Here is a 72,089-nt window from a genome sequence, read left to right as displayed (position 1 = left end):
GGTCCAGAACTTCGCCCAGCAGTTCTCGGCCGCACAGAAGCAGACTGAGGCCATCAGTCACATCCTGCCACGGCGGTCAGCTGCTGTCTCCACCCCGCCGCCGGCAGCACCTCAGTCTGCTCGTCGCCGAGGGCGGCCGCCTGCGTCTGCCTCCGCTCCCGCGTCGCAGCAGCAGCCTCCACCCAAGCGACGTCGTGGAGCCGGGCGCAAGCAGGCCGCCCAGCCCGTCCAGGCTCCTGCCAAGAGAGGTGGCAAAGGCAGGGGCAAGGGCAAGCGGCCCTGAGACGGGCGACCCGGAGATGGGGAGGACTGCTCTTCTGGAGACGGTGACCGCACCGCTCCATCCCCCGGAGGAGGGCCGGGAGGAGAATTTTGTGTTCCGTTTTGTTTCTGTTCCGCCGCTGGGCTCAGCCCCAGCGGTACCCAAATTTTCAATAAAAGAGCAGTTTCCTCCATCTCTGGGTCCTCAGGGGGCTCGGAGAGTTGTGGCCGGTCAAACGCCGGACCACACTCATCCTCCCCCTTCGCCAGCGGGCAGCAGTGGACGACCTCCTCACGTTCCTCCTGCCCACCTGTGGAATCAGGTAAGTGTTGCACAGCACACTCTCACCTCGCTGCGGGCCGCCTCCACGAGACAGCCGCCCCAGCCCGGTACCTGCATTCCACCTCGCTGCCCCACCGTGGGTGCGCCGGTGGTCCCTATGGTCCCGCTTGCACGGTCTCTGCGAGCCTGGCTAGAGCTCCCCAGTCCGTCTCGCTGGCTCATTCGGACCATCAGGCTCGGCTATGCGATTCAGTTCGCCCGGCGCCCCCCCAGGTTCAAGGGCGTCCGCTTCACCTCGGTGAATGCTGCAGATGCCCATGTCCTGCGTGCGGAAATCGCTGTCCTACTGGCGAAGGACGCGATAGAGCCGGTCCCTCCAGCCGATATGAAGACCGGCTTCTACAGCCCGTACTTCATTGTACCCAAGAAAACCGGTGGGTTACGGCCAATCTTGGACCTGCGAGTCCTGAATCGGAGCCTCCACAAGCTACCGTTCAAGATGCTCACGCAGAAACGCATTTTCGAATGCATCCGTCCCCAGGATTGGTTTGCAGCGATCGACCTGAAGGATGCGTACTTTCATGTCTCGATTCTTCCTCGACACAGGCCGTTTCTGCGCTTTGCGTTCGAGGGTCGAGCATATCAGTACAGAGTCCTGCCCTTCGGGCTGTCCCTGTCCCCCCGTGTCTTCACGAAAGTCACGGAGGGGGCCCTTGTGCCCATGAGAGAACAGGGCGTTCGCATCCTCAACTATCTCGACGACTGGCTCATTCTAGCACAGTCCAAGGATCAGTTGTGCGAACACAGGGACCTGGTGCTCAGACACCTCAGCCAGTTGGGTCTTCGGGTCAACTGGGAAAAGAGCAAACTCGCCCCCGTGCAGAGGATCTCTTTTCTCGGTATGGAGTTGGATTCGGTCGAACAGACAGCGCGCCTCACGGAGGAGCGTGTCCAGTCGATGCTGAGCTGCCTGAACACGTTTCAAGGCAGGATGGCGGTTCCACTGAAACAGTTTCAGAGGCTCCTGGGGCATATGGCGGCCGCTGCGGCAGTAACACCGCTCGGCCTGCTTCATATGAGACCGCTTCAGCATTGGCTACACGGCCGAGTCCCGAGATGGGCGTGGCAACGCGGCACTCACCGGGTGAGCATCACACCGGCCTGCCGCCAGTCCTTCAGTCCATGGTCAGACCCCTCGTTCCTTCGGGCCGGAGTGCCCCTGGAACAGGTGTCCAGGCACGCTGTGGTTTTCACGGATGCCTCTGCCAATCCTTGAGAACCGGTATTGGGCTTGGGCCATATGAGTGACCCTGCGGGGATCCCATATTTCTTCCACGGTCGCTCCTACGGGAAGCCCGTGTCTTTCCCTTGGGAGAGCCTTCCCTGCAGTGGGACTGAGCCCCCTTCTCCTTGCGGGCTACGGCTCAGCATTGTACTCCACATAACTCCTTCGGGGTACGATGTGGGCTCCGCAGTGTTCCCTTCTCTAGGGCACGCTTTCCCAGTGTTATCCAATAATCACTGAGCGGGTCATGCGGAACAGCAGTGATGGACTTCCCGGTGTGAGCCCCGTCTCATCAGGTAAGAGAGCTCAGGTGGCTCACACAGGGCACTGGATGGGGGCAGAAGCCATGGCGCTTTGGTAGGGATTCCTATTCGTCGGTACTCCGACGTGGCGTCGAGAGTGACCGACTGAATGGGAACATCTCGATTACGTATGTAACCCTCGTTCCCTGAAGGAGGGAACGGAGACGCCACGTCCCGTCGCCATGTCCTCTGTACCCTGCTGGGGTGCCTGTCTACCTACCCGGCTCCTCAGCAAAAGGCTGATTTGATGCAATCACCTGTGTCTCATTTATACCCGCGCGGCGTGGCATGAGCACCTGGTGCAATCATTGCATGCCAATGTGCATTGGCTCGTTTAGTTACACTCGAAGTAGATTGGCTCTCGCGAGCGAGATTCTTATTCGTCGGTACTCCGACGTGGCGTCTCCGTTCCCTCCTTCAGGGAACGAGGGTTACATACGTAACCGAGACGTTATGTAAAGTGACAACATCATCATCATGTCCTGTCCTGGGCACACTGGGCAACATGTGTCCTCCAACATATTCGATCTGTGGCCACGTTCTTCACATGGAACACCTGCATTCTTCAGGTCTTCGCGAAACACCTGTCTCATGTCTTCCTTGGTCTTCCCTGTCTCCTGTGTCTTCCTGGTGGTGTCCACTTCATAACTGTTTTGGGGTGTTGTTGTTTGGGCATATATGGTAAATGGTAAATGGACTGCATTTATGGACCAATGGCCATCCAAAGCGCTTTACATTGCCTCACATTCACCCATTCATACACCGACAGCGGTGTCAGCCATGCAAGGCACCATCCAGCTCATCGGGAGCAGCTGGGGTTAGGTGTCTTGCTCATGGACACCTTGACACTTGGTCAGGTGGAACCGGGAATCGCACCACCAACCTTCCGGTTTGTAGACAACCTACATGAGCCACTGAGCCACTGCCGCCCGATGTATAGGATATGTCCAGTGAGGTGCACCCTTTGCTATGTCACAGTTTTCTCAAAGTCTTCACGTGGAGTACCACTCCTCCTCATGATCTCTTCGATATATGCAGAACCAATATTCATAAACTGTACTTGATGTCTGCTTATGCCTTTATCAAAAAGGCATCAGTGCTCATCAGGAGTTTTAGTAAAGGACATATTTATTGCCATCGACTTCTTGATGCTATAGTTCAATGTTTATATCTGAATTTCTATATTTGCATATATATGCATTTTTATAACAGTGTTTGTTCGAACAAATGAAGATAGTGAGAGTGAACACCTTTTGAAATCAATATTTATTCATTAAACCTTTTATTACAGTGGTCACTATAGTAAATGTCCACCATAACTAAATATATGGTATCATTATATCACTACCTTGCTAATGTAAATGTAACATGAATGTATTTTATAAAAGCATTTTCTTACTGAAAATGGTTAACATTTATAATAATCATTAACTATTTGAATTGGCCTTTCATTTAGTTACAATAAAAGTGAACAATAATCACAAGGATATTGTTTTAAAGTTGAGAATGTAAAATGTTCTTAATGTTTTTGCCTTAACCCGTTTACGTGCATCGTGCCGCCGACGTCACACTGGATTTTTTTTTAAAATTTAGTGAGTGACACTCAACAACTCAAATATAAAAGCTAAACATGCCACATACCTTTGGAAAGCTGAGATTCTTGTGAATCGAATGATGTAAACCATTTCAAGATGCAGTGAACACAGCAGGCACAATCAGTGTCTTTGTCAGACCACCAAACTACGTTGCCCGCCAACAAATTTTTACGAATTCAAATTAAAAGTCATCTGTCTCCATGAAAAAATGCTGTAATTCCACACTTTAGGGTCCAGGCAATCCAAATTCAGTGAAATATTTAGTCCATAACACATTTATATAGCAATAAACAGCCACAGAATGTAGTAGTGCCATTTCCAAAAAGCGGAGAGTGCTATCCAGTCTTCTGTCAGCACTATATGTGCTGAATGGAAAACTCCAGGAAAAAGGTAAACAATGAAGATCGGCGAATCTAAAATGGCCGCTTGACCTCTGCACTTTTGACTGACAGCTCATTTCAACCAATTGGGGCAAGCTGTGAGGGCTTTGGAGACTCAGAGAGCCAGTCAGGCTGGAGTATCCAAGCTAAAGCCCGGCCACCTTCACTCTCTTTGATTGACAGTGTTTCAATCCAATTGCATCAGAGATTGAAAAATGACTGACTCTTTTGATAGCCAATGAACTTCTGAAAAGATTAACACTGCGTTTTAGTGGGAGGGTCGACCTTTGTTCTTATTTTGGCTGCGCGTCATCAATGCGCGCTGAGGCTGGGATTGCGCAATCACTTAGGCTGCGTTCGAAACCGCATTCTCAATGAGTAGGTACTCATTTTCAATAAGTACTTACTTAACGAACGCGAAAAGAGTAGGTACTATATTACCTGATCTTGTTAAGTATTAATGCGATCCAAACTTTAAGCGCCATATTGACGTTATCATGTGACCTACGACGTTATCTCAAGCACAACAACTTGAAATACGAGTGACAGGTTTAATTCATCCATCTATAAATATCTTAATTTTGATTTAACTTGCTAATTTTGTGGTCTTGTTGAAGATTTATTTTGTGATTGTAGTATAATACATTTTAACCCTACTATCTGACCCGGTTTTATCCTTTATTATCTTTGCGAAAACCCACAATCATGCATCTCTTGAATATGTTGTTAATTTCATTTTACATGCAAACAATTTTATCCACAAGCAAAAGTGCCTAAATCTCCAAATATTTTCCTTTTCTTATTAAATTTAACTTGTTTCATCCCTCAGGTTTATGAAATATACATATATATATATATATATATATATATATATAGTTGCATTATGATTAATTATTCAAAGATATCTATCCGTTATTGTTTTTTTTTTCTGTGTATATAATGTATACAAACCCATATTTGTGAGTGACAGGTGCAGTGAGAGCTCATAGAATCAGTAACTCCACAGCCGGCCCTACCTAGTAGTTTCCCTCAGCGTCTGCACTGAGCACTGAGACGTCTTTCAGCGGCTCTAGGATCTCATCTTTGGAGAAAACTGTTGATTTTATACTCAGAAAATATAAGTATCACTATTAAAAATGAAGCCCACCCAAACACTTACAATAATGATGACAAATGTTGATCAATACTTGTTACTTTTTACTGAAAATGATATTGTTTTAGTTAAACGAGCAAAATGCAACTTGTTGTCATATGACATACACTCTAAAAAAAAAGGCTCGTAATCATAGGGGAACCTTTTTTAGTGCTATATAGCACCAATTTTGGTGCTTCAGTGGTTCTTCAGCGGTTCTTCAGAGGTGCTATATAGCACCTTAGTCAAAGAACCGGTGAAGAACCTCTGAAGAACCGCTGAAGAACCTCTGAAGAACCGCTGAAGAACCACTGAAGCACCAAAATTGGTGCTATATAGCACTAAAAAAGGTTCCCCTATGATTACGAGCCAAGAACCATTTTTGGTGCAATATAGAACCTTTTTTTTTTAGAGTGTAGCGACGCATGAATACACACTAGACAAATTATGTGAATACACATCAATTTTCAGTCAAGCAAAAAATGAATGCACGAGTTAATAAAATATTATTTACTGACAACAATAGGAAACATGAATAAATGAGTAAAAGACTGAATAAAAGTAATCATAAGTCACCAACACATGAAACAAAGCTTTATTCAAACGTGTTGTTCAAACTATCACACATTTTAACTCATCTCAACACAGCTGTGCCAATTCTGCAGCTTTATTTTAATGAAGCAGTTGACCACCATGGACACGTTCGCCTGTACTAGCCATCCATAATGTCCCCCTGAACCAAGAGTGGGAGAAAATGTGGACAATGGACAACATGGACAATCTGACTGCCGCTGTGCCTGCTCTCCATCAGCATGACTACCTGTAAAACATTTAAACAGATTCAAACGCGTTACAATTCATGTCGTCAGCATACCATTTCTTGGCATATTTAATTTAATATTTTTACAATTACATGCTAATTGTATTGTAGCTTTATGACTTTTGTGGTGTAGTGGGCTAAAGCACTGAACTGATAAGCAGAAGGGTTCTGCTTGGATCTCCGCAGGCGTCACCACCAGTGTGTCCTTGAGCAAGGCTCTTTACTTTTGTCCCCACACATGCCACCGTCGCGTCACCTTGCCTTGCAGGCCCTGCTCCACCACAGAAGATCTGCAGCAAATGCACAGACATCAAGCATCAGAAAAGTGCTGAAATAACTGTTTGAAATTAAAATAAAATACAACTTAAGATTTAAATAGATTTTTAAATAAAGTTTTATTAATTTCTGTAGTATACTCACTCAAAGCCTTTGATGACAGCCTTCCTTCAACAGCCTCTCTCCACCAGATAAACACACACGCGCTCTTCTGCCCCTGTAACATCAGACAACTTTCATGTTACCTGGATCTTAAACAACACCTTGATAAAAGCATAAAAGTTTATGTGCTCAATAGCCTTAAATGTTGAGTTAGTTGCTGATGTGTTAATGTTCCTCAATTTATCAACAGTAATGGAAACATTAAAAAGATAACTTATGTTTAGTTACTTTATGTAGATTTATTTACATTACTGACGTTCATGTAAAGAAAGCAGTGTTGACCACAGTGAACTCTACATTATAGCACACACACATCACTCTGATCAGATGTCCATTTCATGCTGTGATGTCATCTGCAATACTTAACGAAAATGTTCCAGTCAGATGTTAAATAAACATTTAGTAAGCATTTTATATGGTTTATGTAAATCCACTTTGGAGACGTGTGTGTGTTACTGGAGCTCATACATAATAAAACGTGTTTTTACAGCACAATCACAACTATACTATACTGTCTGTAGTCTTTGCACCTTCAACAATTCAACTGTTTACTCTACAGTAGCACAACAAATGCCATTTTAACTCAAGGAACCGTGATTTTGGTTTGTAATACTCACATTTGAAAACACCCGCATCGCTTTTCTCCACCTGACATCTCCTTTCCTGTGGCCTCATGGGAAGGCAGGGATGGAAAAGTATCCGACGATGGGTGCTTCACAATCTGGGCGGAATCAGTAGGCCATCCGGGAACTTCTCGCCTACTCTTTTATGATTACTGAGGTTTCGAACATACTACTCCTTTCACGTACTGTTTTCGCCTACTATATAGTAGGTAAGTAGGCATATTCGAACGTAACATCAGTATACACATGTCCGAATCTCACGAGAAATAGTCCAAAACCCTGGTAGTTCTCGCCTACTCTTTTATGAATACTATGGATTCGGACATACTATTCATTCGCCTACTGCTTTTTACATACTATATAGTAGGAAAGTATGCGGTTTCGAACGCAGCCTTATTCACAGAGGATACCCAGGGGTTTTCCGTGCTAGGCGCAAAATATAACGCGGAAATGCACGGTTCTCACTCGAATGGGCAATTGAGCAATGCTATCGGAGTGAGTGATCAGTTGGAGGAAGACATTTCTGAAGAAGAGTGAAGTTTTGAGCCATATTGACTCGTCAGAAGAGGATGCATTGCCCGAGGTGGACTTCCAAAACAACAAGGTAGTGTTTTATTATATTATAACTGCATGTTTTATTGTATTGTACTGCATTTGGTGTGTTCTTTTCGGCTAACCTCTGCCGTGTTTGTTTGGATACAGCGTGTGTCGAGCGTGCGCGCGCGTGTGTGTGTGTGTGTGTTTGTTTGTCTGTTTGTGTGCTTTTGTTCGTGCATGTCTGCGTGTTAGTGTTTTATTATATTATAACTGCATGTTTTATTGTATTGTACTGCGTTTGGTGTGTTCTTTTCGGCTAACCTCTGCCGTTTTTGTTTGGATAGTCCTGTTACAGCAGGCGTGTGTGTCGAGCGCGCGCGCGTGTGTGTGTGTGTGTGTGTGTGTGTTTGTTTGCTTGTTTGTGTGCTTTTGTTCGTGGATGTCTGCGTGTTAGTGTTTTATTATATTATAACTGCATGTTTTATTGTATTGTACTGCGTTTGGTGTGTTCTTTTCGGCTAACCTCTGCCGTTTTTGTTTGGATAATCCTGTTACAGCAGGCGTGTGTGTGTGTGTGTGTTTTTTTGTTTGTTTGTGTGTTTGCTTGCGTGCGTGCATGTCTGCGTGTTAGTGTTTTTTAAATGTATTTATTTATTCTTTGTTTTTTTTATGTCACAGATTATCATCTTTGAGACCGTGAGAGCATTTTGGACACGGGGGGGAGCACGCCTGCAGAGATGCCATACATTCCCAGAGAGGCAGAAGAGGAGACCGTGACATGTAAAGTGTGCTACTAGTGTGATATTATATATTCTTATTATATATGAGTGTGAGTTGTAATATTAAAGAGCTTTATAAATACTATAACACTTGTTTTGTCTTTATTTGCACAAAGTTTAGTTTCATGAATTGCAAAAACACTATATACACTATAAAAAAACACTATAATGTTTATGTCTCAGCAATTATTCACAAAATTATTTTAAATCTGGATAAGGAATAGAACAGCTGTAACCTTTCATTAGAGCCCAAAAGTATGTCTGTACATAAAAGCATTCAAGAATAGCAGCATTGTATGTGTCAATGGTTACAAATGGTTATTTGGAGTCTCCAAGTGGCTTTTTTTGGAAAGCGCCTAGACATGAACTTAGATAAGCATGTGCAAAACACTCATTTTCTAAAGGTATAGTTATCAAATAAGAAATTGGACTTGGTAAGGCTTCATGCTGTGATCCCATTGTGTTTTCCAGCTAATAGCTCCCAGCTACAGTCATATGCAGGCATCTTTTTACAACTTTTTTTTAGCGGAATTACATATTTTCTTTTTTCAGTGTTTTAAAAGTTCTATTACTCAATACCAGTATGACTTGCAGTGATTCAGACTGTTTAGGAACAAACCTTAGATTGTCACCTTTTAAAAGAGACCAAAAATATGCATATATAGAGCTAATTTAATTTAATATTACTATATGTAACCCTAAAACGCTACAATACCATTAAACAATGTACTTATGGTAACTCTGTGGCAAATACTCTCAAGTCTAATGTCTCTATGAATAATGACCAAATTATATACAATAGTAAATCTTGGGTAACTGTAATGATGTACTTCTTGAATGTCTAAAAAATCTGGTAAATAACTCTCAGTGCACATAGGAAGAATCATTGGGCATTTGACTTTGTACCCTTTTTCAACCATTTCATGTAACTGAGGGTTGCTGTATTCAAATCTGCTGCCATAGACAATTGCACAGATTATGTTTGAAACAGTCATGGCCATGGGCAGAGTTGTATCAAATGGTTTTCCTGTAGCGAGCCGAGAGAGAATCAGATGTTGCTCAAAACAGTTTCAGTCACATCATCATCATGTCCTTCTGGTTTGCAGTCTTACCTTCAAAATTCTCAAGTTTCTCTTTTAAATATTGTATTTCTTTAATTATTTTTTCTTCACTTCCTCTCTAGCCCATTCCTAAATCTTGTAGGTTTGAGAGAGCAAAGCGTCTCATTTCTCTCCAGTTTAGAAAACAATCCCTACAAAGAAATATTTTGTCTTAACACATTTTCAGAATACCATGTTTAAATGGCAAAATAGATCATAGTACCTTTAATAACAAAATAATATCATCATTGTTGAGTATCTAATTGAAGATATCTGATGTAAAACTGCAAAAGATAACATTTACAAAAAAGTTTACTCAATGATTATCTAAAGTAAATCATTACCTACCATATCCCTGGTTGAAATCATGGAATATGGGTGTAATGTCTCTGTCTCCAAACTCCTCTGAAAGGTACACTAGTGTCTTCTTGATGGCCTTGTATCCTGACAATACTACCACTTTTTTGGGGCCAAAGTTCACAGTGAAAACAGACCCATATCGTTTTGACAGCTGTAAAACAAACATTTTTTATATGATTATTCTATTATAGTCTTATTAGATTCTCATTACTATAATAAAATGATTTTTACTGTTACAGTAATGCAATGTACTTATAAAATCCAATTATTAAATCTTTTATAAAAAAGCATTTATGTCATGAAAACGATACTCGGTTACTTAACGTAACCTCGGTTCTCTCTAGAGAGGGAACGAGTATTGCGTAAGTTCCTTACGCATCGGGAAAGTTTTCTTTCTTCGAGATTACTGAAAAACCCCAAATTATCCTTAATTTTGTTATATTGTCAACGCAGTGCGGCAGCCTGGCAGACCATAGCAGGCTATTCCAGCGTGCTATTGGCTGCTCTGCTGGAACTGAGCCCGCGTGACGTGGCGACCAATGAGGGCGCTTCGCGCCCACCTGGCTTCATTTGCCTACAGGTGGGGCGTGGCCACGTGTATATAAGCGGGGCTCACGGGCTGCTATTCGGTTTTCGTAGTTCTGAAGCGTAAAAGCCCGCGGGGCGCACGGCAAGGAACGCAATACTCGTTCCCTCTCTAGAGAGAACCGAGGTTACGTTAAGTAACCGAGTATCGTTCTCTTACGAGAGGTTCGGGAACATATTGTCAACGCCGTGCGCGCCTCGCATACCGCACATGTTTCCCGGGGAACCGGGGAAAAAACACTGCTCGGGCAGGGTGGCCGGTAAGGAAACGGGCCACCGTATATACGGATACTTCATTTGAACTGACGGGTGGTTACGACGGGTGGTTACAACACCCTGTCCCATGAATGAGGGAACGGCACCTGCCGGCCTCCTTCAAATTCACCACACCTTGTCTCATGAATGAGGGAACGGCAACGCCGGTCGCCTTCAAATTCACAATATCTTGTTATATGAGTGAGGTAACGGCACCGCCGGTCACCTTCAAACTCACAACAGCTTGTCTCGTAAATGAGGGAACGGCACCGCCGGTCTCCTTCAAATTCACATAAGCCTAGTACCGAACTTACTACCAGTATGTGAGCTATGTCTGCGCAGAATCACTGGGCAGAACCAACAGCCCTATTGAACTGATAACACTTTCGCCTGTAAGGCAGGAACTTCCAGATTGTAAAATCTCACGAACGTAGACGGGGAGGCCCAGCCTGCCGCCATACAGATATCGTGGATGGAAATCCCTCTGGCCCAAGCCCACGAAGAGGCCATGCCTCTAGTGGAGTGTGCGCTGACACCTAGCGGGCACTGCAGGTGTTTGGAAGCGTATGCTGTTGCAATCGCGTCCACTATCCACCTGGACAGGGTCTGTTTCGAGGAGGCGAGACCTTTAGTGCGCCCACCAAACGAAACAAATAGCTGCTCAGAACGCCTGAAGGCGGCAGAGCGTGTGACATAAACCCTCAATGCCCTGACAGGGCAGAGGACATTGCCACCGTCCCCCTCGTCGGATGCTGGCAGAGCCGAGAGGGAGATAATCTGCGCCCTGAAGGGAGTGCCGATCGCTTTGGGGACATAACCATGCCTCGGTCTGAGAATGATCTTGGAGTCATTAGGACCGAACTCCATACACGTCGGGCTCACTGAGAGCGCGTGCAGATCCCCCACGCGTTTTACTGAAGCCAGAGCTATCAGGAACGCGGTTTTGAGCGAAAGGAACCTCGGATCCACGGTTTCAAGCGGTTCGAAGGGATGAGCCTTCAAGGCCTCTAGGACCAAGGCCAGATCCCATATAGGAACCGATGGGGGCCGCGGGGGATTCATCCGTCTGGCTCCTCTGAGGAAACGGATGATGAGCTCGTTCCTTCCTAGCGTGCTGCCCAGCGTCGTCTGAGCGAACGCTGCTATAGCCGCTACATACACTTTGAGCGTGGAAGGGGCCCTGCCCAGTTCCAAAAGCTCCTGGAGGAAGGAGAGCACCCGCTGGACCCCACATTGCTGTGGATCCAAACCCTTGGAAACACACCACTCAGTAAACACTGACCACTTAGAACTATATAACCGCCTCGTCGAGGGGGCTCTAGAGTGTGAGATCGTGTTCATAACCCCTTCGGGCAGGTCAACGGATATCCGTTGGTCACCCATACATGCAGAGACCATCGCTCTGGATGGGGATGCCAAACTGACCCTCCGGCTTGAGAGAGGAGGTCTGCTCTCAGCGGAACTGGCCACGGGGGTGAGTGCGACAGCTTCACCAGCTCTGGGTACCAAATCTGGTTCTCCCAGCGCGGCGCTACAAGGAGCACCGGGCGGCGCGTCTCCCTGATTTTCGCTATAACCTGGGGCAATAGGGAAATCGGCGGGAAAGCATACAGCGGGAGGCTGGGCCAAGGCTGGGACAGCGCATCCTCGCTTTTGGATAGAAACTTCGGGCAGCGGGCGTTTTCTCTCGTTGCAAAGAGGTCGAGCTCCGCTCTGCCGAATAGGCGCCATACCAGCTGGACTGTCTGGTTGTGCAAGGATCATTCGCCTGGGAGAATGAGGCCCCTGGACAGCTTGTCCGGGCCCACGTTGAGTTGGCCCGGTACGTGCGCGGCCCTTAGCGAGCGCAGCGAGCTGTGTGCCCACGTGAGCAGGCGCTCTGTCAGATTGCCCAGACAACTGGATCTGACACCGCTCTGCCGGTTCACGTAGGATACCACCGTGGTATTGTCCGACCGGACTAATACGTGGTGGCCTCGTATAAGAGGGAGAAACTGCTTGAGCGCGTTCTCTACCGCTATCATCTCCAAACAGTTTATGTGTAGGAGTTTTTCCCGGCTCGACCAGAGGCCGAAAGCCGATTTGCCCTCGAAAACGGCGCCCCAACCCGAGGTGGAGGCGTCCGTCGAAATAACCTTGCGGTGTGAGATGGCTCCCATCGTCACTCCCTGCCGGTACCAGTCGGCTACTAACCAGGGCTCCAGAGCTGAAACACAGCTCTGAGTCCCTCTGATCCGGAAGCCCAGGCTCTGTGAGGCACTCGAGCGTTTAACCAGCGTTGTAGCGGGCGCATGCGCATTAGGCCCAGCTGGAGCACAGCTGCAGCTGAGGCCATGCGTCCCAGCATCCTCTGAAAAACTTTGAGAGGTGCGAATTTGCGCGGCTGGAAGTACGCAGCCATGCGTCGGACTCGACGCGCGCGTTGGGGTGACAGGCGGGCTGACATTGCCACGGTGTCCAGATTCAAGCCCAGAAATGAGGTTGATTGCGTGGGCACCAATGAGCTCTTGGTCCAATTGACCGTGAGCCCCAGGCTGTCCAAATGGCTGAGCAGCACTGCCCTGTGGGCGAGGAGCTCGGCCTCTTACTGTGCCAGGATGAGCCAATCGTCCAGATGATTCAAAACTCGCATACCCTGTCTTCTCAGGGGAGCGAGGGCCGCGTCCATGCACTTCGTAAATATACGGGGTGCTAGTGACAGGCCGAATGGCAGGACGGTGTATTGATAAGCCTGGCCGTCGAAGGCGAATCGTAAGAATGGCCTGTGACATGGCATTATCCTGATTTGAAAGTATGCGTCTTTCAAGTCTTGGGAAATTAGCCAGTCTCTCGGGCGAATATGCGCAAGGATCTGCTTGGTCGTGAGCATCTTGAACGATCTTTTTATAAGAGCTTTGTTCAGACGCCTCAGATCCAGAATCGGTCTGAGCGACCCATCCCTTTTCGGAACGAGAAAGTATCGGCTGTAAAAGCCTGACTCGCTCATAGAATGGGGAACCGGTTCTATAGCCCCTTTGCACAGCAGTGTGGCTATCTCCGCTCGAAGTAGATGTGCTACTTCCTCGCTCACTCTCGTCTCCGTACGCGCACAGAAGCGCGGAGGGCGGCGAGCGAACTGCAGAGTATAGCCGTGCTTCACTGTTCTCAGCACCCATTCTGATACACCTGGAATGGCTTCCCACGGTCTCGCGTGTGCCACACGGGATAGAACGGCCTCCGGGCTCGGAACGCCGCGCTTCGCGGGTTCGATGGCCTGTATAGGAGGGGCGGGCGCAGTGCGCGCGCTCTCTGTGCTGTGAGCCAGCCGATCGCTCGCGATGGCTGGCCGCCCTACACACTGTAACTCTACCGCTTCGAGCGGGGAGTGGCTTGTGTGCGGGACTTAACCGTCGCTTCCCCCCTCTGCTAGGAGGACTTTGGAGGGGCTTCAGTTGGAAACAGGCGAGCGGGCGAGTTCGCCAGCTCGTTGGCTGCGTGGAAAACATCTGCAGTAGCCACAGGAGTGGGGACTGACAGGAAAACAGAGTTTTAACGGTGGTCCGGCCGCAGCGGGACTTAACCGTCTTTTCTCTCCTTATGTATAGACGCCCAAAAATACTCGAGCACCACGTGGTGCGAGTTAGCTTTCTGTATGTAAGAAAAGCTGGCCGCGAGCCCGGGGAAGCGGACAGTAAAACATTTTTATCTGCCGCGAGGGCTGGGCTCGAACTCGGGTCTCCGGCGTTTCAGCCGCTGATTTTGCCACTGTGCTACCAGGAGGGACAAATTGGCATTTAGTTAGCGCGAGCATATGGCAGTACGTCCTCGTGCTTGTTGGCAGTCGTGCATGCATAAAAGACAGGCTCGTTACTGCAATAGTAATATTCCCAGCCGCCTGAACTGGAGAGGGGGCTGAGAAATGTTAGAGAATGGCGGTTCGTCCGGCCACAGCGGGACGAAAATACCCTCTGTTAATTTCCCGGTGAGTGCCGCGCGCGCTGAACGTGCTCGTGACCGTGCGCACTCTCATTCCTTGTGAACGGCGCAATCTGCGCGGTCCAACAGGGGGAAGTGCGGGTTCGTTGGAGAGCATATGTCAGCGTCATGTCTCATGACGACGTTTGTTTGCTGGCGTGCGTGTCTTAACAGGCTCGTGTACAGCAATATGAACAATTCCAGTCGCCTGAACTCATGAGGGGACTGAGAAATGTGCGCGAGGGTGGAACAGCTCTCTTGTAACGTAAAGAGAGCTACAGGAACGTCCGTTTCTACCATCCCTTGTAAGCGGCGCATTAGCGCAGCATGAACAGAGGGGGGAGGAGGCTCGATCCGAGACCGTTCATTCCTACCATCCCTTGTAAGCGGCGCGGTGGCGCGGCATGAACAGAGGGGGAGGAGGCTCGCTCCGAGACCGTTCATTTCTACCATCCCTTGTAAGCGGCGCGGCTTGAACAGAGGGGGAGGAGGCTCGCTCCGAGACCGTTCTGTCCTACCATCCCTTGTAAGCGGCACGGTGGCACGTCTTGAACAGAGGGGGAGGAGGCTCGCTCCGAGACCGTTCATTCCTACCATCCCTTGTAAGCGGCGCGGTGGCGCGGCTTGAACAGAGGGGGGGAACAGCGGAGTGATGTCGTCATAAAACTGCTCGAGTCGAGCCCGCAGGGTCGACATAGAGAGTTCCTCGCACTCGGGGCATTCGCCCGCGAGGAGTGCGGCGGCGGCGTGGTCACGGCCCAGACAGAGAGCGCAGACACATGGCGGTCTCTGGTGCTGAGCTGCACGTGGCAAGAGCCGCAGGTGGAACGAGGCGTTTTGATAAAAACGCTCGTGCTCTTTTATGAAACGTGTGACGCAACGGCGAGAACATGTGCAATGAAAGGATATAATGCTGCCGGATAGCAGAGCAGGCACGGAAGGCTGAAGGTGGCGAGATGCAGCCGGCTTCTTCAGGCGCTGTCCTAAGCTTGCTGTGCTGCGCGGTCAACGGCGGCGGGTCCCATATCCAGCGATGCGAAGAGCTTCGCTGAAGAACAGAAAATCGAATATGCAGCCCGTGAGCCCCGCTTATATACACGTGGCCACGCCCCACCTGTAGGCAAATGAAGCCAGGTGGGCGCGAAGCGCCCTCATTGGTCGCCACGTCACGCGGGCTCACCGATAGGCTGCTGCAGTTGCCAACAGAGCAGCCAATAGCACGCTGGAATAGCCTGCTATGGTCTGCCAGGCTGCCGCACTGCGTTGACAATATTACAAAATTAAGGATAATTTTGGGTTTTTCAGTAATCTCGAAGAAAGAAAACTTTCCCGATGCGTAAGGAACTTACGCAATACGAGAGAACCTCTCGTAAGAGAACAGAGTGTTTGGTATGGTAATAGATTAGGTCTGCCACGCTGCTGCTGCTGCCAATACACACACAACGCTGCTGTGAGCAAGTAAGATATGCTGCTGCTTTACAATATAACATATATGAATTACCCAACAGAGCGGGTGACAATGGAGACCAAATAATACAAGCCAAGTGAACGCCATAGAAAATTCCCCATCATAAACTCATTATTTTCCACAAAATTCTACAAACAATACCCCATAATGACAACGTAAAGGAAGTTTGTTTGAAATATTAGCAAATTTATAAAAAAAATAAAATAAAAAAAAGCCTCAAGTTTTGGCACACCTATTTTTGGGCAGTTTCTACCATTCTTCTTTGCAATCATTGAACTGATTGTTCAATAAGGTTCAAGTCTGGGCTCTGATGTGTGTTACAACAAACTAGGTTGTGCCCCACTCTCCCCTAAATGTGATTTTTTTTATTTTGAATAAATTTGCAAAGATTTCAAACAAACATCTTCCTTGTTGTCGGTATGGGGTATTGTCTGCAGAATTTTAAGGAAAATAATTAATTTAATCTATTTTGGAATAAGGCTGTAACATAACAAAATGTGGAAAAAGTGAAGCGCTACAAAATAATGAAATTCTGAAGCTTTATGATAAATTACCAAACATTTGCATATACTGTAAGTACAATAAGTCTCTTGAAATGTGTTTCTCATTTTATACCATTTTTTTTTTATTGAATGTAGGCTCTGTGAATTTGGCATGTCCCACAGTGAAAAGTGGATAAAGGACACATTTAAATATTCTATTTTATAATATTTTTATTGTCAAGTTGTTTGATAAAACAATTCAATTTGTTCATTTATATTTCTACTTTCATAATAATATTAAACAAATAAATAAATAATATAGTGTGCTGTCCACACTGTCATTATGGGGTAATTGCCCCTTTAAGAAACCCGCTGATGTACTCAGTGACATCCCCACCCCCATTTGTTCTTTTTTTGATTAAGGTTAAAATATCTGCGGCAAGTACACTAAGTATCTACTTTATTTCTTAATTTTTTTGTAGTTCAAAGTTTTCAAGCTTAACATGTCCATATGTTCATTAAATTCTAACCAAATTACTGAAGGTACACCAGGTGCTCATTAAATGTTAACCTTAGCCAAAATACTGAAGGTACACTAGGTGCTCATTAAATGCTAACTTTAGCCAAAATTGTCCCCATCTGGATTATTGCAACGTCCATTGGTCAAGGACCACCCAAGAGGATGTTTGACTGACATGTAACGCAACTTATCACAGTTCATTTTGCTCCACATCATGTTTAGTGGCATGAAAATGTAAAGTCAATGTCCCTACAATAAAAGACCTAGCCTGACAAGCCAGACCCCCATCAAGATGTTGGGTCTGGGAACCATTGGCAGGGCTAAATCCGAAGGGCAGAATAAATGGTTGTCTTTCAAATTCCCTCTGTATGCAATAGGATAACTCTACAACCAACCAGAGCCATGAAGAAGGTGAAGCGGAGTTAGTTGACAGATTGAACTTTTGCCGTATCCGGTCGGCAAAACTCCGAATACATCTTCCTTTCTTAAGAATGACTTCAGTGCCGTTCTTTATTCTTTTCTCAAAGAAAAGCTTAACTCCAAGTCTTATACCCCCGGTTTCACAGACAATGCTTAAGCTAATCCTAGACTAAAATGCTTGTTTGAGCTATTTTAACTGAAAGAATCTTGCACTGACAAATCTTAAAATATGTCAGTGGCATTGTTTTGTCTCAAGATGCACACCAGCAATGTTTTTTTCTTGGGCACGTTTATAAAAGTTACTTAAATGTCCTAATTGAACTAAGGCCTAATCCTGGCTTAGTCTAAGCCCTGTCTGTGAAACCGGGACCTAGAGTCGCAGCCAAATCCGATTCCAAAGACCGCTGTTCGCTAGCTTCTTTGTTTTCAAGTAGCACGCAGAACCGCCGCAACTCTACCATTGTTATGTAAGCCCACCCACCGACTGTTGTGCAAGTTTACTGCAACAATGGAGCCGCGAACTTCAACACAATCAACACAAACAGTGGCCACAAATCATAGGTAAGCAGTTTTTGCTCAAGTTTGTGTTGTTCGCCAGAAATGTACCTGTTATGGTGAGACAGCTTCTCCAAATGTATAGAACTAAAAGGATTTTTGATTTCAGAATAAATACATGCAGTATAATTTCTAACAAAAAGGCCTTGAGGATATCAAAAAATATGTAAAAGCGTAAATTAGGTCTGTGGTACTTGTCAAGTGGGCCTAGATGGATGGCAAGTAAAGCATGTACACAGAAGTTTAAAAAGTCCTATGCTGTTCTGTTGTGTTGAGGAAGTGTATCAACAGGGATTTATACAGATAGGAAAAAGGTTTTAATTGTGATCTATCGTGTTTAGGGAAGTGTATCGATAGATTTGACAAAACGTTTTTAATTGTGAAATGTTGCGTTGAGGAAGTGTATCAACAGGGATTTATATAGAGTTGACAAAAATCAAGCATAGCGTCAGTTCTGGCACATCACGTTAGTCAATTCGCATCAGCTGTACGTCACCTGATTATGTCTGCCTATAGGGATACGACGTCTATCACCAGATACATATATATATAGCTCCTCAATACTATCAGCTGCTATCGCGTTTCTCCAGAGCTCATTTACCCTCCTCCAACCCCAGCTCCTCCTCCTGTCAGTCAGGATTTGATATTCTGATTTCCCTTGAATCAGACTAAATTCCTGAATACTTTGTACATTTAAACATTAATGATATCTGCAATACATTATGCTGGTTCCGTTCTATTTACCCTAAGGGGGGTTATTGCTGCTCTCCCTGCTCTTATCCATGCTAGGCTGCATGGATGCGCAGGGAGTTCTTGCCCAGAATAGAACCATACCGCCAATCCAAACTATATGCTAAATAGTATATGCTATATGCTAATATATGCTAATGTGCTAATCATATTTGACGATAGTGGTCTGACAGAAACAGTTTTTATTGTGATATATCGTGTTGAGGAAGTGTATCGATAAATGTGACAAAAAGTTTTAAGTGTAAGCTATTGTGTTGGGGAAGTGTATCAATAGACTTGAAAACTTGCGACTTGCGTTTGCTGGACTACCCGTGGCTAAGAATAATAGTGTGTGTATGTGAGTGTGTGGGCTCTGGATGCCTGTGGTTAAAAATAAGCTCTGCTCTTGTGAAGGGTGTCTCCCTGCACTGGGGTGCACGTTTCATTTGAGGAGAGATAAAAGAATGTTTGTATGAGCCCAGGGACAGAAATATATGAGCCCGAGGGACAAGTATGAGAGAAAGTATTGTCCCCATTCAATAATAAAGGGACTTGTATGAGTGCTTTGAATATTGTGAATGTGAGAGACATTCATTTAGGAAAACTGGCGTTGCAGAATTAGAATAAAGTAATAAGATATATGACAAGTGGTGAATAATTGTATTCTATTCATGCAAAGTAAAGGTAAATAGTAAAAGAAAAATTGGAAAATTAAAAAGCAGCTGGTGATTATAGATATTATAAAGTTTGCATATGATAAAAGTAAAAAGGCAAAGTTAAATAAAATAAGTGATTATTCTTTTGAAAATTATATTTGAGAGCATTAAGTTAAAGAGTGAGTCAAGTCTAGAATTTGTTTATTAAAATAATTATTGATTAAAGGACAATTATGGCCACTCCGGTGGAAATGCAAGGGTCAAAATACCCATTGTGTAAAGAATTAATAGATAAGACGTCAAATAAATGGCAAAAAAGAACTCAGGTTATGATAACCAAATGGCCAAAGGAAGGGACATTTGATGTAACATTATGCGAAGAAATGGAAATCTTGATAAAAAATTACAAAATCAAGAACAGTTTAAAGAAAAAGAAGAGAGAAATTAAAAGAGAAAAGGAAAAGGCAGTGCTGGCATCGTTTAGAAAAGAAGGAGAAGAATTATTAAAAAATATAAAACAGGCAAGGAAAATTTTAAAAGAAGTAGACAAGGAAACAAAGAAAAAAGAAAACATGTTTTCTAATACTCTGTCAAATGTAACTCCAGAAGGGCAGTTCCCAATCTTAAAAGGACTGGTGGAAGTCATAGGAGAAATGCAAATGGAAGAACAGGTGGAGTTAGAAAATGAAAAACAAACGAGACAAGATGTGAGACAAAAGGAGAAAAGTAAAACATTTGAGAAAAATGTACAGTTAGATTGTTATGAACAAGCAAGAGCAGCATTAGAGAAACTAAAAACTAAGTATGAGGATAAACAGGCAGAAAGAAAAGAAGTTGAAACAGAAACACAAATAGAAGACTTAAATAAAAGCATCAAAGAAACAGAAGAATTGATAAAACATACAGAGAGAAGGGTGAGTGTTAGAAAAAGACTATTGGAGAGTTTACATATAGGAAATTAAGAGGAGGTAACATTTGATGAAGAAAGGTGGTCACAAGGAAGAGAGACAGGGAAGCTAAGAACTCTGGCAAAACAACTCCCTATTTTAATTAAGGGAGCTCAGGGTCAATATATCCCGTGGGGGTCACAGGATCTTGAGGGGCTTGTCGCTCGCCTTCCTGACATTCATGAGGGGGCTGTAAAGTGGAATAGAGTGTTTGAAGAAGAAACAATGGGCAAATTGTTGTCTGTGGGGGACATTAAAGCACTTCTGGCGAAAATTCTAGTGTAACAGTACTGATTCAATCAGCCATCTGGCAGGATGGCCAAAGCCTGAACTCCTCACAGCTCTCGTGACTTTTCTAATCAAATCATATTTAAACAAAAGGGCCTGTGTGTTGATGTGACTATCTACACTGATTAGATTTGAGGCGCCATCGTGTCTCCGCAAGAGATTGGAACGTTGAACTCTTTGGGTGTCGGCCATCCCATCTATAAGAACGGGAACCGACCATTAACTCTTTGCATTTGCCACCACGAGAGAAGGACCCCTTGGCATTTCGCCATTGAGAGGAAGACCACCCCTGGTCTTCGCCACCCTGAGAGAAGGCATCCCCCGCCACGGAGAGAAAGACCGACAGCTTCCTCTAACGACTTTTCCTAAGCTTCAGAGAAATTCTCCTGGGACCCGAAGATCCGTTCCAAAATCCCCTGACGATTCGAACTCAGACACTTACACACGAGAAGCCATAGTAATGCAAGTATTTTATTTCACAATCAAACGGTGTGTAAAAGGTTGTCTGAATTATTCCTGTTCCAGGGACTGTTAATTTCTTGAGGCCTCTTGTGAAAGGGCTGTGAAGTTCTCTCTCTCTCTCTCTCTCTCTCTCTCTCGTTAATTCTCTCTTTCCATCATTCTCTCCTCCTTTATATTATTCGTTAAGTTTGATTTTTCCTTGTTTGTACCATATTGTTTGTTTTCTCCCACATATATATGCATATTTCCCCCGTGTGAATCGTAGCTTTGTATACTGTAGTTGTTTTATTAAAACCCAATAATTGCATTGAATTGAATCCGTATTGTTTTGCTCACAAATATCGAAGTCAATGAGATGTAAGATTTTAGCTACCCATTTAAGCTTGATTTTCTTGTATTATTACTTCAGTAATACAAATTGTACAAACATAAGAAATATTATTTGTTCTGATCAAGCAGATTAATGTTTCTTAAGGTTTGTAAGATTGATAATTGATGAAGAAATCAATTTGGATGAAGGTTACTTTTACATGATTAAAGGTTCCGTTATAAGTTAATCATATTCATAGACTCATGAATATTTATACCATTTGAATTAATTATTCCCCGAAACTCAATGTTGTTACACTAGGTGGATCAAAAATGGAAGAAATTCTTCAAGCTTCTGAACTAGACAGAGCTGTGAATTCTTGCTATATGGATGGGACTGTGTTTGATGCATATCGTCCAGCAATATGGCAAGCATTGCGAAATGAGTATCCAACCAGAGTAGACCCTAAGGCTTTAAAAGGGGAACAGCTGGGGGACACAGAAAGTCCAATCATATATGTGCAAAGACAGTTAAAAAAATTGGAAAATGGAAGCAAGAGACTGAGGGGAATCCAGAAGGAGACCCATTGATGGCTACACTAGTGCAAAATCAAGAAAAAGAGCTTCAAAGAAAGCTGACTCAGCTGCAGATTGAACAGTTAATAAACAGTCATAAGAAAAAGACTCAAGCTACACTACAAAGAAAAGAGTCAGACCAAATGGCAGTGATGACTCCTGTGAATGCTTCTGTGAATACCTCTGTAAATAACCCACCACTGACTATGCAGCTCCCCCCACCTACAGCAATTCCTCCAAATGCACACCAGGTCCCTCCACCCACAGTCAATGTATATGCTCAGCAGCAGTATGGAAAAGAAATCTACTGCAAGGAGGAAAAGACAAGATTAATAATCTTCCTCTGTGCTGGGGTTGTGGACAGCCTGGACACAACAAAACAAGTTGCCCAAACAATCCATGGTAACAGTCACTCAGGGGTGGAAGGTGGGGGGGTTGGCAACGGCCCTATCAAGGTCCATGTCAAGGCCCAGTAAACCCTTGGGGAGGTCCCAATCAGGGATATTAGGGGTGCCCAGAGAATCCTATAGGGGAAAATCAGCTTCCAATTTTAACAACTAATGCTGATCAAGATCCAATGTTAAAAGTAAAAATAGAGGGTAAAAACACACCCATGTTAGTTGATACTCACTGCATGAAAAGTGGGATTTTCGACCCCGTAAACGCCTGTAGACTCCCGGAAATCTCCCTAATTTTCGGCAGTTTTCGACAATTTAGAGGCAGCGAACGTCGCGTTCGTCTGTGCCACAAATTGTCGTAAACGAACCATGACGTAGATGGAGAGCCCCCCGCTGAGAGACCGCGCGGAGGTGCAACGCCTCTAACTAGCATATGAATAGCAGCGAAACCAGAGAGTCAACGGCCTGACTTGAATTTACTCACTCAGTATTGGCTGAGGCCACTACTTTTGAACAAGAAAAATCCCTCGTGATTGGTTGGCAGATCACTGCAAACCAATCATTATTGGTCCCCCTGGCTCATTATAAATGTAAACCCCAATAATAATAATAATAAATATATAATAAATATATAATTTATGTTGTAATAATTTATGTTTTATATTAATGTTATTGTGCTATGAAGTATTCATACCATCAAGGAATATATGGGAAAATTATACGGACCGTGCCGTTTATTCAAAGAAAGAGCTTCATTTATAAACACACAGCTGTTTATTCAAAGAAAGAGCTTTATTGTTAAACACACACTATGTACAGTGCAGCAGTAATGTCTCGTAATGTAATGTAAAGTTCAGCGAGCTCCAGGCTGCGAGAGGGCAGTGGCCGCACAATCCATCCAGACACCCCGTCAACAATGCCGTCTTCCTCGTCAGACATGAGTTCAATGGTCGCGGACTTCCAAATGTCCACCTCATCCTCAGCCAGCACACTCTCGCTTCCAGTAACTGTAATACAATCCATAAAGACAATAAGCAACCTGAAAAATACTCACATTGACAAAAAACGGATCTAATATAATAAATCTTACCCTTTTTCTTCTTGATTCGCCTGCGATGTAAGTTCAGGTTGTTTGTATCTGAAGCTCCGGCGTGTCGATTCATAATACGTCTTACAGGCAGCTGGAAAACAATTACTTGAGACTGGTATTAATAAAAAACAGTCACGGTAAAATTAAACAAGGAATGAGAAAAACATTAGAAGTTATACTTACACACAATGTCGTCGTGATCAGCGGTTAAATCTGGACTCGCGGAAATCGCTCCAAGCAGATAAGAGGTCACGGCTCCGTTATGAGGCGAGGATAGTCTATGTAAACAAAATGTGCAGTTTTAAGCTCGGATCTATTAACGCATCCATTTCCTTATTCAGCTGAATAAAAGCATATTCTTTAAATCGTGCTCTGGTTCATAGCGCCTGCAGTTTGCCTCAGAGTTGTGAAGACGAAGACAGCTGAAAATTAGTCGAAAAAGTTGGCCGCGTCCATGCAGAGGAGTTGAAAGGGAGCTGAAGGCGAAACGGCGTCCTGTCATTGTTGATCACGAAAAAGCAAAGCAGCAAAAACACAGGAAATGTATAAAAAAAAAAGAGTCCAAGGGTCCGTCCGCACGGAGACGCGTATCACTGTATACGTATACATTTTTTATCGTATTGGCGTTTCGTCCACACGGATCCGGCGTTTTGGGAGACTGAAACCGCTATTTTTTGAAACCGGATCCTAAAGTGGATAAATCTGAAAACGACACCCTTGCGGTTTCGTGTATACAGCCAATCCGTATATTTTGTGAAACGATGATGTCATCACACCACGTCCTGCGCAGGGAAGACTTGAAGGGATACAACTACGGGCACTGGGCATGCGCACATCAATACTGCGTTGTTTAATTATTGTATTTGCATTATTATAAGGGTATGTTTAGGGTTGGGATAGGTGTATGTGTTAATAAAACACATCTGGTAAGTAGCAAATTTATTTATTGTTATTTTATTTTGAGATTTTACCTCACCTCCGACTGTTGCCGTACCCCTTCTAGCCACAACTCTTCTTCTCCGTTTTTAGTGTATATCTGTGGCAGAATTACAGTGCCACATACTGGCCTGGCATGTATACTACATCGTTTTGAGCCGTTTTCATGCTCTCGTGTGTACGCTAATATTTCTTGAAACGAGGAAAAAAAAAAGATCGGATAGGGAAAGTTCTGGCTTCGTGTGGACATGGCCCAAAACACGTCTGTTTAAAGCTCGTCTTCAAGTTTTATACGCGTCATGGCCATGACCTCGCACGTGATTGGGCGAGGGCGAGAAGCTCGTCGGGCTCCTCCAATCACATGCGAGGTCATTGTTATAAGGATGTTTTCCAGAATTAATGAAAAAACTCTGTATTAATACATTTTCCTGGACAGAATGGAAAATGTATTTAGTACCACATGCATGTACAGACTACAGTTCTCGCTCACAAATTTGATGGGATTAGAATTGATTGTCTTGATATAGTCAGTTTGTGACAGTTTACAAAGGAGGGAGTCTAACAACAAACTGATTTTAAGAAATGTATTAAATTAACAAGAAAATGAAACAGAATGTTAAGAGGTGAATAAAATATATTTTTTTAATGTATTTTGGCTGTGTGTGCATGTGTGTGTGTGTGTGTGTGTGTGTGTGTGTGTGTGTGTGTGTGTGTGTCTGCCTGCACAGATGTGTGTGTGTGTGTGTGTGTGTGTGTGTGTGTGTGTGTGTGTGTGTGTGTGTGTGTGTGTGTGTGTGTGTGTGTGTGTGTGTGTGTGCGTGTGATTGTGTGTGTGTGTGTGTGTGTGTGTGTGTGAGAGAGAGAGAGAGAGATAGAGAATCACAAGAGTCAGGAAATCAGTCCACAGAGGGGCTTAATTTATCCCTATATTCTTCAGCCTCATTGAGGTTTCAGACCACCAAGGAGCTCCAGAAAAACCTATTATATTTATTTTCACTTTATTTAAGTTAATGGGTGTGGCAAAAGTGCTTCAATTACATATAGGCATAATACCGTAACTTTTTATTTTGTGTGTATTTTTTTTTTTACATAACATTGGTTATTGCTAATGACATACAGAGTAATTAATCTACTCTGTTAGCCCGGACAAATTGAATCTACTTAAAAAATTGGAGCAAACTGGTTACCCTAAAAATTTAGTAATGTGAACTAAAACGAGTACATTTAACTTAAAATGTTTAAAATGTTCAGAACCTAGATAAAACTCCCCCTGCTGCTACTCTGATTTGCATTTGTGTAGCTCACAGCATATTCATTTACATGTTAAAGCCTCCCCTAGAATTAAGGAGAGGGGGGGTCATGGGGGGACAACTGCCAAGCAAGGCCCACGTCAATTTACGGCAGTTATCGGTGTTGCCTGCAAATTGCCGTGCACAGTCGTAAACATGAAGTTTCACGGCAATCTACAGTGCCACATACTGACGAAAATCCCACTTTTCATGCAGTGACTGGAGCAGTGTATAGATGTGTAAATTCAAATTATGCCTCACACCTCCCCTTGTCTGGAAAATTTGGATTCTCGGGACAAATGCAGTTAATTCCTTTGACAGCTCCAGTTTGCTTACAGACTAAAAATAAAAGTGTGACCTTACCAGTTTTTGTATCAAATCAAACTCCTGTAAACTTGTTAGGAAGAGATTAGGAATCTAGGATCCATCTGATCTAGGACATTCACCCCATACTTGGTGTTGTTGTAATAGGTCACAGACTACGGCTTTGCTTTCGGCCCATCGGTGATGCCCACGCTTGTGTGCACGGAGCTCAAAATGCACACATTCTTCCTCGGCTTTCCCTTGTAAATCGTGAGCGTCGCAACCGCATATTTTAGCACTTTTGTGTTATACAACTCTGCTTGCTCTTTTGCGGAGGGGGGCAACTCGCGCTTACTTTTTCCCATAGTGCCAACCAGGCTGGTCTTCTTGGCCTGTAAGGCGGTGGCCAGTTTCAGTGAAGTGAAGAAATTATCCGTTGTAATATTTCTTCCCTTGCCCAAGAATGGCTCCGCCAGTTTCAGCACCACACATTCTCCCACGAGCTGACCTCTGCTCCGTGCCTCTTCTTCACCCAGATACGGAGCCCCGTTCAGCATGTATTTCGAACGGACATCAGCAGCCAGCCAAAATTTGATGCCAAATTTATCAGGCTTATTCCCCGTGTACTGAAGAAATCTGCACCGGGCCTTGGTGGGGAACAGCTGCTCATCTATGGTTATGTCAGCACCGGGCTTGTAACAGGCTATGCTGTTCTGAATAAACTTGTTCCAAGTGGCCGATACCAGGGCAAACCTGTCATCGTGCAGACGCACACGTCAGGTTTCTTTTTTATCGAACTGCAGGAATCTCATTATCTCCCTGAAGCGATTTCTGGCTATGGTTTCTTTGAAAAACGGGAAGCCCCATTTCTCCGACCAAAGGCTCCCCAATTTCATGTTCTTCGCACCCTGTGCTCCACGGATATACAATAGAGCTATGAAGGCTTTCAGTTCAGCCACTGTCAGGTCCCATGAGCTGTCACCACGGTGCTGATGTGCCACAGCCACAGTGCAGTCCCTGATGTGTTTCAACATGCCATCGTCAAACAAACACAGAAAGGCAGTGAGCGCATCTTAGATGTTGCGCTTCGCGTGTGCGGTGGGACCGGCAGCTTCAGTCAGAACATTTTGGCTCTGCCTTCTCCCTGGACGTTCAGTTGACTGAAGGATGGTCCACACCGTCCCATCCTTTCCCTTTTCCACAGCCACCTCTGGCCGAGATGACTCTAAGGCCAGGCTGAGCACTCCAGATAGAACTGATGGCTATGCATCAGCTGTGAGATTTGCAATGGCAGGAAAAAACAGCCTATAGCTTATTATAGCACCAAGCTAGACAGCGTAGCACAAGGCTACGCACCATGCTACCAGCAGGGCCTTGCAGAAATATGAGAAAGCATCTACAATAACTATGGGGTACCCAGTAACTATTTATGCACATGGTAAAATTGTTGAACTAATAGAGCAAGGAAAATTTGTTTTAACACAAGCTCGCATTCTAGCATATTCATCATTGCTTACGTACCCAGATTTTACCATTAAACAATGTAATACAGTGAATCCTGCTGAATTGATTCCTTTGGATTACGAAGGAGAGCCACATGATTGTGTGGCCAATTCACTGGCGTTCACAAGATTACTACCAGATCTTGAATCAACACCTATCTCTGAAGCAGAAGTCATTTACTTTGTAGATGGATCTAGTTTTAAAGATCACTTGGGAAATCATACAGGATATTAAGTAGTAAGAAAAGACATGGAAGAATTTGTGCCTGTAGTATCCCAACATTGTGCACAAGCTTGCTCTGCTCAATTAGCAGAATTAAAAGTGCTTACAGCTGCATGTCAACTTGCAAAGGGACAAGTTGCAAACATTTTTACAGATTCATCATATGCCCATGGTGTGTTACATTTATTTGGAGCAGTATAGAAACAGAGAGGCTTCAAAAAGTCAGATGGATCTCCCATCCAGCATTCAGAGCAAATATGTCAATCAATAACTGCTATGATGCTACCAAAAAGGTTAGCAGTCATCAAATGGTAAGCTCACAAAAAAGGAAATGACTTTGTAATTAAAGGTAACAATGTAGCAGATTTGGAGGCTAAAAAAGCCTCAGGATGTTTAGTGGCGATACTTACTCCAGTAGTTCTTATAGAGCCACAACCACAACTGGAACATATTGATGAATACAGCAGCAAGCAGGCACTGTATGTGGCATCAGAGGGGGGCCAAAAAAGATATTTGGCGTTCACATGAAGGACTGTTGCACCAACAGCACTTTTGAACATTCTCATTTCAGATGAGCTGCGCAAGGGGGGAAGTAATAAGGAAAATTAAACAACAAGGATATTGGTCTCCATATTTATATGCGATGGTAGACAATTTTCTGTCCACAAGTGAAATATCTGCCAAATACAATGTTAGAAAGGGAACAGCAACACCAATTGACCACATACCAGTGCCAGAAGGACCTTTCAGGCATCTGCTAATGGATAATGTGGACATTATAAAGCGAGTACAAGGTAACTGATATATGCTCATGGTAATTGATCAATTTAGCAGATGGGTAGAAGCAGTACCATCTGCAGATGAGGGTTCAGGAACAGTAATCAAATTTCTAACAAGAGAGGTAATACCTAGATTTGGAATACCATCAGAAATAAGTTCAGATAACGGGTCGGCGTTTATTTAAAAAAATGTAAAACAAGTATTGCAGTAACTTAGAATAAAACAATGGTTTGGATGCATTTATAGGCTTCAAAGTCAGGGCGTAGTTCAGAGGACTAATTTAGTACTCAAGGCCAAAATTTGCAAAATATGTGAAAGTACTAAATTAAACTTGGTTGATGCGCTACCACTTGCACTAATGAGTTTTCGCATGCAAACTAACAGAATCACGCATTTAACACCGCATGAAATGCTTACGGGTCGACCCATGCCTGTACCATATTGCAGAGGTCCCTGCAAAGGACCCCCTTTAGAACAATTGCAAATGGAATTAGATCTTATATGAGGAAACTAACTGCAATACATAAAGCTATATATTTGCAGGAAAAAAGAAAGCAGCCCAGTGAGTAGAGAGAAACATCTTGTCCAGTTGTCCCAGGTGACCAGGTGTATCTGAGGGTATTCAGGAGAAAGTGGAATCAACCCAGAAGAGAGGGACCTCATAAAGTGGTGACAGCTACTCAAACTGCAGTCCAAGTGGAAGGAAGTACCACCTGGTATCATTTGAACCACTGCACAAGAGTTCCCAGAGAAAGGCAGCAAAAAGAAAACGAGGAAGCAAGTCCAGAAACGGATAAAAGGGTGCAAAATGTTGAAACCAGAGAAAATCAACAGACTGAGTCCAATGATGTGTCTGATGATGATCGCATAACTACTGCATCTGACACTACAAGCTCAAGCCATAGTCTGGGGGATTCCCTCCACACAAACCTCTTGGCCCGCCTCCACTTCAATTTCATTGGTTGAATCTGTAAACCAATAATTTTCCTTTCTGCCCTCAGAACATGTTTGAGTAAGTAAAACTCCCATCTGCCTTAAGCATACATTCACACCTGTTTTATTCATTTTTTTGTGAAGGCACAGTTGTGGAGATCTTGTGGAGATGCATGTGCCCACCACAGGAGCCTTACTTGCTTCTGCACTGTTGTTTTTGGTTGTTTATCTAATCTCAATCAGCTTTAGCTCTCCAGAAGAGGGAAAAGATCCTCCGGGACCCAAACCACTGCCATTGCTGGGTAACCTGCTCCTACTGGATCTCAAACGACCTCACGTGAGCCTCTGGGAAGTATGTTTCTGTATCTCATGTTTCTCAATGTTTTTTTTTTTTCCTTATTTGTTATGGTGGATCCTAACAGGATTGTACATACAGATTCCAGAAAGAAAAGACCCTTTAATAAGTAATTCCAAATGATGATAGAATTCCAGTAGAAATCCTGTATACATTCTTTGGATATCCAAACGTTTTCTATTTCTTGTCTTTGCTTTCCATGTTTTTCAGTGCTTGTTTTTGTGACCCATTTATTGCAACAAAACAAACAAACAAACAAACAAAAAAACAGATTTAACACAAAACACAAAAAATTAGCATTTTTGCTTCATTATATAAACATTGATTTCTCATCACCTTTATCTCAAACACAATCTGATATTTAAGTCTTATTGGGGATCTTATTAGTTTCAACACGATTTTGTTTTTGAAACCAACAAGTACTAAATACGAGCAATCACATTTGTTTGAAAGTTGTATGAATGTTTTCATATAATAAGACATTATAAAACATACTTTGTCTGTAATTTATTTGATTACAATCTCTGTTCACTCTTAAAAATAAAGGTTCTTTATTGGCATTGATGGTTCCACCAAGAACCTTAAAAATCCATGGAATCTTTCATTCCACAAAAGTTTTTTTATAGTTGAAAAAAAGTTTAGGTTTTTAAAATGTTCTTCACACCAAGAAGAAAAAACGGTTCTTTAAAGAAATGTTTACTGAAAAGGTTCTTTGAAAAATGGTTCTTCTGGCATCACCGCGAAAACCTTTATTCTTAAGAGTGTATATCAAAATAAGCTTGCATTTGAAGTAAAAATCAATGACTAAGAAACTTTCTGTGCCGATTTTAAGTTCCACTTTGCTTGTTAACATTTCAGTTACTGACATATAGTAAAATCAATGCATGAGTAAGTTATGCAAATCTGTTTCACAGTTGTCCAAAAAATACGGCTCAGTGTTCAAAGTGCATTTTGGACGCAAGAAGGTTGTGGTTCTGGCCGGACACAAGACAGTCAAACAAGCACTTGTGAACCAGGCGGAAGAATTCGGGGAAAGAGACATTACCCCCGTATTCCACGACGTCAATCGAGGATTTGGTAAACCATCAGCCTGACTAACATGACAACACAATGTGCACTGATGCATCACTGCTAATGCTTGAGCTTAATCATCAAAGAAAGAAAATCTAGTTTTACAAGTTTACTTTTCAACATTGGTATAGAGCAGCCGTATGGGAACAATGTTTTATTGTTGTTAATTATCTATTTAACGGGTCATCAAACAGGTTCTGGTGGACTAGATCAGTCACCCATAATCCAAATGTTTCTCCGCAGGAATCATCTTTGCTAATGGTGACAGTTGGAAGACGACGAGAAGATTTGCTATCTCAACTCTTCGAGATTTTGGAATGGGCAAGAAACTGAGCGAAGGGAAAATTATTGATGAGACACGTTATCTGCGGGAAGAGTTTGAGAAGTTTCAAGGTAAAGCAACTGATAGTGTGAATAGCATTATTTTCTAAATATTAGATTACTTTATTTATGTAAACGATGCCAGCTATTGTCGCTGTGCAAGTAAACCTCACTCCTATGATCTCAAGAGACGCTCTAGTGACTGACGCTATAGGTCGTAGCCTTTAGCCTCCTTGTTAGAGCATTCAACTCTCATGCCAGCGGACCCTCTGAAACCTGAGCTATTTTCTGATCTCTGGAGGTATTTTGACATGCCCTGACATTTGTGCTTATTTCTGTACTTGTTACATTTTCACTTCAACATTATGTAAAAATCACTCTGCCCACTGATTTACATAAATAATCATATATTGATTTAAAATGTGTATTGTGTCAGGAAGGCTTATGCAGGGAGAGCATTAATCATCATGAATATTGATGTGTTTCACACCTGGAAAGACAAAGACACTCCCCTGATGGCTCAATATCAGCTGAATTGGACTGTGAGGGAACTAGAACAAAGAATGTGAAGAGATTAATGTAATGGCTTTCTGATTTGTTTGCATTTATTTACAACACAACCTAATCCAAATGTACTAGGGCTGTCAAGCGATTAAAAATGTTAGTCTAATTAATTACACAATGTGGTGCTTATTTAATCTAATTAAATCGCAAATTAATCGCACATCAAATTTGACTGAGAAATTACTACCAAAAGATCATGTAAAGTCATTAATGTGTAAAAAAAATAAATAAATCAGACATTACAAACAGTATCTTCAGAAATAAATATTTTTAGGTGACCTATACATTTTGTTTGTTTTTATTAATATGGAAATATGAAATTTTAATGAAATTATACTCTAAAAAAAACTAAAACTGCCAGTAGGTGGCGGTAAATGTCTAATGGAGTAAGTCGTTGAGTCATTCAGGAGTGAACTAAATGGTTCTCTTTATGAAAATGGTCCAAGTAAATGGTCCATGTTCCATTGAATCATTGGTTCACCCGATTCGTCCAAAACACGGATTCAGAAATGAAACGCCACTGTGTACCTGGCTCGGAGTCAGAGACAAACAGTTCTGCTTTGTCTTTATATTTTCTTTTGTAAAACAGACAGCATTGTGTCTAAAACAAAATAATATTAACTTACTTATTTATTCTATTAAACTGCTGTATAAGACCAGTTCTACCAGAAAGACTTGGGAGGCCAGATGAAGTACAATGAAGTAACAAATTTATTAACAGACCAGTAAGTATTATATTTATATAATATAAATACAATATAATATATACACTCACCTAAAGGATTATTAGGAACACCTGTTAAATTTCTCATTAATGCAATTATCTAATCAACCAATCACATGGCAGTTGTTGCAATGCATTTAGGGGTGTGGTCCTGGTCAAGACAAACTCCTGAACTCCAAACTGAAGGTCAGAATGAGAAAGAAAGGTGATTTAAGCAATTTTGAGCGTGGCATGGTTGTCGGTGCCAGACGGGCCGGATTTCACAATCTGCTCAGTTACTGGGATTTTCACGCACAACAATTTCTAGGGTTTACAAAGAATGGTGTGAAAAGGGATAAACATCCAGTATGCGGCAGTCCTGTGGGCGAAAATGCCTTGTTGATGCTAGAGGTCAGAGGAGAATGGTCCGACTGATTCAAGCTGATAGAAGAGCAACTTTGACTGAAATAACCACTCGTTACAACCGAGGTATGCAGCAAAGCATTTGTGAAGCCACAACACGCACAACCTTGAGGCGGATGGGCTACAACAGCAGAAGACCCCACCGGGTACCACTCATCTCCACTACAAATAGGAAAAAGAGGCTACAATTTGCACAAGCTCACCAAAATTGGACAGTTTAAGACTGGAAAAATGTTGCCTGGTCTGATGAGTCTCGATTTCTATTGAGACATTCAGATGGTAGAGTCAGAATTTGGCGTAAACAGAATGAGAACATGGATCAATCATGCTTTGTTACCACTGTGCAGGCTGGTGGTGGTGGTGTAATGGTGTGGGGGATGTTTTCTTGGCACACTTTAGGCCCCTAAGTGCCAATTGGGCATCGTTTAAATGCCACGGCCTACCTGAGCATTGTTTCTGACCATGTCCATCCCTTTATGATCACCATGTACCCATCCTCTGATGGCTACTTCCAGCAGGATAATGCACCATGTCACAAATCTTGAATCATTTCAAATTGGTTTCTTGAACATGACAATGAGTTCACTGTACTAAAATGGCCCCCACAGTCACCAGATCTCAACCCAATAGAGGATCTTTGGGATGTGGTGGAACGGGAGCTTTGTGCCCTGGATGTGCATCCCACAAATCTCCATCAACTGCAAGACGCTATCCTATCAATATGGGCCAACATTTCTAAAGAATGCTTTCAGCACCTTGTTGAATCAATGCCACGTAGAATTACGTATATATATATATATACATATATATGTATATATATATATGGGCGCAGACGACCCCCAAGAATTATTGGAGGAAAGTAGTTTCTCTGGGAAGGAGCCCACCCACCCCCAAAGACTTGTAAGATGACTGTATACTCACCCGTCGTGAATACTGCGATTCCTAAACATAGAAGGAAAGATATTAATTAACCATGAATTGAGCATGATAATGTAAAACACAGAAGGCTTGGATCGGCCACAGAACTAGCCTTGATCAGCCACATAAAGACGAAAGCCTTGAATGGCCATAGACAAATCCTTGATCAGCCACATAGAGACGAAAGCCTTGAACGGCCAAAAACAATGGCCTTGATCAGCCACATACGTAGAGACGAAAGTCTTGAATGGCCACAGACAACGGCCTTGATCAGCCACATAGAGACGGAAGCCTTGAACGGCCACAGACAACGGCCTTGATCAACCACATAGAGACGAAAGCCTTGAACGGCCACAGACAACCGCCTTAATCAGCCACATAGAGGCGAAAGTCTTGAACGGCCACAGACAACGGCCTTGATCAGCCACATAGAGACAAGAGCCTTGAACGGCCACAGACAACAGCCTTGATCAACCACATAGAGACGAAAGCCTTGAACGGCCACAGACAACGGCCTTAATCAGCCACAAAGAGGCGAAAGCCTTGAACGGCCACAGACAACAGCCTTGATCGGCCACATAGATGAAAGCGGAGAGAGACAAGGCCGCGTTAGGGCGCACAGAAAAGGTCACATTAGGCCGCATGGTGACGAAGCCACGTTAACCAGTGGCGGCGCCAGGGGGGGGCTAGGTGGTGCTGCAGCTCCCCCTATAATAGCCATAGCACCTGCCCAGCACCCCCATGAAATGTCTGTAATTTTTTTATATTTATATTTTAATGTCATGTTTGAATATTCTTTTTCATGTTTTTAATATAGGAATTAAATAATAATTTAAAATTATATATATTTTAGTCTAAAATAACATGAGGCCCAAACAGGTGATCTTCTTTGGCCAATGGGCTCGGCGTCCGCAAACCTCTGACCTTAAAGGGTTAGTTCACCCAAAAATGAAAATTCTGTCATTAATTACTTACCCTCATGTCGTTCGACACCCGTCAGACCTCCGTTCATCTTTGGAACAGAAATTAAGATATTTTAGTTGAAATCTGATGCCTCTGAAAGTCCTCCATTGGCTCAATGGTACTCTACACTCTCAAGACCCTTAAAAGGTACTAAAGACGTCGTTACAAAGTCCATCTCACTACAGTGGTTCTAAAATAACTTTATGAATCGGCGACAATAGTTTTTGTGCGCAAAAAAACCCTAAATAACGACTTACATAGTGATGACGATTTCAAAACAAAGCATCATGAAGCTTCGAAGCGTTATGAATCACTGAGTCGATTCAGCGGTTTGAATCGCCAAATTTCAGCAGTTTGGTGGTTTGACACGCGATCCGAATCATCATTCGACTCAGTGATTCATAACGCTTCGAAGCTTCATTTGTCGCCGATTCATAAAGTTATTTTAGAACCACTGTAGTGAGATGGACTTTGTAACGACATCTTTAGTACCTTTTAAGGGTCTTGAGAGTGTAGAGTACCATTGAGCCAATGGAGGACTTTCAGAAGCATCAGATTTCAACTAAAATATCTTAATTTCTGTTCCGAAGATGAACGGAGGTCTGACGGGTGTCGAACAACATGAGGGTAAGTAATTAATGACAGAATTTTCATTTTTGGGTGAACTAACCCTTTAACTCATTTCAGCTTGTTTTTGATAGCGAGTTTTAGCAAAGTAAAATAACGTTACACCAAAATGGATCGTTTTTTGCTCCCTAAACGTCCACGTTCTGAGTCACATCCTGAAACATGAAACGAGACTGTGAAGGTGCAGACACAACACCCGTCGTCACAGAGCCTCAGGAACAATAAAATCCTGGGGATGAACTTGAAGACGGAGAATCGGCGGCTGCGGTTTCCATTGAGGATGCTAACGTTACGGTTTGTGCTGCAGGTCAGACTAGGGTTGCCACCCGTCCCGTAAAATACGGAATCGTCTCGTATTTACAGGCAAAATGACGCGTCCCATATCAAACCAATACGGGATGCAAATTGTCCTATATTTTACATAGGTCCACACATAGTTCAATTAACATAAAGATTTTGCAGTGTGGAGAATACTGATAGCAAATATAAAGATATACATAAGTAGACATAATAAGTAGTACAGGAGCTCATTTGTGCATGATTGCGTTTTAGAGGCTTTGTTGCCATAGCGGTGGAGTCTCGAGAACATGCGCTGTGCCAGTGTGCCTGTAAACTTGCGCGTTTTTTTAAAAACATGTCGAGCTCGCGTTGCGTCCACACGCAAGATCTCCAGGAACTGAATATCAAAGAGGTATCAATGGGTCTGTCCAGTAACTCATGATGAACTTCAGGCCAACTGCACACTTTATGAGAAGCATTTCAGTGTCTCAGACTGACTGTCTTAAAGCAGCAGCGGTGACAGACCGGTCTATGTGACACACCTCCGTGCTTCTAAAGGTATAGGCCTATAGTTTTTTTTAATGGATAATATATAATATAATATTCCATACATTATCAGAGCTTGGCAGACAGAATTATTAATTTTTTAGACAGGGTAATTAATAGATTATAGCCTAATAAATGTTATTATTAATTTATAATTTAGCTAGGCTATATTAATCATACATAATAAATAATCCTGTCATATAAGGTTTATGACATTTAAAAAATATTTAGATAAAAATGGGACAAATAATTACATGACAATATAGTCATAATTTAAGTAAATTAATACAAAAAAAAACATTTTTAAAATTCCAAAAAGTGATTACTGGTTCAGAATGGCTGCTTAAAGGGACAGTTCACCCAAAAATGAAAATTCTGTCATCATTTACTCACCCTCAAGTTGTTCCAAACATGTATACATTTCTTTGTTATGTTGAACACACAGGACGATTACTATGGAAGTCAATGGTGCCCCCAAAGCAGGTTACAAACTTTCTTCTAAATATCTTCTTTTGTGTTCAGCAGAACAAAGAAACTCATACAGGTTTGGACATCATGAGGGCGAGTAAATGATGACAGAATTTTCATTTTGGGTGAACTATCCCTTTAAAGTGCACCAAATAGGCTCTAAAGAGTTCTTTAGAAATAAATGAATGGGTGTCCCTTATTTGGCCACATAAGGTGGCAACCCTAGGTCAGACTAGTGTGTTGGTAACTGGCTGTGTGATTTCGTGATCTGAGCATTTTAGGCCGAAGCGTGTGTCTGTTCCTGCTCCGTTGTATTCAGGGCTCGACTGTGACATAATTGTGTGAAATAATATTTTCAGAGGTTTACATTGGCAGGCTTATGTATGTTGTATCTATTGCCCTTGCGTTGAATACTTAGGCCTATTATATATATATATATATATATATATATATATATATATATATATATATATATATATATATATATATATATATATATATATATATATATATACATGCCTATAGTTGCGGAACGAATATAGTTAATGCGGGCGTTTACGCATTAATTTATACCAGTGTAGCTTGGCACCGGCTGCGGATAGTTGGTTCAAAACATAGTCTCTTTCTTTCAGCTGCTCGGCCACCGTTGTGCTCTTCATGAGAACGTTGTCTACATAGATCAGGTTGGTCTTGAGAGGTGTAGCAGGTTCATCAGTCTCACCGAAGGTCAGCTCCGTTCGGCACACCTGGTCTTTGGTCATCGGCATGACAGACGTGATGGCAATGAATTTGAAGGGTGCAGTGAACAGCGTGTTATCTGTACTCCCTTCGGGTATCAGTGCAGGTGGAATGGGCCCAATGATGGGTAGTTCAAGTTCAAAATCATGAAAGTCATGGCTCACTAGCCATCCCAGCCGGTAGGCCTTGGGAATGTTGATGTCAGTTGCTGTGCAGTTGTTGAAGAGGATGTAGACTACACGAGATGACACTTCAGTGAGGGGTGTGGCTTCAAGTGTGAGTCCGAGTTCCACACATTCAGGTGAGGGTTGGAAGAAACCCAGCGTGTGGTTTAAGGTTTGGCCACATCGCATGTTGAGCTGAACAGCGACCCCTTTGGTGTATGCTGGTATCACCGTTCCCTGTTCGTTGACTAGGGTGCAGACCTTCGGGATGGTCTGTCCTGCCATGAGGTTGTCATGGCTGATGGAAACGTGTGGCTTTAAAGTCAGTGGGGTTTCAAGTCGACCTTGCCTGAGGTCCACAGCAGTGATTAGTCCCTGGTCTGATTCTGGATCAGAGTGTTCACGAATTAAAACTCGTCGTAGCTGCCAGTAGTCTGCTTTGACAGTCTCTGGTTGACGGTCTAGAAAGCTGCGTACGTCCCAGTTAGACGTGATTCTGAGTAGGTACAATCTGTCCCAAGTGTTCACGTTAGCAACAGTCTGAAGGTGAAAATGTCTTGCAAGTAGGCGTCAACGTTGTCTCCTCTTGCAGGGTCTGGGCTGAACGTAGGGATATTTCTGGCCAGCTTGTCAAGGTCTTTATGAGCTACGTGGCTGCTGGCCCTGACTTCCTGGAAGTGCTTCCCTTCCTCCGCTGCTGGCGGGGGTTCGTGGAGGCTAGCGGGTGACAGTCTGAGCAGTGGGCTGTCACCCCCCTTTCTAGCTCTTGGTTCTTGGCTAAAAGGTGCGGACCAGCTGGTCGGGGGAAACTTTGTGTGGTGCGTTCCCCCTTCCCGGTCACTTTGCAGTTTAAATGAATGTTTCAGTTCTCTGTGAACAAGGTCAAGTTCATCTTTGAGCTCATGTCTTTGCTGGACACGCTCATTGATCTCGGCTCGGGCAACCTGCAAGTGGTTTTCGGAGGCTTTGGCTTTAGCATCTCTGTCTTTGAGTGCAGTGTTGGCTCTCTCTAGGAGAACTTCGCCTCGCCGGAGCTGTTCGTTGAGTTCTTCCCTGGTGTCTTTCTCTGACTGCTCTCTGCGGTCTGTGTCCACACGCAGATCTTTCAGGGCCTTTTGAAGTCTTTTTACTTCTTTCTCTCGTTCTGTGTCCGTTTCACCCTTTTTCTCGGTCTCTAGAAGTAGCTGGTCTAGATGACGCTGGGTGAGGGCCTGGTTTCTCCAAGCCTCCTCGGCTTGGAGCTTTAATGTTGCCGCTTCCTGTTCCAGGTTGGTGTGGCTCTTTTCTCTTAGCCGTGCCTGGGCGACAAGGTTGTGGGCAAGGCTCCCGAGGATCTTGGCCAGTTCTTTGTGAGAGTAACTCTGCGTCGGGTCGTGTGCCGTCAGCTTGTCTAGCTCTGTGTCCAGTTCCTCCTGGCTCAGCTGTTGCAGATCACTGGTGTCCTCAGACGGAACAGTGCTCGTCATCGCTTCCAGCCATACCGCTAGGCGATCCCAAGGGATGGCGGGACTGGATGAACGGGGCATACTGGTTCACTGTGGGCGAGAGAAACACAGCACACACACACAAAGAGGCCAATGCAAGTTTGTTCTAAGGTTAACGAGCTCTTGTACGGACTATGCCGTCGACAAGAATTTTGGCTAACTGATATAGACAGTTAGACAGTTTAGGCAATTAGGCGGGCCAATTTTTGGGTTGGCCTGAAATAGAGGCTTTGACAGGCGGTAGCCCTATGGGTCACCTGGTGACGCCGGCTGCTTGGTTGTCACTCTATTACTTAGCTTTCCTTGGGGTCTCTTGGTGAACTGAGAGAAACAAGATTACAACAGTCCGGAAAGTGAAGGTAGGAAAGAAACAAACACAAAAATGAATTGGTCTGCAATAAAAAGGAAAATAAGCGCGAACGCTGGGAGTGTTAGAGAAACACTAAAGGGGCTAAGCCTGCTACCTTTGGTGAGAGTTTCTGGGGCCTACAGCATGTGTGGCTATCGGGTTAGGAAACCTAGGAAGAGGGTGCGGCTTAGAGAGGAAAGGTGGGCCAAACGTTTAGGCTATACTCGGGGAGTATCTAATATTCTGCTTACAATGTGGATTTTATCTCATTTAGTCTATCCGGGGCAAGTTGAGGTCGCTCAGGTGGAAAACCAGCGGCGCAGTCGGCCTTCCTGGCGTTCCCAAACACCAAACTGCCGTGTCCTCGGTCCTGCGTTACTCTGTATCGCGTTACGCCCACTCAAACAGTTTAGACTTTATACACAACCTGACAGCACCCACCCGTCAACCGCCAGCCAGCACAGCAAAATTGGCACGTTCCCTAGAACCCTCTTTTTCAAGAGTGGCCTCCTATTAAGTCATGGTTTAGGTACAGGTGCCAGACATTGCCTTGTGTGTGTCAGCTGAACTGGTTGACTGGCTTTGGAGTGTCAAATTGCTGATGTCGCCACTGCGGGCCGCAACGGCGGACAGAGGTAAAAGAAACTGAGATTAACACACAGCCGATGCCGGTCACGTCGGTTGGACAACCTTGCTCGTGGAGACCACGTTGAGACGATTCTCAATTCACCACCAATGCTTGTGAGCCCTACAATAAATACACAAAGAGGGTAAACAGGTGAAATCAAAAATGAATTAAGACTCGCTTGTTTACCGGATCGAGTGATTTATCGTTGCAGGTGAAAAGGAAGTGGGAAAAGAGAGAGAGAGAGCTGTAAGCTGACTTAGCAGGGTACGGCCACACGGTGGCGTCCTTCCTTCCAAGTGGACTGTCAGTAACTTTAAGAACCTAATTTCAATTTAAGCTAGAGGAAATTCATTTTTCCTTTTAAACTCTAATTCAAATAAGTGTGTTTAATCAGCGAGAACGGAGACCTGGTTGCTGCCTAATGCTAGTAAAATTGCATAAATGAAAACCTTTCTAAAAGTAAGCAATAAACAATTCACATGCTCTTCTTAGGAAGGAAATTAAGTTTGTTAAAACAAAATTAATAGCGGAGAGTAGAACTATCTGAAAATGCCCACGAGATGGCGCAGTCGAGTCCACCCAGACTAGAGTTAGTTAGGAGGAACGCTCACCAGATGGCGCTGTTGCGCCCGCTCGGGATAAAGTTTTGGTGAAGTGTAATTCGAGAGCTGTTAGGTCGCGCCCTCTGGTGTCTAGCACGCAGAGTTGCACTTGTTCGTGTGACTGAAGACCAAAAATCAAATGATGGCTGCGCACAGGATTAACACAAATCACAATTACTTTTTTAGACCACGTCAGATCTTTTCGTGCTATATTGGCACAAACAAATTGGCAGGATTCATTCGCTGCACAAGAAAATGTGGATACAGGAATAAACATCTGCTTATGTCACATTTAAAAGAACTCCAATAGACATTTATCAAACTGGCTGACGGTCAGTCAGCATTTATGAGTCATGTGTTAGGTCTTCGATTTGGGTAGCTAAGCCAATGTTCAACCAGGAGTTATCGTTTATCGTAACGATTTTATATTATATTAGGCCTATTATTGAAGAGAGGAAACTCGCTCTATTTCAATCTTCCGCTTGAAAGAAGATTTCTTCGTTCAAGTCAAGCGGGATAAAACAATATTACGCATGTACGGACTGTACAGAGATTTCTTTATCTCTGCAGGACATCTAATATTGCTAAATTAGCATCTGTTAATATGCTTAAGCTGAGCTCGACGTTGTGCCTAGTCAGTGAGTGAGTTCGCTTTGCGCGATTTGTCTCACAGTTCAAACAAACGAACGAAAACGCGCGTTCATAATATTAATACCCAAAAATACACATTAATATGAATATTAATATTGCTCACAAAAACAAAGTTTGAAACGTGCCAAAAAATTCTCCACCAGAACTGTAGCAACAATGAGTTTCGGGAAATAATTAATTCAAATGGTATTAATATTCATGAGTCTATGAATATGATTTGCTTGTTGTACAGACAATATTACGTATAACGGAACCTTTAATCATTTAAAAGTAACCTTTATCCAAATTGATTTCTTCATCAATTATCAATCTTACAAACCTTAAGAAACATTGATCTGTTTGATCAGGACAAATAATATTTCTTATGTTTGTACAATTTTGTATTACTGAAGTAGTAATACAGGAAAATCAAGCTTAAATGGGTAGCTAAAATCTTACGTCTCATTGACTTTGAATTTGTGAGCAAAACAATACGGATTCAATTTAATGCAATCATTGGGTTTTAATAAAACAACTACAGTTTACAAAGCTACGATTCATACGGGGGAAATATGCATATATATGTAGGAGAAAACAAACAATATGGTACAAACAAGGAAACATGAAACTTAACGAATAATAAAAAGGGAAGAATAATTAACAAGAGAGAGAGAGAGAGAGAGAGAGAGAGAGAGAGAGGGAGAGAGACAGAGAGACCGAGACAGCTTCACAGTCCTTTCGAGAGCCCTCAAGAAATTCATATAAATTCATAATTCAGACAACCTTTTCCAAGCAGTTTGATTGTGAAATAGAATACTTGCATTACTACGGCTTCTCGTGTAAGTGTCTGAGCTCGAATCGTCGGGGAAGTTTGCTAAGGATTTGCGAGTCCCAGGTGAGCTTCTTTGAAGTTTAGGAAAGTTGCTCCAGAAGTCTGCCGGTTTTTCTCTCCGTGCGGGGAGGCCTTCTCTCAGGGTTGGGAAGACCAGGGATGGCGAAATGCCAAGAGGTCCTTTCCTTGTGGTGGCGAGAATGCAAAGAGCTGATGGTCGGTTCCAGTTTTTATAGAGGGGAAGGCCGATGCCCAAAAAGTTCAACGCTCCAATCTCTTGCGGCTACATGATGTGGTTCGGATCTAATCAGCGTAACACACAGGCCCTTTGTTTAAGTATGATTTGATTAGACAAGTCACGAGGGCTGTGAGGTGTTCAGACTTTGGTCTATCCCGCCACATGACTGATTGAATCATTACTGTTACACCAGGGTGGTCCAATGCGACTCCATAATGCCATAATGACGCCGCAAAATTCAAAGCACCTTCTCTTACGTGTTGAGCATCCCCATAGCACCTGCAACAGAAAATCTCTGGAGCCGCCACTGACATTAACCACACAGATAAGGCACGATAGGCCACAGAGACAAAGGTCATGTTAGGCCACATAGAGACGAAGGTCACGTAAGGCCACATAGAGACGAAAGCCTTGAACGGCCAAAGACACAGAAAAGGTCACATTAGGCCGCATGGTGACGAAGCCACGTTAACTACACAGACAAGGCCGCGTTGGGGCTCACAGAAAAGGTCACATTAGGCCGCATGGTGACGAAGCCACGTTAACCACACAGATAAGGCACGATAGGCTACAGAGACGAAGGCCACGTTAGGCCACATAGTAACGAAGCCACGTTAACCACACAGATAAGGCAATATAGGCCACAGAGACAAAGGTCACGTTAGGCCATATAGAGACGAACACCTTGAACGGCCACATTAGGCCGCACAGAAAAGGTTGCGTTCGGCCACATGGTGACAAAAGCCACTTTAACTGTACGGATAAGGCCACAATTGGCCCCGTGGAGAGAGGACCCATGGTAGGTCACATAGAGACAAAGGTCACGTTAGGCCACATGAAGACAAAAGCCACGTTAGGCCATACAGATAAGGCCACGTTAGGCCACAGATAAAGTCTTGAAAGACTATAGAGACTAACGAACACAGGATTGATAAGTTGTAATAATGATCAGCCACATAAAGACAAAAGCCTTGAACAGCCACAGACAAGGCCTTGATCGGCCACATAGAGACGAAAGCCTTGAACGGCCATAGACAAGCCTTGATCAGCCACATAAAGATGAAAGCCTTGAACGGCCATAGGCAAGGCCTTGATCAGCCACATAGAGACGAAAGCCTTAAACAGCAATCCTAAAAATGATTTTGACCCAAGGTTAAAATCTGTTGTCTTTGAAAGTAAGTTTGACATGCTTACCAACAGCCATGATACAATTTTAACCTAAAATAAATTAACTAAATGTGAATGGGTTGATGTAAACTCCGAACTTCGCACAGAAGCGCGAGCGAACTGCAGAGTGGCGAGCGAACTGCAGAGTGTAGCCGTGCTTCACTGTTCTCAGCACACATTCTGATACACCTGGAATGGCTTCCCACGCTCTCGCGTGTGCCACACGGGATAGAACGGCCTCTGGGCTCGAAACGCCGCGCTTCGCGGGTTTGACGGCCTGTATAGGAGGGGCGGGCGCGGTGTGGGCGGGCGCGCGCGATGGCTGGCCGCCTTACACACTGTATCTCTGCCGCTTTGAGCGGGGAATGGCTTGTGTGTGGCCCTACACTCATCGCTCCGGCCACCCTGGGCGGAGAACAAATGGTGTGTGGCGCGGCGCGTGGCGCCTGAGGCATAATGTTCGCGAAAATGTGTGAGCGCGTTTGAGCGGGCACAACTCTTACGCGTGGAGCATGACCGGTTAAGAGTGGCTGTGTGACAGCGCGTGTGGTGGCTAGGCGTGGACGCAAACAAGCGGACACATGACCTAACTCTAGCACTCGAGCGGCCGGTGGCCGCTTTATGTGAGTGAGAGACACGGGGCTTATAGTGCTTGTGTGCAGGGGTGAACACAGAAAAGTGGGCACATTTACTGCATTTGAAACACATATGGCGTGAGCCGTGCAACCAGAAATAATGCAACTTTTTTGATTTCTCTGGTTCGCCGTAAAAACGGCGTTTGTAGACAGGCGAGAGGGCAGTTTTGCCAGCTCGATGGCTGCGTGAAATCCATCTGCAGCAGCCACAGTGGTGGGGGCTGACAGGAAAGAGAGTTTTGACGGTGGTCCGGCCGCGGCGGGACTTAACCGTCGTTTCTCGCCTCTGGCTAGGAGGACTTTGGAGGCTCGGACTTCAGCGCGATCCTAGGCCGGGGGCCCCGCGGTGGAGGCGGCTTACCACGGCTGGAAGAGCGCGATCTGGGGCGGCCGCTCGGTCTTCGCTGAGACGATGGGGGCCGCGCTGGGCGCTGCGCGGAGCTCGGTGCTGGCTGGTCACGAGGACGGCGAGCAGCGGAGCTATTGCTAGCGCCGGGGCGTCGAGGCAGAAAGAGGTTCATTGCCTGAGTCGTCTTCCGCACTTCCGAGAAACGATCGACGATCCCCTTGACCGCTGGTCCGAAGAGCCCAGAGGGGGAGAGCGGGGCGTTTAGAAAAGCCGCGCGCTCTGTTTCTCGCATGTCCGCGAGCGTGAGCCAGAGGTGGCGCTCAGCTACCGTGAGGGAGGCCATAGAGCGTCCGATGGCCTGTGCTGTGGTCTTGGTAGCGCAGAGGGCGAGATCCGTCGCGCTTCGCAAATCCGTGACCAACTCAGTGTCATTGCTTTTCTCGTCCAGATCCCGGAGGAGATTAGCCTGGAGGATTTGCAGCACGGCCATAGAGTGCAGAGCAGATGCCGCTTGACCGGAGGCAGCGAAAGCGCGGCCGATCAGCGATGACGTCACTCTGCAGGCCTTAGACGGGAGGGCAGCCTTTGAGCGCCAACCAGAAGGCGGGCAAAGGTGCGCAGCGACCGCCTCTTCCACCGGAGGGATAGCGTTGTAGCCTTTCTCAGCCGCGCCGTCAACTTGTGAGAGCGCCGAAGAAGCCTGAGATGAGACCCTCGCGGAAAATGGCGCGTTCCAGGACTTCGCAAGCTCCTCGTGAAGCTCTGGCAGAAAGGGTGCAGTCCTGGAGGTGGGTGCACGGCGGCGACTGTTTAGGAAGCATCCGTCAAGTCGGTTCGGCGCTGCCACCTTGGGCGGGGCCCACTCGAGGCCCAGCTGCTCGACGGCCCGGGTGAGAAGGCGCAACAGTTCCGCGTCCTCACCCGCTCGAGAGCGTCCGGAGGCCCGAACTGAAGAGGTCGCGGAAGACCAGTCCTCGCTGTCGGAAGCCATGATGGAGCAGCTGTCGGCGCGTTCCGCGGCTGCATCCGCCTCATCCCTGGAGGCGGCAACAGAAATGGCGGCCTGGGGTGGGGGCGGGGATGGCGAGAGTGAAGCAGGCGGGAAGGGTTCCGGCGAGCTTCTCTCAGCAAACTCCGGAGTCCGCTGCGAGCGGCGCTTCTTTCTGCGCGGCTTAGCAGAGACTGGAGGGATGTCATCCTCAAACTGATCGAGTCGAGCCCGCAGGGTCGACATCGTCAGTTCCTCGCACTCCGGGCATCCGCCGGCGAGTAGAGCGTGATCACGGCCCAGGCAGAGAGCGCAGATCACATGGCGGTCCCCGGGACTGAGCTGCGCGTGACACGAGCCGCAGGTGGAATGAGACATTTTGTATCAAACGCTCGGCTCTTTTTGTGAAAATGTGACGCAGTGGCGACAACACTTGAGAGTAAAGGATATGGGCTGCCGGATAGCAGAGCAGGCACGGATGGCTGAAGGTGGCGCGATGCTGCCGGCTTCTTCAGGCGCTGTCCTCTGCTTGCTCGTCTGCACGATCACGGTGGCGGGTTCCAGATCCAGCGATGCGAAGGGCTTCTCTGAAGAAAAGAAAATCGAATATGCAGCCCGTGAGCCCCGCTTATATACACGTGGCCACGCCCCACCTGTAGGCAAATGAAGCGCCACATTGGTCGCCACGTCACGCGGGCTCACCGATAGGCTGCTGCAGTTGCCAGCAGAGCAGCCAATAGCACGCTGGTATAGCCTGCTATGGTCTGCCAGGCTGCCGCACTGCGTTGACAATATTACAAAATTAAGGATAATTTTGGGTTTTTCAGAAATCTCGAAGAAAGAATACTTTCCCGATGCGTAAGGAAACTTACGCAATACGAGAGAACCTCTCGTAAGAGAACTCAACTGCACACAGTGTTGCCATGTTTTTCCATATCCGTGGGTTGAAGCGATCCCAATTATGTGATATTTAGACCCAGGAACACAGCCAAAAAAACACATATTTTACCCCCCTATATGCCATTTTTTTCCGGAGAACCCCCCCCCGGAAAGCTATTGGGCTAGTTTTGAGTAGCAATTAGGGTTTTGTTGTTAAAAGTTGACATCCCTGTCTGCACGCACGCTGGAAGAAGTAAGTGTAAACAATGTTTGCCGTTGTTGTAAAAAATAATTTAAGGATACACTGAGTACTTACCAACACGATCATAATTTCGCGTCATAATATTAGTGTCCCAGCTAATACAGGACAGTTGCCAACCCTACTTTTATATAATGCTGTGTTTAATATTATAAAGCATAAAAATATCCTCATGTCGTACGTGTATCTTTATTTAGTATTGAAATGTTGCTTACCTGTCTATATTTCATATTTCAACGTCTCCATTGATTTCACTTTGTTTTTTTTTTTAGTCTGGCAATATTTTAACTAGTAGCCTTCAATGTGAAGTTTATGCAACAATAACGCTAATATAAGTTAGAAGAAATGTTTTACCTTAAAAATTGTCATCTTAAAATTGCGTTCTTCTTCTTCTGAGGTAAATCCAAGGTAAACTAACAGCGTGTCTTCCAAACTCATAAAAAAAACAGAAGAATGATGAAGCTGTTTCTTTGTTTTGAGGTGATGGGGGGCGTTTACAGTTACGCGTTCCTTCATGTGGACGATTAGCATGTGAATCTCCTTGCGCGCACGGTGGTGGTCACATTAAAGTTATTGAGGGTCCCCTTGAGGAACTTTACCTCTCGCTGTTTTCAAATGGTTTATATAAACACAGAATATTTGTTTTTTATATAAATTACTTAATTTAAAAGTAGATATTCCAAGCTTTCTTAAGAGATATCTCACGTGTGTGTGGCAAGTATTTGCTGAGCTAATTTTCAGACACATTTCAGAGTGGACTTCACGGAGAGACAAACGGGAGAACGCGCATCCTGTTTGTTTTCTTTATTTAGCAAAAAGCACAACATTTATTTTTTATTTTATTTTAAAAGTAGACACTTTAAGCTTTGTAAAGACATATCTTTCATGTCTGTGAGGCATAGTTATTTTATAAAAACTTATTTTACGCTGTCATGAGGAAAAATCCAGCAGAATGCGTCGGCGTTCATTGGGTTAAAGCGGGCCGGCCGAACAGGAGAAGTTACACTGGTGCCGTGACCTGGATGGGAGTGAGGTTTAAGGGGGTGAGTGTAAGGGATGCCAGCAAGTAGTGGCTGTGCAAGTAAACCTCACCTTCTTCTCTCTGTTCACATATGTCTTGCAGGAAATCCATTTGATACGACCCAACCGGTGAATTACGCTGTATCCAACATCATCTCAGCTATTGTTTATGGAAAACGGTTTGAATATGAGGACCCAAAGTTCTCTTACGAGAGGTTCTCTCGTATTGCGTAAGTTCCTTACGCTACGGGAAAGTATTCTTTCTTCGAGATTTCTGAAAAACCCAAAATTATCCTTAATTTTGTAACATTTTCAACGCAGTGCGGCAGCCTGGCAGACCATAGCAGGCTATTCCAGCGTGCTATTGGCTGCTCTGCTGGCAACTGCAGCAGCCTATCGGTGAGCCCGCGTGACGTGGCGACCAATGAGGCGACCAATGGCGACTTCATTTGCCTACAGGTGGGGCGTGGCCACGTGTATATAAGCAGGGCTCACGGGCTGCATATTCGATTTTCTTTTCTTCAGCGAAGCCCTTCGCATCGCTGGATCTGGAACCCGCCGCCGTTGAACGTGCAGACGAGCAAGCAGAGGACAGCGCCTGAAGAAGCCGGCAGCATCGCGCCACCTTCAGCCATCCGTGCCTGCTCTGCTATCCGGCAGCATTATATCCTTTCATTGCACGTGTTCTCGCCGTTGCGTCACACGTTTCATAAAAGAGCACGAGCGTTTTTATCAAAACGCCTCGTTCCACCTGCGGCTCGTGCCACGTGCAGCTCAGCACCAGAGACCGCCACGTGTCTGCGCTCTCTGTCTGGGCCGTGACCACGCCGCCGCCGCATTCCTCGCGGGCGATTGCCCCGAGTGCGAGGAACTCTCTATGTCGACCCTGCGGGCTCGACTCGAGCAGTTTTATGATGACATCACTCCGCTGTTCCCCCCCCTCTGTTCAAGCCGCGCCACCGCGCCGCTTATAAGGGATGGTTGAAATGAACGGTCTCGGAGCGAGCCTCCTCCCCCTCTGTTCAAGCCGCGCCACCGCGCCGCTTGCGAGGGATGGTAGAAATGAACGGTCTCGGAGCGAGCCTCCTCCCCCTCTGTTCAAGCCGCGCCACCGCGCCGCTTGCAAGGGATGGTACAAATGAACGGTCTCGGAGCGAGCCTCCTCCCCCTCTGTTCATGCCGCGCTAATGCGCCGCTTACATACAAGGGATGGCAGAAACGGACGGTCCTGCAGCTCTCTTTACGTTACAAGAGAGCTGTTCCACCCTCGCGCACATTTCTCAGTCCCCTCATGAGTTCAGGCGACTGGAATTGTTCATATTGCTGTACACGAGCCTGTTAAGACACGCACGCCAGCGAACAAACGCCGTCATGAGACATGACGCTGACATATGCTCTCCAACGAACCCGCACTCCCCCCTGTTGGACCGCGCAGATTGCGCCGTTCACAAGGAATGAGAGTGCGCACGGTCACGAGCATGTTCAGCGCGCGCGTGCGCGCCGCACTCACCGGAAAATTAACAGAGGGTGTTTTCGTCCCGCTGTGGCCGGACGAACCGCCTTTCTCTAGCATTTCTCAGCCCCCTCTCCAGTTCAGGCGGCTGGAAATATTACTATTGCAGTAACGAGCCTGTCTTTTATGCACGCACGACTGCCAACAAGCACGAGGACGTACTGCCGTATGTTCGCGCTAACTGAACGCTATTGTGTCCCTCCCGGTAGCACAGTGGCAAAATCAGCGGCTGAAACGCCGGAGACCCGAGTTCGAGCCCAGCTCTCGCGGCAGATAAAAATGTTTACTGTCCGCTTCCCCGGGCTCGCGGCCAGTTTTTCTTACATAAAGAAAGCTAACTTGCACCACGTGGCGCTCGAGTATTTTTGGGCGTCTATACATAAGGAGAGAATAGACGGTTAAGTCCCGCTGCGGCCGGACCACCGTTAAAACTCTGTTTTCCTGTCAGTCCCCACTCCTGTGGCTACTGCAGATGTTTTCCACGCAGCCTACGAGCCGGCGGACTCGCCCTCTCGCTTGTTTCCAACTGAAGCCCCTCCAAAGTCCTCCTAGCAGAAGGGGGAAGTGACGGTTAAGTCCCGCCGTGGCCGGACCACCGTCAAAACTCTTCTTCCTGTCAGCCCCCACTCCTGTGGCTGCTGCAGATGGCTCTCACGCAGCCAACGAGCCGGCAAAACTGCCCTCTCGCCTGTCTACAACCGCCGTTTTACGACGAACCAGAGAAATCACGAAGTTGCTTTTATTTCTGGTTGCACGGCTCACGCCGTATGTGTTTTCAAATGCAGTAAACGTGCCCACTTTTGTGTTCACCCCTGCACCCAAGCACCACAAATCCCGTGTCTCTCACTCACATAAAGCGGCCACCGGCCGCTCGAGGGCTAGAGTTAGGTCACGTGTCCGCTTATTTGCGCCCACGCCTAATCACCACACGCGCTGTCACACAGCCACTCTTAACCGGTCATGTTCCACGCGTAAGAGTTGTGCCCGCTCAAACGCGCTCACACATTTTCGCGAACATTCTGCCCCCGGCGCCATGCGCCGCGCCACACACCATTTGTTCTCCGCCCAAGGTGGCCGGAACGACGAGTGTAGGGCCACACACAAGTCACTCCCCGCTCGAAGCGGCAGAGATACAGTGTGTAAGGCGGCCAGCCATCGAGAGCGATCGGCTGGCCCACAGCACAGAGAGCGCGCGCACTGCGCCCGCCCCTCCTATACAGGCCGTCAAACCCGCGAAGCGTGGCGTTTTGAGCCCGGAGGCCGTTCTATCCCGTGTGGCACACGCGAGAGCGTGGGAAGCCATTCCAGGTGTATCAGAATGGGTGCTGAAAACAGTGAAGCACGGCTACACTCTGCAGTTCGCTCGCCACCCTCCGCGCTTCTGTGCGCGTACAGAGACGAGAGTGAGCGAGGAAGTAGCACATCTACTTCGAGCAGAAATAGCCACGCTGCTGTGCAAAGGGGCTATAGAACCGGTTCCCCATTCTATGAGCGAGTCAGGCTTTTACAGCCGGTATTTTCTCGTGCCAAAAAGGGATGGGTCGCTCAGACCGATTCTGGATCTGAGGCGTCTGAACAAAGCTCTTATGAGAAGATCGTTCAAGATGCTCACGACCAAGCAGATCCTCGCGCATACTCGCCCGAGAGACTGGCTAATCTCCCTAGATTTGAAAGATGCATATTTTCAAATCAAGATAACGCCACGTCACAGGCCATTCTTACGATTCGCCTTCGACGGCCAGGCTTATCAATACACCGTCCTTCCGTTCGGCCTGTCACTAGCACCCCGTACATTTACGAAGTGCATGAACGCGGCCCTCGCTCCTCTGAGAAGTCGAGGGATGCGAGTGTTGAACTATCTGGACGATTGGCTCATCCTGGCGCAGTCAGAGGCCGAGCTCCTCGCCCACAGGGCAATGCTGCTCAGCCATCCGGACAGCCTGGGGCTCACGGTCAATTGGACCAAGAGCTCATTAGTGCCCACGCAATCAACCTCATTTCTGGGTTTGAATCTGGACACTGTGGCAATGTCAGCCCGCCTGTCACCCCAACGCGCGCGCCAAGTTCAGCGCATGGCTGAGTACTTCCGGCCGGGCAAAATCGCACCTCTCAAGCTCTTTCAGAGGATGCTGGGACGTATGGCCTCAGCTGCAGCTGTGCTCCAGCTGGGCTTAATGCGCATGCGCCCGCTGCAATGCTGGTTAAACGCCCGAGTGCCTCACAGAGCCTGGGCGTCCGGAGGCTTCAGGATCAGAGTGACTCAGAGCTGTGTTTCAGCCTAGAGCCCTGGTTAGTAGCCGACTGGTACCAGAGGGGAGTGACGATGGGAGCCATCTCACACCGCAAGGTCATCTCTACGGACGCCTCCACCACGGGTTGGGGCGCCGTTTTCGAGGGCAGATCAGCCTCGGGCCTCTGGTCGAGCGGAGAAAAGCTCCTACACATAAACTGTTTGGAGATGATAGCGGTAGAGAACGCGCTCAAGCAGTTTATCCCGCTTATACGAGGACACCACGTTTTGGTCCGGTCGGACAATACCACTGTGGTGTCCTACGTGAACCGGCAGGGCGGTGTCAGGTCCAGGTGTCTGGGCAATCTGACAGAACGCCTGCTCGTGTGGGCAGACAGCTCGCTGCGCTCGCTGAGAGCTGCGCACGTACCGGGCCACCTCAATGTGGGCCCGGACAAGCTGTCCAGGGGCCTCATTCTCTCAGGAGAATGGTCCCTGCACCCCCAGACAGTCCAGCTGGTATGGCGCCTATTCGGCAGAGCGGAGCTCGACCTCTTTGCAACAAAAGAGAACGCCCGCTGCCCGACGTTTCTGTCCAAAAGCGAGTATGCGCTGTCCCAACCTTGGCCCAGCCTCCCGCTGTATGCTTTCCCGCCGATTTCCCTATTGCCCCAGGTCATAGCGAAAATCAGGGAGACGCGCCGCCCGGTGCTCCTTATAGCGCCGCGCTGGGAGAACCAGATTTGGTACCCAGAGCTGGTGAAGCTGTCGCACTCACCCCCCTGGCCAGTTCCGCTGAGAGCAGACCTCCTCTCTCAAGCAGGAGGGTCAGTTTGGCATCCCCATCCAGAGCGATGGTCTCTGCATGTATGGGTGACCAACGGATACCCGTTGACCTGCCCGAAGGGGTTATGAACACGATTTCACACTCTAGAGCCCCCTCGACGAGGCGGTTATATAGTTCTAAGTGGTCGGTGTTCACTGAGTGGTGTGTTTCCAAGGGATTGGACCCACAGCAATGTGGGGTCCAGCGGGTGCTCTCCTTCCTCCAAGAGCTTTTGGAACTGGGCAGGTCCCCTTCCACGCTCAAAGTGTATGTGGCGGCTATAGCAGCGTTCGCTCAGACGACGCTAGGTAGCACGCTAGGAAGGAACGAGCTCATCATCCGTTTCCTCAGAGGAGCCAGACGGATGAATCCCCCGCGGCCCCCTTTGGTTCCTATATGGGATCTGGCCTTGGTCCTAGAGGCCCTGAAGGCTCATCCCTTTGAACCGCTCGAGACTGTGGAACCAAGGTTCCTTTCGCTAAAAACCGCGTTCCTGATAGCTCTGGCTTCAGTGAAACGCGTGGGGGATCTACACGCGCTCTCAGTGAGCCCGACGTGTATGGAGTTCGGTCCTAATGACTCTAAGGTCATTCTCAGACCGAGGCATGGTTATGTCCCCAAAGCGATCGGCACTCCCTTCAGGGCGCAGATTATCTCCCTCTCGGCTCTGCCAGCATCCGACGAGGGGGACGGTGGCAATATCCTCTGCCCTGTCAGGGCATTGAGGGTTTATGTCACACGCTCCGCCGCCTTCAGGCGTTCTGAGCAGCTATTTGTTTCGTTTGGAGGGCGCGCTAAAGGTCTCGCCTCCTCGAAACAGACCCTGTCCAGGTGGATAGTGGACGCGATTGCAACTGCATACGCTTCCAAACACCTGCAGTGCCCGCTAGGTGTCAGAGCACACTCCACCAGAGGCATGGCCTCTTCGTGGGCTTGGGCCAGAGGGATTTCCATCCACGATATCTGTATGGCGGCAGGCTGGGCCTCCCCGTCTACGTTCGTGAGATTTTACAATCTGGAAGTTCCTGCCTTACAGGCGAAAGTGTTATCAGTTCAATAGGGCTGTTGGTTCTGCCCAGTGATTCTGCGCAGACATAGCTCACATACTGGTAGTAAGTTCGGTACTAGGCTCATGTGAATTTGAAGGAGACCGGCGGTGCTGTTCCCTCATTTACGAGACGAGCTGTTGTGAGTTTGAAGGTGACCGGCGGTGCCGTTACCTCACTCATATAACAAGATATTGTGAATTTGAAGGCGACCGGCGTTGCCGTTCCCTCATTCATGAGACAAGGTGTGGTGAATTTGAAGGAGACCGGCAGGTGCCGTTCCCTCATTCATGGGACAGGGTGTTGTAACCACCTGTTGTAACCACCCGTCAGTTCAAATGAAGTGTCCGTATATGTGGTGGCCCGTTTCCTTTACCGGCCACCCTGCCCGAGCAGTGTTTTTTCCCCGGTTCCCTGGGATACATATGCTGTATGCGAGGCGCGCACGGCGTTGACAATATGTTCCCGTAGCGTAAGGAACTTACGCAATACGAGAGAACCTCTCGTAAGAGAACGATACTCGGTTACTTAACGTAACCTCGGTTCTCTCTAGAAGAGGGAACGAGTATTGCGTTCCTTGCCGTGCGCCCCGCGGGCTTTTACGCTTCAGAACTACGAAAACCGAATATGCAGCCCGTGAGCCCTGCTTATATACACGTGGCCACGCCCCACCTGTAGGCAAATGAAGCCAGGTGGGCGCGAAGCGCCCTCATTGGTCGCCACGTCACGCGGGCTCACCGATAGGCTGCTGCAGTTGCCAGCAGAGCAGCCAATAGCACGCTGGAATAGCCTGCTATGGTCTGCCAGGCTGCCGCACTGCGTTGACAATGTTACAAAATTAAGGATAATTTTGGGTTTTTCAGAAATCTCGAAGAAAGAATACTTTCCCGTAGCGTAAGGAACTTACGCAATACTCGTTCCCTCTTCTAGAGAGAACCGAGGTTACGTTAAGTAACCGAGTATCGTTTCAGGATATGGTGAACAAGACAAACAAGAACATCCACATGGTTGGGTCAACTGTGATACAGGTACTCGGTAGTGTTTTTGGTGCCATTTCTCGCAGTGTTATTTTTGAGTTTACACAAAAACTTTTATGCATTTCGGCTGTTCATGTACATGACAACAGTGTTTTGGGTGCAAGTTTTTGAAAACTGTGTACTGTTATTGTCTCTGTGTAAACTAAACAAAATGCTTATGTGTGAAAACGGTGACGTCATGTGCATTACATGTTCAGTCTGCGTAGTTTCTTTATAAAATGACATCACCAATTACTGGCCTGGCATGTATAATACAACGTTATTAAATGTTTTTGTGGATCCGTGTGAACAGGGATCGTTTTGACAGCGTTATTGTCTGTACGTGGGAAATGCAAATGAACATTTAAGGTTTTCACAACATAAAACACAATAAAAAATAAAATCTACTTCAAAATATGGAAAAATAATAATATTACAAGTTGCGCATGGGGCTGCATGGTTGAGAGATGAGATATTCTCCACTTTACACAATACCCCTACTGAAATTTAAAAAAAAAAAATTCACTAATACTCATATAGATTTTCTACTACTATTTTCACCACCTCCCCAAACTTCACCTTTATCTTAGGTACTGTACCTTGCCCTACATAATCATATCCTATATTTAGCCACTGTGGGGTTATATCAGAGCTCAAGCTGAAGCTGCTTCAACTATCTAACCCGTTAATAAAGCATCATGATGTAGTGGTCTGACTTCCACCAGAGTCTAATATCTGGTACTAGTTTTACATCATCTTCCTGGGCTTCTACAGCAGATCAAGCAACAATTTAATCAGTAAATCTGGGAGAGTTCAATAAATTTTAAACTCCTTCACTGAGATAAACACAAACCTCAAGAATCAGCGTATGAATCTCAATAACTGCTGTAATGCATTCTTATACAAAACTCATCAGTGGCTCCCAGAATGCATTGCAGCATGACGCATATCACCATTGTTGCGATTCATAAAGCTGGTAATGCTGTTTGTTTGATGAGTTCTTCAATTGAGTTGTTTAATGACATTGGAGCTTGACGTCAAACAAATGTTTTGATGTCAATGCAATTTAAATTTTCTACCAAAATTTGATGTTTGATGTTGGAGTCTACGTCCAATAAAATCTCTAGCTGGGGTGATCTCACATTGTGTCCATAGTATGCATGCTGTAAGGTTACACTTTTAGCTCACTGTGACCTCGACCACATGGTGCGATCACTGTGAGACAAATTGTTGATTGGGTATGCATTGTTTTCTGTGCATTTGCATTCTTCTATTGCCTTTTAATGTGATTTAACTATACATAATATATTAATGAATTGGACACTGTGGTTCTGTAGAGCATTTTAAACAGTGCCAATGCAAAAGCTAAATATAATGTAAGTAGTATATACTGTTAAATATAAGAGGCAATCATTCAGGTCCAGTCAGATTTAAAAAGATGACACAGTGACTAAAAAGGCTGTAGATACACTTCATACACTGAATCACATGCTCAAGCACTGTTAAAACAGTTTCGGCTCTGGTCTGAAACTCTTTGTCTTCATGTCAGCCAAACAGATACAGATGCATTTTAAAGTTGTTGTGTGTCTCCACCTGCAGATCTACAACATGTTTCCAGCTCTCGGACCCTGGATGAAGACGTGGCGGCTGCTGATGGAAAATCTGGAAACCATCAGGAGGGAAATGCAGGAGATGGTGAACGTCTTACGAGAGACTTTGAACCCGCTTGACTACAGAGGATTCATTGATGCTTTCCTCATCCGCAAACAAAGCATACAAGTAGAGTATTATATGAATTTATGCCTCATTTTTGCCCATTTAGATACTGTTGACCTTCTTCCACTGCTCCAAGGTCCAGTTCTAATGCCCGCATGCCCATTATAGGTGCTTTCACTGGTGGACAGGGGTCATCATAGGCACTCTGATTGGTCTGCGGTTATGCAGCCCCATACACAGCACCCAGCATGCAATTTTGAGTTTAAAAGACGTCTAATAGCTGTCATCAATTACTCGATCATTCCAAACCGGGAACCGATTTCTGTACCTCCGTTGACAGCTACGCAACTACCAATTTGATGTTTAATAAAGAGATTGTAAAACAAATCCATATGAATTGAGTGGTAACGCATACATTTTCTGAATTGTCTCGATTGCTTAATATGATGAACAGATTTAATTTGTGCTTTATTCACATATAAACATTGATCATTGAACATAAACAAATTGACGAGCCTGCTTAATGCATGAGAACAAACCTCAAAGGTTCTTCCAAAAGCTCAAACACGCTGCATAACATGAGAATGAACCTCATTGGATCTTGAGGAAGCTCAAATATGCTGCGTAACACATGAGAATGAATATCATTAGTTCTTGAGGAAACTCAAACGTATTGCGTAACATGAAAATGAACTTTGTTGGTTATTGCGGAAGCTCAAATGTGCTGCGTATCATGTAAATTAATCTCATTGGTTCTTGAGGAAACTCAAACATGCTGTGTAACACACGAGAATGAACCTCATTGATTCTTGCGGAAGCTCAAACATGCTGTGTAACACATGAGAATTAACCTCATTGGTTCTTGAGGAAGCTCAAACGTGCTGCGTAACACAAGAATTAAAGGGTTAGTTCACCCAAAAATGAAATTTCTTCCATTAATGACTCACCCCAATGTTGTTCCACACCTGTAAGACCTCCGTTCATCCTCGGAACACAGTTTAAGATATTTTAGATTTAGTCAGAGGGCTTTCAGTCCTTTGAATGCAAGTGTAAGCACACTTTGCTGTCCACGTCCAGAAAGGTAATGAAAACATCATCAAAGTAGTCCATATGTGACATCATTTGGTTAGTTAGACTCTTTTGAAGCGTCGACAATACATTTTGGTCCAAAAATAACAAAAACTAAGACTTTATGAAGCATTGTCTTCTCTTTCGTTATCTAGATATCCGCGTTCACGAGGCTCCAGTGACGCTGCAGACGTAAGACGCTGTGACGTGTTAGAGCTTCGTTTGTAGTCTGAGGGAGACGCACGCTGTACTATTTTTGGACCAAAATGTATTGTCGACGCTTCAAAAGAGTATAACTAACCAAATTATGTCACATATGGACTACTTTGATGATGTTTTCATTACCTTTCTGGACGTGGACAGCAAAGTGTGCTTACACTTGCATTCAAAGGACTGAAAGCCCTCGGACTAAATCTAAAATATCTTAAACTGTGTTCCGAGGATGAACGGAGGTCTTACAGGTGTGGAACAACATTGGGGTGAGTCATTAATGGAAGCAATTTCATTTTTGGGTGAACTAACCCTTTAACCTCATTGGTCCTTGAGGAATCTCAAACGTGATGCGTAACACACGAGAATTAACCTAATTGGTTCTTGCTGAAGATCAAATGTGCTACATAACAAGAATGAACCTCGTAATTTTTTTCTGAATCTCAAACGTGCTGCGTAAAACAAGAATGAACCTCATTGGTTCTGGCACGTCAAGCGAACATGCTTAACCCTTAAATGCATGACTGTTTCGCCAAACATTCTTACATATTTGGGTCTTTAGCGACCCGGATCTATATCTAACATGGAAAAATCTCTACCTGTCACGATAATATATACAACTCCTGATATTAGAGTAACAATTACAGAAGAATAAAATAAAACATATTTTGTTACCTTTTGGATCTTGGAAGGGTTCAGTTTGAGCAGATGTTTTATACCATCATCACTGTCCTCGTCAGAGCTCATTTGGCAGTACATTCAGCGTCTGGCTCATATTCGTGATCTTACACATATTCTCAAATCTAATTTTCAACATCTTCAAAATAAATATTTTGATCACTGACAGCTTCCTTCACCAGATCCATCATCAAGTGACAGTGACAGTAATATTTGTATGTGTTCGGTTCTTGCTCTGCAGTAAATCGCTGAGCAATTTCAAGTTTTGCAGATTATAATTATTATTGTTTCATTTTCTGTCTGTATCAGACATTGCCACCTTGTGGAATAAAGCTGAATTGCACTTATTTCATCATTAAAGATTCATTTATTATGGTGCAGAAGAAAAAAAGTACAATCTTACACATTCGTTAGCGACCCTATTCAATTTTGACAAAAAACTAGTGGACAAACAGTCATTCAATTATAATTTTATTATTTTTTTCTTGTTATATTGTTTAAAATTGATTGATTAAGGAATATTAGATGATGTCTAACTTAAAAAAAATTATGAGGACGAGGGTAGTGAATGACGTCTCGGGTCGCTAAAGACCTGAGGTATGCATTTAAAGGGTTAGTTCACCCAAAAATGAAAATTCTGTCATTAATTACTCACCCTCATGTCGTTGGACACCCGTAAGACCTCCGTTCATATTCGGAACACAAATGAAGATATTTTAGTTGAAAGCTGATGGCTGAGAAAGGCTTCACACAGGCCTCCATTGGCATTCAGTACATTGACACTTCCAAGATCCATGAAAGGCACTTAAAACGTCGTTACAAAGTCTATCTCACCACAGTGGCTCTACAATAATCATACAATGCGACGACAATAGTTTTTGTGCGCAAAAAAAAATCAAAATAACACCTTTATCCAACTTGTTCTCGACTTCCGTGTATGCCTCCACAACGCATGCGCGAGAATATGACGCAGATCCGGCGTTCGGACATATGACCCAGAAGCGATTTGTTTACGAGCAGAGGAAGACGCGCGTGTCTAAGCTGTTGGATTCTACATTGATCGTGCTTTAGGTCTCGGCGTAGTGCTCAAAATGGAGCTTAAGTGTGTATTTCATCGATTCCCGAACACCGGCGCTACGTCATATTCTCGCGCATGCGTCGTGGAGGCGCACACGGAAGACAAGAACAAGTTGGATAAAGGTGTTATTTTGATTTTTTTTTGCGCACAAAAACTATTGTCGTCGCATTGTATGATTATTGTAGAGCCACTGTGGTGAGATAGACTTTGTAACGACGTTTTAAGTGCCTTTCATGGATCTTGGAAGTGTCAATGTACTGAATGCCAATGGAGGCCTGTGTGAAGCCTTTCTCAGCCATCAGCTTTCAACTAAAATATCTTCATTTGTGTTCCGAATATGAACGGAGGTCTTACGGGTGTCCAACGACATGAGGGTGAGTAATTAATGACAGAATTTTCATTTTTGGGTGAACTAACCCTTTAAGGGTTAAGTGAACTAATGTGTGAAGTGATGACTGTTTATGTGAATAAAAGCCTAGATGCAATCTTTTGATCTTTTTGTGAACAATGAATGAAAATCTTATGGGTTTGGAGTGACATGAGGGTGAGTAAATGATGACAGAATTTTAATTTTTTTCAAATTTGGGTGAACTATCCCTTTATTATGTGATCTTGTTACGAGATGATCAGCGCAATTCGCTTCACCTGCTACTGGTCATTATGTTTTGGCTCATCAGTGTAAATGTTTCTTTGTATTGGATCTGTAAGTCTCACCGTAAGAATGAAGAATGTGCTTTATGCTTCATGTAGGAATCTGGAGAAAGGGATTCACATTTCCATGATCAGAATCTGCTCATTACAGTGTCAAATCTATTTTCTGCTGGTACTGACACGTCTGGCACGACACTGCGCTGGGGTCTGATGCTCATGGCCAAATATCCTCATATACAAGGTCAGTTCTCGCAGCTCGTTCTCAACACATCGTCTGAGGAGAACTTTTTTCTTGTGGGTATCCGAGAACTATTGTGTGATTGGTCAGAATTTTAAAGTGAGTGGGGTTAATGCGGAAAACCCGGCGATGTTTTGCAGAGTATGCTCCAAGCTTTACACTAGACAAGACTTCACAATGAATGACTGAGATAACCAGGTTTATATAGGGTGAGGTAAACAGGGTAATGAGACACAGGTGCATGTAATCAGGGATGATGAGGAGCAGTGAGTTATGGGAAATGTAGTTTGTGATGGAGTGACAGTCCGGGGTGGAGTGCCCTCTGGTGGTAATCACGGGCACTCACACTGGTGAATTGTGACAGTTAGCTATGATTTAATTCGTAGTTGTATGTTTTTGTTAAATAATAATAACAATATAAATTAAACAAATTATTTTAACATATTATTTTTATGATGTTTGTAATCAAAACTGTCCCAGACTGGTTTTAATAAGATTTTTTTAAATTGTATGATAAAATTATGGCTTTAAAAAAATAAAAAAATAATATAATATAAAACTGTATTTAACAAATATTTTAAACATTTTCTACTTTAATATTTTCATTTTCACAAATGGATTTTTTTTTTTTTTCTGAAATGTTATTTTATATTTGTGGTTTTCGAAATGTATCTTTATAATGTCCCTAGTGAGATATTATTTTGTATTTTAGGCTCATTGCTTTTTGCAAATGTACTGTAATTGTTGCAAGTGTAATTGTTTAGTTGATTACTATTGTTGTGATGGCCGGCAAAACTTTCATCACATTAAAAATGTGTGTAAAACAATCCCGCCCATACAAACAATATTACTTATTAAACATGAGTCAAGTCAAGTCGAGTCACCTTCATTTATATACACTGTAAAACCCAACAAGTTCAGCTAACTCATTTCATTTGAGGACACCGATTACCTCAAACCATTTAGGTTTATAAAAAACAATAGTTATGAGTACTCTGCACTTATTTTAATCAAGTCCCCTAAAAAAGGATATTTCTTAATATACAATTAAACTTTACACTGCATTCAAATACTTGATATAGCTGAACCTTCCCTATATTGAGTAAAACAGCTGAAATTACAAACTTTAAATGAACTCAGAGTGCTTGCAGTTACTGCTAGCTCACAATAGCACACACAAAGTCAAATCTAGTAAATTAAGCTTACTCATTAAATTTGAGGACACTGATTACCTTAATTCTTTTAATTTTAGAAAACAATAGTTATGAGTACTTTGAACTTATTTCAATTGAGTTCACTAAAATAAGACACTCATTGCAATCAAGAAATTAAGTGATTAATTAAGTGATGATTGAGCATTAGTGATGAACACCTGATGGTAATGAGCAGACTCACAGAAGGAAAGAGAAACACAAGAACTACAACTGACTTAAGCCACAGCTTTAGATGAAATAACAGAAGATAAAAGAAGACATTAAATCTCTGAAAATCTCAGCAGAGGAGGATTAAACAACTCCACAAACAGCACTACCAGCTTCACACATTACTAACCAGACTGACTTTTTTTCTGTCATTTCTGTTTTAATGAAAATAATAGTTTAATTGAAGTCACCATGATTGAGATGAGTGTTTGCTGTAGTTGGGCTCTTGATCCTTAAATCTTTAACATTCATTTTTTTTTCTCTGGCTGCTTTAACTGAGTGTTTAGAAAGCACTCAGCACTGTGGTAAATAATGCCAAGAGAAAATATGATTAGGTGATATTGGCTATACAATGATGTTGGTATAATCATCATGTAGTGGTTTACTCGACAAGCTGTGGCACTGAATGAAACGGCCTATTTTGTCAAATAGGGTGTCAAATTTTGTTTGACCTCCCCTCCACTAGATGGCAGACATGTCATACTTCATCCCCGACTCAAAAAGACAAAAAGCGGAGCTAGTGTGCGAGTGAGCCATTTTATCAGAGCAATATTCTCAATGTCAGCGAGTATTTGGGGAATATCTGCCTTCAGAAGATGATGATGATTCTGAAAGTGAAACTGTAGCCCTACACCAAGCACAAACGGTGAATCCTTTGCCCAATGTAGATGGTCCTTTGCCCAATGTCAGTGGTGGGAACACAGTGGTGTTTCCCGGGGTCGGAGTGTTCATCACGAAGTAAGCAGGCGTGTTAGTGTTGTGTGGAACGAGACGGGAGATTTTTACAGCGCTATCCATGAAGCTTTGTCTTCTGACCACGTGCGTCTCCGCAATCACGGCGACAGTATTGTGGTGGAGACTTTGTCTAATGCCACTGGGTCGAAGTATTCATAGGACAGTTAGGGGGCAACGTGGAGGCAGGGTGGGGAGTCGCAATGACAGTTGTACGAACTGTGCACACTTGGCGGCCACGCGCACGTCTGTCTCTAGTCTTGTCTCGTCATCTCACTCATGATCTCTGCCTTGACGTGGTGAGTGATCTTTTGAATTAAACAGGTCTTGTCTACTTGTGTTTGTGTGTCATATGAATAATATATATGTGCCCCATACATGGAATCAGAGTGCCTACTGTATGTTGTAAATGGAAAGTCTCTACAGCAAAAGGCCAACCGCTACATGCATTTGGTTGTTTCTACCATTTATTAGTAACGATTTACACAGTTTGTTTACTATTTACTATTTACCTGAGCATTCAGTATTGTGCAATATAGCATACAGAAGTTGAGGGACACTTTGGGGGGAAAGAAGTGCTGCATTTTATCATTTAAACATGTGACTTTTCATGAAAATTCTATAATCCAAGATGACCACCACCACATGACGTAGGGTGACCACCATCAAACAAACCAAATGTGGGACAATTACTAAGTTTGTGTGGGACAATGTGGGACATGTTACTGACACTAAAACACAACCTGAAACTGTTACATAATGTCTATCTAACTTAATAAAAACATATGTATTCTGCCTTTCAGATGATAAGAATACTTTGTTCTTTAGTCCCTTCCAGAAAACACCATTACATCACAATGTAACATTTTACATGTCATTTAAATTCAACATCACTGAGCCCAAAGGCAGCAGGCATCAGATCTGACCAGGTCCAATAATGAACAAATAAAATATAAAGCAACATGAAATTAGTTAATTGCCAGTCGTATATATTATATTATATATTAAGAATATAACCACTTTACTGAATTATCCATTCGTTTTCTACATGGAATGAATCACCGCTCCACATTTTGATTGACAGCCGTTACCACCTACTAGTGACCGTGTTTACTCCTTTCTTTTCAACCATTGGATAGGATTTTAAAAACGGCTGTTGTTGTATTTGTGAAAGGCGGGATTCCGTCTGACGAAGCGCTGTCTAGGTGAAAAACGATGCCAAAAAAAAAAATGAAATGCTTTCTTAAAAAGGCAAAAGGACGCATGCATGTTTTCTTAATATGATAATTAAAAACCAACAGACTGATGAAAATGCGGGTTTTTTGCTCAATATGCGACGTGCGGGACAAGGGGTGAAAATGCTGTGCGGTACAACACAAAGCGGGACGGGTGGTCACCCTAATATGACGTCATAATTTGCAAATTAGATGGGAAAATGTAATCCCTACATAAACTTTGGGTCATGCTTAATATTTCTCTAATTTACAGAAAGTCTCTATCTTTTATCACTTTTAAGATATAGCCTTTTGAAATTAAGATGTCAAAATCGAACGTTTTAGGAAAAAACCTCTGGCGCCTAAAGGGTTAAAGGGATAGTTCACCCAAAAACGAAAATTCTGTCATCATTTACTTACCCTCAAGTTGTTCCAAACCTGTATGAGTTTATTTGTTCTGCTGAACACAAAAGAAGATATTTTGAAGAATGTTTGTTACTAAGCTGATAGAGCAACCATTGACTACCATAGTATTTTTTTCCCTACCACCGATCAAAACTCCCTCATGGGTCCCAGCATGCATTGCGCATTAATAAATTATGCATCTGAATTGTGACAAATTTTCTTTGATTCTTAATATTTGCTTTTACTTTTGCTGTGTTTGCTGTGATGTTCTTGTAGCTGGTTTTATGTTCAAAGTTGATCTGTTTATCCAAAAAAAAAAAAATTGATTGTCACAATTGTTGAAATTCATACTCTGATTCTTGATGTCTGTGTATGTCCAAGGACTGTTGGACTGAACTGTACTTTTCTTACCATAACAAATGTACTTCGTTTACACAGTTAAAGCAGCCAGAGCACGACATGTTTTGTCAAGGGATCTAATGACAAATATGAATAAATGATAGTAAGAAGTGGATCTATGACCTCTGGCAGCGTCTTTTTCAGTACCTTGGGATAGAGTCAAGCATACATGTTGTTGATTTAGATGATTTAACAAGTTTAGACAATTCTTCCTTTCCTATAGCAGTGAATGAATGGAATTGTCTGATGCAATACTGTAGTAGATGGTTGTATAGTTATAATTGTCTTCCTAATATTGTCAATCTTGCATGTAAAGAAGTTCATAAAGTCATTACAGTTGTGCTGTTTGAAAATGCCAGAAGTTGAAGCTTTATTTCTTGTTAATTTAGCCACTGGGTTGCCTAGGGTTGTGTATTGATGGTGTTCAGCTCTCATCCAGGTAAAGTTCTTCATTGCTAAAGGTGAATGACCAATTAATCAGTATGGCTTGCAGCACCCTCTGTTGGTGAAAAAAAAAACTCTACACAACAGTCACTACACATCATAAAGAGAGATCTTACTGAAATTATAGCATTTTATGCTTTATATGTGATCTCATTGGTCATAGATCGGGTTCATGAGGAGATTGACCAGGTGCTTGCTGGCCGTGAACCGCTTACAGAGGACATGAAGAACTTCCCGTATACAAATGCTGTGATCCATGAAATCCAGAGACTGGCTAATATTGTACCCCTGAATCTCCCTCACAAGACCAGCTGTGACGTTCACTTCAACGGATATTTCATCAAAAAGGTTAGTCCTGCTGTTACGACCGCTAGGGTTCAGCCGTAACAGAAAAAGGAAGAGAGTCCACACCAGAGAGAATTCTAAATAATACGTTTTTATTTACAAAAATAAGGGTTTAGCGTCAGGGGCAGACAAGGCCAAAATAACAAACAAAACAAACTTCTTTTAGAAACTAATTTACCTATAACAAAAAAAAAGAAAACAAAATACAGTTAGCTTCCCTATCTCCCTTTAACATAAACAAAGTTCAAAATGAGGTATAAATAAATTGGCGTCAAACCCCCTACATCCCTTAATTAGACAAAACAATGTTTAAAGAAAATAGATATAACATTGAGTGGCAAATAAATCAAGATATATTACCAGTAGGGATGGCAGACGCGAAACAGACGTTTCGGGGCTTTGCCGAGATCCCGAAGCGCAGATGTTTCGAAACACTGCTCCGAACTGTGATTCGAAACACCCATGTCACGTGACTATGGCTAAATGAAGCTTCAAAGTGCTTCATCAGGTGGCGCCTTCCGAAACTGCGTTGATTAAAGGGGGCGGGAACAAACCACACAGTCACACATCTGTAAACCTAATTCACCACAGTTTAAAAGTGAAGTAAATCCATCTTCACCTCGTGGGTTTTTGTGAGAGGAGAGTGATTTTGTGATAGCAGTGATTTTGTGATAGCAGTGAGATTTATAGTGCGCTTTGGTTAGTTATATTTAGGCTAGATTTAAATTAGATATATTGACTGATAGGTATAGACAGTGACATATAGTATAGATATAGTGACACATTCATATAGGCTAAGTTAGATAGTGACAGATAGATAGCACAGCATAAGTTAGATATATAGAATTATATAGATATAGATTCATAGGTGATATATAGATAGATATATTAATTGAATATATAAAAATGGAGGCTGCACGCAAGAGATGCCGTACATCTGTGGTGTGGGAGCATTTCCATTTGGAAGCACCAAATAAAGTGAGATGTGTGTATTGTGATAGGCAGCTAGCCTTCTGCAACAATACATCATCCATGTATTTACATCATCCAAAAATATTTGTGCATGCCAGCAACAAGTGTCCCTTGTGAGAGGATTTTTTCAAAGGCTGGAGAAATTATATGTAAAAAAAGAAGTCAGCTGAGTCCTTCAACAGCAGAGCAATTCATATTTTTGAATAAAAATGTTTTGTGACAAATGTGACACATTGTGGCTTTATTTATTTTATTAATGTTCATTTTGTATAACAAACAAATATATATATAGTTCTTTACAATGACGAGGCTACAGGTTACAAAACCAAGATCATGTACTTGTCAGACAGATGTTAAAAACAATTTTTTTTACATGGATCATTGTCAAGGTATTTCAGATCAACACATGGAAGTGACCACTAGATGGCGCCGTAGAGACGGGTGTCAGATTGATTCGAAGCTTCGAAACAATATGACACATTTGCTTCAACTGCTTCAGTGCTTCACGAAGCCTCGGTCTGCCCATCACTAATTACCAGGTCAAAAATCAAACAAACAAACATCAGGAAAAACTGGAGAATCAAACAAAGGCTCACCAAATAAACAAACTTCATAGTTTCACAGAAATACTATCAATCTCTCTGATAAGACTCTCTAATTCAAACGAAGCCAAAAAACACGACGTACGACGACAAACAGAATGTCATGAAGACCGACGGCACAAAATGGCATGAAGCACTGAATGAGTGTTTGGGGCGGTCCTTATATCTGGATCAGGTGCTTGGCTGGACCAATCACAGTCTTCGGGTGATTAATAGATGAAACACCAATCTGCAACACAAACATACATCTACACACAGAGATAGACCGTATACACAAAACTAGTTGATAAAATAAAATAACTTCAAGATCTTAACACTGCTTATTTGATATATTATTTGGTAGTTCTTTACAAAACATTGCTGAGTTAAACTGATCTGTCTGGGGGTTTTTTTTAAAGAATTTTTTAATTATTTGTGTAAGGTGCAATCTGCTCAAGTTTGTGCTGTCTTTTGGCGCCTCCTAGTTAGCCAAACTTCTACTTTCATTTACTTTATTTATGTTCAGTATACTTCCCACCAAGCATAACACGTCTTAATTTTCTAAAGTAAATAAATTCATTATTTTCAGCCTACAACCAGTGGGCTTTGTACAAACAATACATTTTTTGTAAAAATAACATTACATTTCCTCTTCCTTTTGCACTTCTGAAATCTAGGGTACGTGTGTTCTGCCGCTGTTGACATCTGTGTTGATGGATGAGAATGAGTGGGAGACGCCCAACACTTTCAACCCTAAACACTTTCTAGACGAGAAGGGTCAGCTGATCAAACGAGACGCCTTCATGCCCTTCTCTGCAGGTGTCAGGTTTTGACATTATTGACTTTACACTGAATATTTTAGTCTAAACTTGATCCAAATGGTTGGACGGGGTTTCAATATTTTTACTGACATACTTGTCCTAATAATGTCTTACAAAAATAGCCATGCTGAACATTATCTCTTTTTCTCTTAGGCCGCAGGGTTTGTGCTGGAGAGAGTTTGGCCAGGATGGAGCTCTTTCTATTCTTCACCTCCCTCCTTCAGCATTTCCGCTTCACTCCTCCACCCAGAGTGTCTGAAGATGATCTGGATCTCACACCAGTTGTGGGTCTGATCTTGAACCCTTCACACCACAAGCTGTGTGCAATCAGAAGACAACAGAAAGACAACTAAAATGATCCAATTTCAGATTACATCTACTTTGATCTAAAGTTCAACTGTTATTCCACAGAAGAAAAAAACAAACTAATCAAACTGCATCATTTAGACCCATTCATACATCAAAAATCAACATATGAATCTCAACAACAGTGACAATAAACAAAATATTCAGATGAACAGATCAACTCTGAACATCACAAAACAAGGTACTAAAAAGACACAATAACAGCAAAGATAAAAGCAAATAGTAAGAATAAAAGAAGTTACTAAGACAATTCAGCTGCATAATTTATTCATGTCGCAATGCATGCTGGGAGTATAATGATTGGTGGCAGCCAGAATGCACTGCTGCATTAGGCATTATGTTAATTGCCACTATTGTTGAGAATGACAGTAGGAGGTTTTTTTTCTGCAGAGTTTTTTTTGAAAATCTTTCAGATTATTTTAACCCTGTTGGCGCTCATGCTGTAGATTCACAGGACTATTATAACCAATAAAATAAAAATAACATCATTCATACAATCAGAGATCAGACTCTGAATAAGATCAGGGATTCAGACCACTACATGTTGAGTATGTCATTATCAAATCATAAACAATATCATCTGATCACATTTCTCTTGTCTTTTTTTCCTATAACAAATGTGCATTAGAAGCATAAAGTATCAGCTGTCAGAGACAACCTAGTTCCCTTTCAAGGGAACTTGCGCTGCGTCACCGCTCTGCGTGATTGCGTCGTGAAGCACGTATGTCATCAGTCCAATAGAGAGACGGAACGTCATAGGCGGGTGACGTCATAGACCTGGAAACTATAAAGCACACCGGCAAACACACGCAGCTTCTGTTGCCTTCAACAAGCGCTCTGTGTCACTGTTCATTGTCATTCTGTGTTGTGTCTGAGGTCAGACTTTTTTGTTTTCAAGTTTGCACTCACACTCACATTGTTAGAAAAGAGATTATGGCGAGCGAACAACACTACAGACAATGTGTTCCTCCCTGCTCACGCTACATCACGAGCGGGGATTCACATTTGATATGTAATGTTTGTCTGGGTGAGCAGCACATGCAGTCGGCACTCGAGGGTGCCGGCTGCGAGCATTGTGAGGCGCTGCCTCTTCACGTGCTGCGATCCCGCCGGGCACTCTTCGAGGAGGGCGTCCTGGTTCGCGCTCCCCACGGCACAGGTCCCGCTGCTGCTGAGGCTCAGCGACGGCTTATGTCGTGGGGTTCGCAAAAGGATCTGTTGGAGGGGATTGAGACGGGCCCCGCCCTATCTCATCCTTCACCCGGCAGATCCAGTGCCGCCTCTCTGGGTTCGGGAGCCTGCTCTGCGGATTTTCCTGCCCGGGGAGTGGCCGCAGTGTTACAGATATCTTCCTCCGAAGAGATTGATATCTGTAGCATCGATGCAGGGAGTGAGGACTCACCACTTCATTCCCCTGCGGGTGAGGAGCTGATGGATGTGCTGAGCAGAGCTGTGGCCAGATTACACATTGACTGGCCACAGGAACAACATGAGCGAGCTGCTGTAAAAAGCAGACTCGATGAGCGCTTTCTCCCCGCGCGCTCTGTTCAGAGGTGTCGAGGTCTTGGAAGCGGCCCGTGTCTTCACGTATTTTCACCCCGCATACTTCCGTGTACAGCAATATCACGGGGCTGAAAAGATACGGTCATGGTCAGATGCCTCGGGTTGAGCAGACGCTTGCTTGCCATCTCTCACCCGAGTCTGCGTCTGCCATAAAGGCTCCGACTTTGCCTACAAAACCTCCTAAAGTGACATCATCTTTTGTGGGCAAAGTGTACTCGGCACGGCAGCAGGTCAGGCCGCCGCATGTCTGCATCTCAATAAACCCGTCTCCGGCGTGTTGACTCCGATCATTCGAATATTGCACTTTAATAATTATTTAATCAACATCATCCTCAATAAACCCGTCTCCAGCATGTTGCCTCCGGTCCCTCGAATATTCCGATCTATTATGACCTCTGACCTGTAAAGCAGCCATAATAATAATAATAATAATAATAATAATAATAATACGCTGTTTGTTAATTGGCCAGAGGAGAACTGGCACCCCGACTGAGCCTGGTTTCTCCCAAGGTTTATTTTTCTCCATTAGGTCACCTAATGGGGTTTTGGTTTCCTTGCCACTGTTGCCTCTGGCTTGGCGTGCTCAGTTGGGGACACTAAATTTTTCAACTAAACATCGAAATAAATCTAATTAATAAACTAAATTAACCATATAAACTAAATTACTGATCTAATTATTGATCTAAAGACCACACTGTCACTGTATGATCATTGAAATGAACTGATGACATCAGCGTTTTCTCCAGAATGGCTATACAGCTGAATAAAATTATGCTGCATTATTTTCCTGTTTAACACTGTAAAGCTGCTTTGAAACAATCTACATTGTTAAAAGCACTATATAAATAAAGTTGACTTAATTCACATTGGCACTAATGTTTGACAGTCGGAGATCACCAAAATTAACATTAAAGAGGTGTGAACTCGCAAATACGATGGCAGATAACGTTTTTTGCTTGAGTGATGAGATAATAAGCAGACTATCATCACTCAATGGCTGGTTGTCTAAGTGGTGTCCGCAAAATAACAGAAGATTCAGAGACAATCGGAAACTTACTTCTCTCTAGTAACTTGGCACATAGTCTTAGAGCTAAACCTTGACTAACTGGGGCCCAGGTCAGGAAGCATACGGACAGGCTAAACCGACTGCCTGCTAGCTGTCTCACGTCACAGAAGTCAGATAAATCCCAACACATAGAGATTCTCACACCTAGATTCTGCACTGTCTCTGTTGATACTGCACTGCACTGACCGTTGATACTGTCTCTATCACATAGAGACTGTGTCTGTTCCCCGAATTAGTAAATACAAAAAACCATCAAAACCATTCAACGGTACATTACTTTAAATTAGTCCACCCCCCAATATTATTGTTATAAACACGAGCCGCAACCAAGAGGCAAAGGGGGAGGGGTTGCTGTAATATATAATAATATCTTCAGTATTACTCAGAAGTCTAGTTTCAAATATAACTCCTTTGAAATTTTGGATGGGGCAAAAAAGTATTTAGTCAGCCACCAATTGTGCAAGTTCTCCCACTTAAAAAGATGAGAGAGGCCTGTAATTTTCATCATAGGTACACTTCAAATAAGAGAGACAGAATGAGAGAAAAAATCCAGAAAATCAAATTGTCTGATTTTTAAAGAATTGATTTGCAAATTATGGTGGAAAATAAGTATTCGGTCAATAACAAAAGTTAATCTCAATGCTTTGTTATATACCCTTTGTTGGTAATGACAGAGGTCAAACGTTTTCTGTAAGTCTCCACAAGGTTTTTACACACTGTTGCTGGTAGTTGGGCCTATTCCTCCATGCAGATCTCCTCTAAATATTTATCCTTGTCAAGGATATGTACCAAAAACTTTTAAGTTGGCTATTACTAAACCACTTATTAAAAAAACGCAACTTGATTCATCAGGATTAGTCAATTACAGCCAATCTCAAATCTACCCTTTCTGTCAAAAATACTAGAAAAGGCAGTGTCCTCACAATTATGCTCATTTTTTAGAAAGAAATAGTATCTGTGAGGATTTCCAGTCAGGATTTAGACCATATCAGACTACTGAAACTGCTCTCATCAGAGTTACAAATGATTTGCTCATATCACCCGATCGTGGTTGTATCTCTCTATTAGTGTTACTCGATCTTAGTGCTGCATTCGATAGTATCAACCACAACTTTCTTTTGAATAGACTCAAAAGTTATGTTGGCATTTGTGGAATTGCATTGGCATGGTTTAAATCATACTTATCTGACCGTTATCAGTTTGTAGCAGTAAATGAAGAGATGTCACACCGATCACAAGTTCAGAATGGAGTACCGCAGGGCTCAGTGCTAGGACCGTTGCTCTTCACCCTGTACATGCTACCACTGGGAGATATAATTCTATAGATATATTTTCGAATATTCGTGTGATGGCTGAGCCTGCAGCCACACATGGAAAAGGGTAACTTTCATTCGCCATGCACTCAGTCATTCGCAGCGCATCCATTCATCCATTCATTCGCCATGCACGCATGCATCCATTCATCCACAGCGCATATACGCCACTATATATTCATTCACACGGATAGTTATTTTCTCTCTCTTTATCCATCTTATAAAGTTATAACGGCATTTAAGTTTTGTTATATAGTTATTTATATAATAAAGACACTACACAAGTTTTGTTTAATACATTTGCAATGCTTTATTTAGTACTTCGTTTGTTGGTTTGGAGTGCACACTTACTAGCTTGCGTTGTGCTATTTCTGTTTTCTGATATGTGTTTCTATTGAGTTTAAGTTACCGTGAGGTGGATT

At 44.0% G+C, this 72,089-nt stretch overlaps 1 protein-coding gene across 1 annotated transcript; it reads left to right on the top strand.

Annotated features, from left to right (window-relative positions):
- Window positions 1-29,724: 29,724 nt before the first annotated feature.
- On the top strand, window positions 29,725-68,305 carry cyp2k8 (cytochrome P450, family 2, subfamily K, polypeptide 8; the record flags this gene model as incomplete). Its single annotated transcript, XM_079809719.1, has 10 exons — window positions 29,725-29,907; window positions 30,825-30,987; window positions 31,225-31,374; window positions 47,859-47,955; window positions 54,323-54,398; window positions 55,986-56,165; window positions 59,887-60,028; window positions 64,804-64,988; window positions 67,216-67,357; window positions 67,513-68,305. 10 exons carry the CDS (start codon window positions 29,725-29,727, stop codon window positions 67,710-67,712), a joined length of 1,518 nt encoding a protein of 505 aa, XP_079665845.1. The 3' UTR covers window positions 67,713-68,305.
- Between the last annotated feature and the right edge of the window lie 3,784 nt (window positions 68,306-72,089).

This window comes from Gobio gobio (genome assembly GCF_949357685.1).
Source record: "Gobio gobio genome assembly, chromosome: 1".
Lineage (NCBI taxonomy): Eukaryota > Metazoa > Chordata > Actinopteri > Cypriniformes > Gobionidae > Gobio > Gobio gobio.
The sequence above is the reverse complement of the archived record's forward strand: the minus strand, read 5'-3'. Positions and strand labels throughout refer to the sequence as shown.